Source organism: Sminthopsis crassicaudata, chromosome 6, assembly GCF_048593235.1.
Source record: "Sminthopsis crassicaudata isolate SCR6 chromosome 6, ASM4859323v1, whole genome shotgun sequence".
Classification (NCBI taxonomy): domain Eukaryota; kingdom Metazoa; phylum Chordata; class Mammalia; order Dasyuromorphia; family Dasyuridae; genus Sminthopsis; species Sminthopsis crassicaudata.
In genome coordinates, this window is record NC_133622.1 from 256,262,248 (window position 1) to 256,331,364 (window position 69,117).

The window sequence follows — 69,117 nt, forward strand, 5'->3', positions numbered from 1 at the left end:
CTGGTGAAGGTGTCAACAAAAGCCAGCAGCAATTGGAAAGCCCTGCATGGGGGCGTATGGGTAAAATCTATGTGCAGGATGCTTTCCAAAGGCCCGGAGAGACTTACATGAACTGACGGGAAGTAAGGAGAACCAAGAGAATGTTGGGCACCGCCACAAGATTATGTAACCCTAACCCGACTCCCGATGGACGTGATTCAGACCGATTCCAACAGACAGGTGATGCAGAGAGCCACCTGCATCCCGCGGGAGGACCATGGGGACATGGATCCCACCTCTCTGTTGTCCGCCTGCCTTTTGTTTTCTCTCCTTTCTGATCTGATTTTTCTTGTGCAGCAAAATAAATGTGGAAATAGGTTTAGAAGAACTGCGCGTGTTAAACATACATTGGATTACTTGACGTCTAAGGGAGGAAGAAACAGTTTGGAACTCGAGGCCTGTCAGAAGTGAATGTTGAAAGTTATCAACGCTTATGTTTTCAAAAGAAAAAGCTAAAAAGAGATAAAGAAAAATCACCGTGGCTCCCGGCCTGGATCCGGTGCCGTCTCTGAACTGGCTTCCAAGGAGAGGAGGCTTGAAGGGCATCTTGAGCACGAATTGTGCAGTCTGGACCAAGCTGCCTCATGGTTTTTCCTGGTCCGGAACCAGCGAAAATAGGGACGGAGAGCATTTTTTCCTCAGTGAGTGGCTTGGTGCAGGTCCAAGAGAAGTTTCCACTGGCTTGCTTGTGGGACTGGCAGCTGGCTGAGGGTCTGGGAGACCACCCCTGGGAGGAGGGGTACATGCCCCCTCCAGCAGGGGCCCATTCCTGGGACTCACGAAGGAAGGCATAGGAGTCTGGGCGCCGGGGGAGTCGGCCAGCCTGCTTCCTGAAGCGAGCCCCTCTTTTGAAATCCTTTCGGCGACGTTACAGAAAGCGCTCTGGACAGCTTGCAACAGCCGGAGGATTTCCCCTGCACGCTTAATGGGGGAATGTTTAACGGCCAGAAATGCCCCCTCTTTCCGGTAGCCCCGTGGGCAGGGAAACCCGAAAGGCTTATTTGGAGTCAGGAAAGATGTCCGCTCTCAGGCCCTTCCCCATTCTAAAGCTCTGGTCGGGCCAACGAGTTCGGCCTGCACAGGTCGGGGGGACGGTTTAGCTGCTGAGGAGCTACTAAGGCGGACCACAGAGCAGTCTGCTTCCCTTTCCCCCTTTGGTTTTTTAACTGGACGAATAAGAGTCTTGCAGGGAGCCTGGCATGGAATCAAAAGCTTATATGTTAGACCCGTTTCAGTCTCTGGCTTCAGCTTCACAGGTGGGGAAACTGAGGCAAACGGGGTTCACACCGCTAGGAAGCATTTGAGGCCGGACTCGGACTAGTCCTGGCGCTCTCTCCACTGAGCCCCCTCACCAATCCATAGGGCCGAATTTCTTTTAAAATGCATAACTATAAGCATGTACGTGAATCAGCGCTGAGCAAATAGCAAGAATAGCTTGCTGTAGCCCGGGGCACAGAGTGCTGAGAGGAGAGTTGGGAAACCTGAGTTCAAATCCATCCTGACACTAGCTGTGGGACTCTAGGCAACTCACTTCACCCTGATGCCTCAGTCTCCCCATCTATAAAACAGGGGACTTCTATGGTCACAATCAAATTAGATAATAAGAAATCACTTAGCACGTTGCCTGGCACACAGTAGGTGCTTAATAAATGTGCGCTGTTATTATGACTACAGAGACACGTAAGCAAGTGAACAATAGCAGTAAAATAACAAAGCAGCCCAGTCCAGCAGGCAGGAGAGCAGCGGTAATTATGCACAGGGCACATTTTCTGGGGGTTGCCGCGTGTATGCACTTGTAGTTCTGCTCCTTACACTTTCGGTTTAGTCTTGTCCGACTCTGCTGAGCCCCTCTGGGGTTTCCCCGGCAGAGGTCCTGGGTGCTTTGCATTTCCCCCCATTTTACAGATGAGAAACCTGAGGCAGCCAGCCTGGAGCGACTCAGGCCCAGGCCGCCGGGAAGTGGGGCTGGACTTGAACTTGGGAACGCAGTGTTCCTGACTCCAGGGCACCCACCTATGCGCCCGCTACAGGGCTTGGACACGGTTTCCAGGTCGGCTGTCCAGCTCTTTGCACTGATTGGCCTCCCCCCCCCTCCTCCACCTGAGTTTACAGCAGACCGGACCGACCGTTGCACGTGGTCTCCAGTGGCTGACAGGCGGGCTCGCCCACATTTGTTGGTGGGGCACAGCTGGACAATTTAGACAAGGAAGGGCCCTGCCTCGGAAGGGCACGCAGCCTCCTGCCCTGGAGCCCTCACTTCCAGCGCCCACCTGGGGGAGAGCTGGATACCACGGGGAGTGCCCATCGTTCCCACCCTCCCACTCATTAGAAGGGAACGGGTGGTCTTCATGGAGGCTCCTGGTGAGCCCCCTCTCTGGGGCCCCACAGCCCCCCTCCAGGACTGTGGAAGGTTGGCTCACTTGGGGGTCCTTTGGATGGCCACGTTTCCCCACAGAAGCTGCCTCCTTGCTGGAGGTCTGAACGCCGTACTCCAGCCTCGCCCGGTCTTCTGCTGCTGTTTCTGAGCTGAAATAGGGGCCGGCTGGCGGGCGTCCATCAGCACCTCCCTCCCCGAGAGAGGCGCAGGGTGTGAGGAAGGCGTCCGCCCCTTCACGCAAGCCTTGGCAGGCCCCAAGATGGTGGAAGGCCAGAAAGGCCATTCAGCGAGCTCGGAGCCCCGCGGGGTGGGATGCCGAGGTCCTTGGCACGGGGAGCACCGTCTGTCCGAGCCTTGGGGCACCGCGAGGCCGCTCTGAGCGGCCCGTTCATCTTTCTTTCCGGGAGAGGACCGCTGACTTCCCAGGAGGTGTCTTGACTTGTGTGTAAATTGGGTTTAAGTGAGGCTGACTTGTTCATTTGGCTTTATTCTGCCTGAGTCAGCAAACTCCAGGGGCGGCTCACCAGTCAAGATGCCTGGCACCGGCCCAGCATGCCACGGAGGACCTGGGCGCCTACGCCCCACGGGCTCCCACCCCTTCCAAGCGCCCGCTCCAGCCGCCTCCGTGGGCGGCGGGACAAATTGTTCTCACCCACCCCCTCCCGCCGGGCCCAGGGCAGAGGGCCTCACTTGCCCATAGGCTTGAGGTCTGCCGGTCACCCGGCCCGGCTCGGCCCGTCTGCCAAGGTGGCCAAGCAGGGTGTGACCCAGTAACCGGGCCCGAGCCTCTGGAAGGCACAGGTGAGAGTGGACACCGGAGGGGGATGAAGGGCCCCCTCCCCGAGCTGCTCGTCTTCCCTGGGTCCTCCCAGAGCTTCCTCCTGAAGTCCCACCCTGGTCAAAGCAGCCCTGGCCGGGCTGGGCCAGAAAGCCCCGGTTTGCCACGACGCACACTTCCTGCTTTGCAGTTGCTCTCCGGCCCTTTCTGGGGAAAAGGTCGCGGGCACTAAGGCCCGGGCTAGTTTTCCTACTTCCTTCCAGCACAGACAGGCTCCGAGGGCCCCGGCACCCAGAGCCCCCCGGCAGCAAAGTTGGAAGCCTTCGCAGGCCCGGCTCGAGCTCCCGGCTCAGCCTCTGCCGACACGACCCAGCGGAGAGGCCTTTCCTGTGTCCACAGTCGTCGGGAAAGCTCTCCGGGGACGGGCTCCAGGTGGCCCCGCTGCCCCAGCTCCGTGGGGAGAGCCCCCCCAGGCCAGTCCTCGGGCCAGCTCCAACCTCTGCTGCTGTCTCAGCAGTCAGGGGCCTTCTGCCATCTGGAGCTGAAGGTCTGGGGGCCCCTTCCGTGCTTTTTGGTTCTCTCTAGCCGAGCTTACAGTGGACGGTATGGAGTGGGCGTCATGGGCTTGTTTGTCCACTCTGGGCCGGGGCTTGGGCTGCCCCGGCACGTGTGGATTCTTGCCCAGGGAGCGCTCCTACTCCTGGTCCTTTGTCCCACGACTGTGGGAGCAAGATCGCTCCCACCTCGCACGTTGGGCATCTTGTCACTAAGCCCCAGTCATCCTTTCACCTGGGAGGCGTCCTGCTCCTTGGGGGTCCATGATCGCCCTCAACCCCCCCTCCTGGTATCCCAGCAGTTGTGGTGTCATGTGACCTTCTGGACCGGACCCCTGCCTCCGAGTGGGCTTCCCCGCTCTGTTGGGTTTGCAGGTTGGCCGGTGCTGCTTTGGTTTTGTTGTCTCCAGTCTGTGCCCGCTCTGCACCAGGCTGGAGAGCCCCAGACGGCCCTGGCACCTTGAGGGGGGGAGGGAACAGGGCCACTTGGGCACTCTTGTTCAGCTCTGGCTGGTCCCCACACGTTCCTGCCACCGGGCAATGATGCTGGGGCTGGGGCAGCAGCCTTCCGGGGAGGCCAGGGTCTGGTGCCATCCCACAGGCGCCCCTCAGAGACCCGGACATCAGCATTCCTGCCGGGAAGCTCTGGGCTGTGTGTCCGTCAGGGTGCACATGATCATTGAGGAGCTTCCTCTGAGACCACCAGGGCATCTGACCACCTTTTCTGACCAGGGTGGGCTCTACTCCTGGGGCCACAAGTGCCCGCCTGGCCCTGGCCTTCCAGTGCGGGCTCGGGGAGCAGGGCTCTCCCCAGGGGGGATGCCTTGGGGTCTGTCTGGCACAGGGCTGGTGGGCTGCACAATGGCTCCTCCAATGGGGCCCCTCTGGGACATTCTCCTCCTGCAGCTGCCTTCCATCATCTCCCTCCCCAGCAAGAGGATGGGCAGCAGGGAGGGCCCAGGTCTCAGGTATATCTGCCTGCCTCGAGGCCCACAGGCTTTGGGCACCCTCGCTGCTCTCATTTCTAGACAATACCCCAAAGATGCCATCGTTCTTTTTAAAATAAAATGTTCATTACTCTTTTATTTGCACATGACTTCAGTTTCATCCTGTATCCATCCCTGGCTCCTGAAGAGCCATCCCATATGATAACAATTTTTAAAAATGAAGAAAAAAGAAAGGAAAAAATAAAAACTATCACACCATAAAAAAACAAAGGAGAGAAAAAAGAAAGAAAAAGAAAAGAGAAAGGAAGGAAGAGAGGGAAGGAGGAAGGAAGGAAGGAAGGAAGGAAGGAAGAAAGGAAGGAAGGAAGGAAGGGAGGGAGGGAGGGAGGGAGGAAGCAAGGAAGGAAGGAAGGAAGGAAGGAAGGAAGGGAGAGAGGGAGGGAGGGAGGGAGGAAGGAAGGGAGGGAGGAAGGAAGAAAGAGGAAGGGAGGGAGGAAATCTCAGCCCCCTTTCCTGGGTCGCCAGCCCTGGCACCTCATTTCCCAGCTCCGATGACTTCCCTCCGTCTCCCTTCCTGGAACCCTTCCCCTCTGTCCGCAGCGTTCGCGTTCGGAGGTTTGTTCAGTCATCCCCTAATGGAGATTCCCGGTCGGTTGGAAGGCTCGCCCCAGAGACCAGAAGAACCTCAGTGCTCAGGGAGCCCCGTGGACGCGCCCCAGGCGTCAGCCTCCCCGGCCCTGGAGAGAGTCTGATTAAGACCACTCTGAGATACCACTACACACCTGTCAGATTGGCTAAGATGACAGGAACAAATAATGATGAATGTTGGAGGGGATGTGGGAAAACTGGGACACTGATGCATTGTTGGTGGAGTTGTGAAAGAATCCGGCCCTTCTGGAGAGCAATCTGGAATTATGCCCCAAAAGTTGTCAAACTGTGCATACCCTTTGACCCAGCATTGCTGTTATTGGGATTATATCCCAAAGAAATACTAAAGAAGGGAAAGGGACCTGTATGTGCCAAAATGTGTGTGGCAGCCCTTTTTGTTGTGGCTAGAAGCTGGAAGATGAATGGATGTCCATCAATTGGAGAATGGTTGGGTAAATTATGGTATATAAAGGTTATGGAATATTATTGCTCTGTAAGAAATGACCAGCAGGAGGAATACAGAGAGGCCTGGAGAGACTGACATCCACTGATGCTGAGTGAAATGAGCAGAACCAGGAGATCACTGTACACTTCAACAACAACACTGTATGAGGATGTATTCTGATGGAAGTGGAAATCTTCAACATAAAGAAGAACTAATCCAATTCCAGTTGATCAATGACGGACAGAATCAGCTACATCCAGAGAAGGAACACTGGGAAATGAGTGTAAATTGTTAGCACTGCTGTCTGTCTACCCAGGTTACTTACACCTTCGGAAGATAATAATTAATGTGCAACAAGAAAATGGGATTTACACACATATATTGTATCTAGGTTATATTGTAACACATGTAAAATGTATGAGATTGCCTGTCATCGGGGGGAGGGAGTGGAGGGAGGGAGGGGAAATTCTGGAAAAATGAATACAAGGGATGTTATAAAAAAAAAATTACTCATGCATGTACACTGTCAAAAAATTATAATTATAAAATTAATTTAAAAAAAGAGATAAAAAAAAATTTATTCCTTTTCTATCGCGGCCGGTGTCTCCCAATTATTCCCAGGCTGGACAAAAGCCGCTTTCAGGATTTCTAGATGACAAAGGAGCGGCCCTGAGGCGGCTCTTGCTCGGACACTTCCCAGGGACCCTCGGATCTCTGCAGGCCTCAGTCTCCCTCATCCATAAAGTGAGGGGTTGGACTGGATGATTTCTCAGACCTCGTCCAGCCCCAGTAAATGAACCCGAGAGTTCAAAGAGCCAGAAGACACTGTGGCAAACGAAGGGAGGGGGATGTTATTTGTGGAAGGGAATGTGAGATTCAGAGAAACGTGGGGAGAATTTCTGAGCTGACACAGAGTGGAACAAGCAGAGTCAGAGAACCGAGAGAAGGAGGCCCCTGGCAATGAAAACACGGAGCCCCGGGAGCTGAGCAACTGGGGCCTGAGACGGTCCTGGAGAAGCCCCCTCCGGCGCAGGAGACCCCAGGGCGGATGGAGGGGTCGCCCATCTCCAGCCAGGTTTCTGTATTGGGCACTTTTCCTCCACCCCAAAGGAAGGTTCCATCTGGGGGGTGGGAGAGAGACCTCCAGAGCCAATAAAACCCATTTATTTTTAACCATTCAGAACAGAGCGCGGGTCCCTGGCTGGATGCAGGTGCGCCCAAGTGGGAGCGATGCTCCGTCAGGGACAGGCCTTGAGCAGGACGATCCAGGCTGGGGCTGCCCCCAAGTTCCCTTTTCTTGGCCAATTCCTCTGGGGGGGCCGGCCAGACAGCAGCATTTGCTGTTCCAAGGGAGGGACCCTTGGAGGAAGAGGAGCTGCAGACTTGGGGACTGCACCAGGGAAGTCAGTCCAGCCTGGAAGCCTAGAACCCTTCTTCCCTGCTTTGGTGGCTGGAGGACCCCTTCTCACCTCCAGTTTTCAAATGCAAACAATATTCATAATAGCACCAAAAAATCACAAAGGAGACTAATTGTACTGAAAGAGCTCCTCCAAGATCCCAAGCTGCAAGGGTCCCAGGAATGACCCACAGTGCCTCTGGGAGATCCCATGGGAAACTCCTTGTTCTAGCTGGCTGAGAAGGGCACTGCATTGTCCTGGCCTCTGCACCGAGAGGAAGGGGAGGGGGAGGCGGGGAGGGGGGGCAGCTCTTCAGCTTCTCTGCCATTCTGAAGTTCATTAAGCCCTTTTCTCATAAAAGTCCGGGAAGGAGGGAGCGGAGGGATGGTCCAGTGGAGAAGTGGCGGGGCCTGGTCCCCGGCAGTGGCCAGCAGCTTTCCCAGGTGGGGGCTCCGGAAGGGGCGAGCCGCCTCCATCCTCGGGCAGGCTCCTGGCCCAGCCGGGGGGAGGAAGGAAGGAAGTCCTCCCCACTGGCAGCGGCCGAGGAGGGCCCTAGCGGGCAGTCAGCGTGTACTGGCCCTTGCGGTCTAGGTTCAGAGTGTACTGGCCCTTGCGGTCTAGGTTCCTGCCATAATGGATGGTCAGCCAGAGGAAGGAAGTGAGGAACATTCCATAAACCTGAAGGAGGCAGAGGGAGAGTTAGGGGCGGCCCTGGCCTACCAGGGACCTTGGCGGGGCCCTGCTTGGGGGGTGGTCCTGCTCTGAGGCCGGAGGTAGTTCAGAGGGGGCAGGGGCAGTGCCCGGGACTTCTGCTGCTCCCTAGATGGGATCTTCCTTGGGCAGGACCCTCTAAAGGAGGTCCCTCCCCGCTCCCAGCCACGACCCTCCCTGGGGCCTCAGTCTCCCCATCTGTAACACACAGGCCTTGGGGCTGAGGGATCTCCAGAGGAGAGGGGCTTCTTGCACTTATTTTATTATTTTATTATTCCTTTATTCAGAGGGTCCCAGCCCGGCTGGGAGGAGGGGTCAGAGGGAAAATGGGCCAGCCCCCAGCCCACCCTGACCCTCCCCCAAGGGCTGAGCTGGGTGGTACCATGAAGGCCAGGGTGATGATGACCAGGAGGCTGACCAAGCTCAAGTGCTCCCTCACAAAGCTGCTGATCTCCTGGAGGCAGCCCTGGAAGGACAGAGGGAGGCTGAGCAGAGGCTGATCCCCCCCCCCCTGCCAACCCCCCAGGGCCCACGTGCCAGGACAGGCCCAGACTCCTGTCCTCCCCCACGCTGGGCCCTGCAGCTGCCTGAGAGCCCTCAGCCGCCCCGTGGGGGAGTGGCCGGGAGTGCCAGGCACCGACTGGGCATTAGCTCATCACTGGGGCAGGGGAGGCCCTTTGAGGGATGGAGAGGGGCAGCCGGACAAGGAAACGGGGCCAGAGGGGGGTCAGCCCTGTCCTCATGGGCCCCACTGGTAGCACGGGGGAGGGGAGGGGAAGGCGCCAAGAGGGGATGAGTTCCCCACTGGCAGTGGCCCCAGTGGACATGGGCACGGGCAGGTGGAGGCCAGGACCCTGGCAGAGGCGCGGGCCTTGTGGCAACATAAGCTGGAGCGGCTGGTGTCTGAGGCACTTCCAGCTCTGGGACTCTGGGCCCGGGGGCACGAGCCGCCCGTCACTGCCAGCGGTGGTCTGGCTTCTCACTGCTTGGGAGGAGAGGCCGTCCTGGGCTGCCGGGCCCACACCTCCCCCTTCCGCGCCCTCAGCCCCCTCCTACCGCTCTCTGCTGGACCGCCTTGCACAGGTCCTTCTCCTCCTGACCCAGCCAGCTCAGAGGGGAGCTCTTGCCACAACAGCCAAACTGAAACGGCCCAGAGACCCCGTGACGGCAGGCCCGGGAGGGGCCTCTGGTTCCCCATCCGCCGCCCCCCACCACACTCCCAAGGAGGGGCCTCTGGTTCCCCATCCGCCGCCCCCCACCACACTCCCAAGGAGGGGCCTGTGGCCGCCCCCCACCACACTCCCAAGGAGGGGCCTCTGGCCGCCCCCCCACCATCCGCCCAGGACTCACCTGCGCCCGGCTGGAGGATGCTGACAACCCTCCTCCCCTGCCAGCACCAGGTGCTCCCCTGGGGGCCACAACACCCCTCCCCCTCTCCTCATTTCAGGGGGGACCCCGGAGGCTCTGCTGGGCCTCAGAAGGGGACCAAGCCTTGCTGACCCTCTCACTTGCGGAAGGCCCCCTTTCCGTTCTCCCCAGAGCCCCCGGGCCGGGCTCACCGTGTCATGGATGGCCACCAGCTTCCGCCACCAGATGTCGGAGACGTTCCGCGTCGCCTGTTCGTAAGCCAGGTCATAGGTGTCAAGCATGGTGTCCTCCACCTGTGAGCGAGACCCCGGCAGGAAGGCCGTGAGGACGGAGCCCCCCGGGGCCTGCTCTCTCCTTCCCTTCTCTTCCCAAGACTTCTCACCATTACCCTCACCACCAAGCTCAGTGCTCCCTGGCGGCTCCTTTCCAACATCCCCCTGCCCACCAAGAGCCCCGTCTGCCCCCAGTGCTCCCTGGCAGCACCTCGCCGTCCCCATGCCCACCAGCAGCATCATGACCGCCTCGAAGCCACCAGTGGGCATCCCATTCATTCCCCTCTGTCTCTCCCGCCGTTTGGTGCACGTCCCGACCCCCCACGTTTCATCCTCGGCAGGTTTACTTCCCTCTCTGAATTAAGTTTCAAAGTTCCCCCTCGCTCTAAATCACTTTAATTTAAAAACCAAATCATTATTCTCCCCCAATTAGAACTTCTGGGGACAAGGAGGGAGGGGGTCCTTCCCCAGTGCCTGTCCATCCCATCGCCCCGCCCCCACGAGCTCTGCCCCTCGGTGTACGTCCCGTCTCTGAGGCCGCCCTCCTGCTCTTGCACTGGCCCGTTTCTGACAAATCCTGCTCAGAATCTCGTAACTGGACGCCTGCGACGGTTCCATTGCTCGTCCTGCTCCCCTCTGCTCCCCGCCCCCCCCTCCGCCTGTGTAAGTCACACCCTCCCCCACCCCTTCCTTTCACCTCTGGCCTACTGACGCTGCCTCCTCAGGGCAGCCCTCCCGGATTCCCTGGCGCTGCCACAGTGCACAGAGCATGGGCTTTGTCAGGAGACCCGAGCTCCCAGGTGACCCAAACACTTGGCGGCTGCGCGGCTCTGGCCCAGGGACTTGGCCTCTTTGGGCGGTTCCTCGTTGGCATCATAAGGACTGCGAGGGTCGCACGAGATGCTGGTGAAGGCCAGCTCCTGGCACACAGCGGGCGCCGCATAAATGTCGGCTCTAACGATCCCCACCTTTCTTCCCCCAGAGCTCGCAGCCCCGTTCCCTCCTTAGCTCGTGTACAGGACCTGCGTGTGCAGCTCATCCGCCGGCCTGGCACGGTGCCAGGCACAAAGGGGCTTGGTGACCAGCATACTAACTAGGGGATGGCGCTGGCGGCCAGCATGAACATCAGTGGTGGGAGTGGCCACGCCTCCCGGAAGGTCCCACTGGGGGGGGGGGGGGCGCCAAGGATGCCCCCACCGCCGATGGGGCCTCTCGCCCAGGAGAGAACCCTGGAGACTCCAGGCTAGTGGCATCCAGCTGCGTGGGGGATGGGCCTTCTCCCAGGAAAAGGGGCCCAGATACAGCAGGAAAGGGCAGTGCAGCAGCCCCCCTTTCTCCTGTGTTCTCCCAAGCCCGGGAAGCCATTTTTGCCCTGATTTCTTATTGATTCCAGTCCATGGGGCGGGCAGCCGGGCAGCGCTCGTGCCAGGGAGAAATCAATGGGCCACCCGGCAGCCGTGAGGAAGGAGAAGCTGGGGGCGGGAACTTCCCTCTGGGAGGCCTCTGGGCCCAGGGCAGAGCCTCCCGGCCTCCACTCCCTCGCTGCCTTCCCGCACTGAGGGAGGGTCTAAAGGGCTCTGGCAGCGCGGCGGGCGCCCCCTGCCTGGCTCAGGGGAGGTGGCTGTGCCTGCTCGAGGCGTAATGAAGGCCCTACTGTGCGCCAGGCCCTGTGCCCAGCCCCGGGGATGTGGGAGCTCATGACTGAGACAGTCCCTGCCCTGCAGAAGGGCCCAAACACGGGCTCCCCTCCCCCTGGGTTTGCTGGTGAGTCACACAGAGGAGGTCCAGCGCCTGCGGCCCTTTGCTCTGCTCCCCACGGCCCCACCGAGGGCCAGCTCTGGGCCTGTGGGAGCCTCCCAATATTCCTGGCCCGGCCCTGCCCGCCCTCCCTCCAAAATCTGGGGCGCGAGACCCACCCAGCCAACTTCTCTGTCCTGTATGAGAGAGAGAGAGACACACACACACACACAGAGACAGAGAGACCGAGAAAGAGAGAAAAAGAGAGACAGAGAGAGACACAGAGAGACAGAGAAAGAGAGAAAGAGAGAGACAAAAAGAGAGAGAGACAGAGAAAGAGAGAAAAAGAGAGACAAAAAGAGAGACAGAGACAGAGAGACCGAGAAAGAGAGAAAGAGAGAGACAAAAAGAGAGACAGAGACAGACAGAGACAGAGAGACCGAGAAAGAGAGAAAGAGAGAGACAAAAAGAGAGACAGAGACAGACAGAGACAGAGAGACCGAGAAAGAGAGAAAAAGAGAGACAAAAAGAGAGAGACAGAGAAAGAGAGAAAAAGAGAGACAAAAAGAGAGACAGAGACAGACAGAGACAGAGAGACCGAGAAAGAGAGAAAAAGAGACAAAAAGAGAGAGACAGAGACAGAGAGACCGAGAAAGAGAGAAAAAGAGAGACAAAAAGAGAGAGACAAAAAGAGAGACAGAGACAGACAGAGACAGAGAGACCGAGAAAGAGAGAAAAAGAGACAAAAAGAGAGAGACAGAGAGAGAGACCGAGAAAGAGAGAAAAAGAGAGACAGAAAGAGAGAGACAGAGACAGACAGAGACAGAGAGACCGAGAAAGAGAGAAAAAGAGAGACAAAAAGAGAGAGACAGAGACAGACAGAGACAGAGAGAAAAAGAGAGACAAAAAGAGAGAGACAGACAGACAGAGACAGAGAGACAGAGAAAGAGAGAAAAAGAGAGACAAAAAGAGAGAGACAGAGACAGACAGAGACAGAGAGACCGAGAAAGAGACAAAAAGAGAGAGACAGACAGACAGAGACAGAGAGACCGAGAAAGAGACAAAAAGAGACAAAAAGAGACAGAGACAGACAGAGACAGAGAGACCGAGAAAGAGAGAAAAAGAGAGACAAAAAGAGAGAGACAGAGACAGACAGAGACAGAGAGACAGAGAAAGAGACAAAAAGAGAGACAGAGACAGACAGAGACAGAGAGACAGAGAAAGAGACAAAAAGAGAGACAAAAAGAGAGACAGAGACAGAGACAGAGAGACAGAGAAAGAGACAAAAAGAGAGACAAAAAGAGAGACAGAGACAGACAGACAGAGAGACAGAGAAAGCGAGAGAGAGAAACAGAGACAGAGACAGAAACAGAGAGACAGAGAGACAGAGAAAGAGAGAAAAAGAGAGACAAAAAGAGAGAGAGACAGACAGAGACAGAGAAAGAGAGAAAAAGAGAGACAAAAAGAGAGACAGAGAGACAGAGAGAGACAGAAAGATACAGAGAAAGAGAAAAAGACAGAAAGAGACAGAGAGACAGAGAGAAACAGAGACAGAGAGAGAGAAAAAGAGAGAGAGAGAGAGAGACAGACAGACAGACAGACAGACAGAGAGAGACAGAGAAGAGACAGAGACAGAGAGACAGAGACAGAGAGAGAGAGACAGAGAGACAGAAAGAAACAGAGACAGAGAGACAGAGACAGAGAAGAGACAGAGACAGAGAGACAGAGACAGAGAGACAGAGACAGAGAGAGAGAGAGAAACAGAGACAGAGAGACAGAGACAGAGAAGAGACAGAGACAGAGAGACAGAGACAGAGAGACAGAGACAGAGAGACAGAGACAGAGAGACAGAGACAGAGAAGAGACAGAGACAGAGAGAGAGACAGAGAGAGACAGAGACAGAGAGACACAGAGAGAGAGAGAGACAGAGAGACACAGAGACACAGAGACACAGAGACACAGAGACACAGAGAAACAGACACAGAGAGAGAGAGACAGAGACAAAGAGAGACAGAGAGAGGCTTTAAATTAGCCCTATTCCCCGTCAGGTCCCTCTTCTGGCCCCTGACCATTTCGGTGCCTTATGGCCGGGCCACAGCTCGGCCGGGCTCTTTTTCTGCCCCGGGGGTCTCTGGCACGCTTCCAGGGGTAGGACCCCCTCTCTTTTTGTCTCCAAGGATGCATGATGTGCCCGGGCCCCAGCCCCAGCCCCTCTTAATCCCCTTTGCTCATCACTTTTGAATTAGAAATGCCCTGCTCCAGTTCCCAGGGAGTCTGTCTGTGCCCGTTTGTCTCCAGCTCTCTGTAAAGTTTGTCTTTTACTCTCTCTGTGTCTCTGTCAGTCCGTCTCTGTCTCTCTCCTCCCTGCCCCCTCTCTCTCCCAGGGCAGCTGCCTCTCCATTTATCCTTCTCTCGTTCTCTTCTAGGCCCCTCTTCCTCACCGAGGAGACAGAGATGCTGGCAAGCAGCAGGAAGTGCCCCAGAGGGCCCCCTGCCCCGGGCCTGGCACTGCCCTCCCTGGCTCTCCTGCCAGGTTGGCGGCAGGAAGCTGAGTCTGCTGGTGCAGCTCTTGGCTGGGCGCCCTCGCACCCCTCACCAGTTACAGGAAGGACCCTGGAGCCAAAGCAGGATACATCCCCGTCCCTCGGTTGGGGAGCCAGGCCGGTCCACCCCTCGTGCCGGAAGCCTGGGCCCGAGCCCTCCAGGCTAGCGCCACCTGCGGCCACAGCAGCCGCCCCTTTGTGCCCACCTCTGCTTCCAGGAAGGGCCCTGGGGCCGCCCTAAGGAAGAGGCTGGCCTCCCCTCCTGGTGCCCCATCTGTCCCTCCCTCCCAGCCCCCCGGCCCTCCCCCACCTCGTGGCTTCCCCCAAGGGTCCGTCAGGGTGGGCTGGAGCCTCCTCCCCCCAGCGCTGGCCGGGGGAACCCCCGAGAACCAGCAAATGCGCCGAGTTTGGGCCCAGGGAGTGTGGAAAGCGTAGACTTAAGGGGAAAGCTGAGCACTGCAGAAAACGTGGGCCAAGTGTCCCGCCCTGTGCCCCCATTGCCGGGGAGCTGGTTGTTAAACATTTACGAGTCAGCCCCTGGGTCAGCTCCGGCCCCCCCAGCTGGTCCCACTCACCTGGGAGGGCTCCCGGTACCTCCAGAAGGTTACCTGCACGGCTACCAGGAACACCAGGGTGAAGGAAAGGAAGCCCTGGGAGGGAGCAAAGGCAGGAGGTCACGTGTGCAGCCGAACCCAGGGAAGTGGAGGGGTCGCAGCGGGGGAGGGGGGCCCCGGGTGTCCCCTCGCTCAGGGACCCTTCCTGCTGAGGACAACTGCGCCGCCGCCGTCACGGGCCCCTCAGTGCCAGGTCTCAGCACCGGGACGCTCCCCTCTCTGCCCTTGGCCCCCAGTGCCTGGCTGGGCACTCAGGTGGCGCCTAATAAATGCTCATTATCACACCGAGCCTTGGGACCTGCCGGGCGGCCAGCTTCCCTCGTGCGGCTCCGTATAAGGGGGAGCAGGTCCCCACGTGGAAGGGTCTCCAGCCTCCCAGGTCCCCCAGCAGACGGGTGGGACGTCCCCCACTCCTCCACCCCTAGTTCTGTGACCTTCAGAAACGCCGGCTCCTTCCCTGGCCTCAGTTTCCCCACAGGTTCCAACCGGTCCCCAGGGCTCCTCCCAGCTCCGAGACCCGGCCCACGGACAGGAAAGACCCCCCGTGGGGGGGAGGCTGGGAGCCGGAGGCGGCCCCCGTGGAGGGGGATGGGTCAGCAGATGCCCGACTCCCCGAGGCTCCAACCCTGGAGTCCGTCTGTAGACAAGGAAGCTGCCGGGCAGACGCCGGGCCAGAGAAGTAGGAAACGGGGCCGGACGAAGGGCCGAGGGGTGGCGCTCCAGCCACGTGGAAAAACGGGCTACAAGAAGCCAGCCGGGAGGGCCTCCGAGACCCCAGAGCGGGCACCAAAGGGGCACCCGGGGCAGCCTGGCAAGGGGGGACCGAGGGGTTCAGAGAAGCTGGAGGCACCACCCATGGAGCCGGGTGAACAGGGGAGAAACGGCCGGGCTGAGGCCAGAGGCCACCGAAGGCCCCCACGGGTGGAGAAGCAGGGCCGGCTTCTGGCCCTGGCATGAGTCACCCAGAGGGGAAGTCGGGCCTGGAGCCAGGTCCCTGCTGCTCCCACGCTCCCTCGGGAGTCCCAGAGCAGGCCGGGCAGGGGCCGGGCACACAGCGGGCAGAGGCTGGGCAGAGCGGAGGTTCAGTCCCAGAAGGTGCCCGAGGACTGGCATCGTGGGAGCCCACGGCTGTGCCCACAAGACCCCAGGGCGGGCAGTACTTCCTCTGCCCGGAGTCCTCGTCCCCCTGGTCTGCCCAAGAGCCCCCAGAGGCCGGTGCTAGGGCCCCCTCCCTGGGCACACACATGCCAGCCGCCCAGCCCTGGGCGGCGCTCTGCTCTCACATCTTCCCGGGCAGGCACGGAGGCCGGAGGAGGCCCCTGGGCTCGGAGGACCCACTTGGGGGTCCCCACACTTGATCCCTCCAGCCCACTCTGACAAAGGAGGAAACGGGGGAGGGGGAGTTAGGGAAGGGCCAGCCCACACCCCCCTTGGCGCCTTCTCGGGCTCTCCCCAGGTGCCTTCCACAAGGAAAGTCCCAAGTTCTGCCCACAGAGAGGAAGACAGACCCCCCCCAGCCAGGCGGGGGGGGGAGGGGAAGGAGGGGGGGTGTCCAGCGACTGGAACCGAAGCAGCGTCCGGCCCTCAGCCCTTACGGCCTCCAAGGCCTTCGCTTCCTGAGGAACTGCCCCCCCCCCAGGGGCAGCCCCGGAGGTCGGCAGGAAGAGGCAGGACGGTCACCCGGCCAATGGAGGCGACAAAGCGAGCGGTGGCGACCCAGAGCCCGGGGCCCAGAGGAGAGCTCTCCGGAGGGGCCGAGCCCGGGGCTGACCCTGGACAGGCCCTGCCTTCCTGGGGCTGGGCACCGAGGGCCGGGCAGACGCAGGACGCTTCTCTAGGGAGCGCTGGTGCAGCACTGCCTGGGGAGGACAGCACGGGGAGGGGGGGAGGATAGGGGGGGAAGATAGGGGGGGAAGATAGGGGGGAAGACAGCAGGGGGGGGAAGACAGCAGGGGGGGGAGCACAGCACGGGGAGGGGGGGAGGATGGGGGGGAGCACAGCACGGGGAGGGGGAGGACAGCGCGGGGAGGACAGGGGGAGAGGGGGGAGGACTGTTGGGGGGGGAGGGGGAGGACAGCGCGGGGAGGGGGAGGACAGTTGGGAGGGAGGGGAAGGGGGAGGACAGCAAGGCCAACGCCCCGGACTTGTCCAGGGGCCTGAGTCCGTGGCCCAGCAGAGGGGACCCCCAGGCCCTGGGGGGCGATGCTCCCGCCTCCCGTGCTTTTCTTGCCCCGGGTGTGTGAGTCTCTGTGAGACACCGAGCACTGGGGAATGCGGCTCTTCCCGCAAAGGAATCTGGGAACTTGGCCAGGACAAGCCGCCCCTCGGGGACTCAGTTTCCCTCTGTAGCTTCCGGGCTCTCTCTGCCCCACAGGCCGCGCCTCCCTCGTGCCCCGCCCGGCAGTGCCCTCAAACCAGCCCAGCTGCCCCTCCCCCCACGCCCCCCGGCAGCTCCCAGCTCGAGCCAAGGGCCGGACCGGGAGGGGGCGCCTGGTTGGGACCCCGCCCCGGGCACGGGGAGGGGGGAGCTCAGCACGGGCCCAGCTGCTCCAGGGCTGCCCAAGACGCCTGGAAGCCCGGCAGCGCGTGGGCCTGCCGGGAAAGCGGGGCTTTTCCTCCCTAGTTCCAGGGCGGAAGATTCCGGGCCGGGCCGGCCACGGCTTCTACAGTCAGGGGCTTCGCGCCCCCTAGTGGTCAAGGAGGGAGCCGCAGCTCTCCGGCGCGGCGCCAGGAGCTCCTCCCCCAAGAAGCGCTCGTGCACCGCCCCTCCCCCCTTCCTGGTGCAGCGAGCCCCGCCCCCGCCTCAGTTTCCCCTTCTGCCATCTCTGTCACCCTGCGGGCCTGGACCCTTCCTTCCCCAGGCGTCCCCGCGCTCCGGCTCGGGACACCCCCTTCTGCAGCCACCCCCTCTCCCCCGGGCAGAGCCGTCCCCGCCCCAGCAGCAGCCCCCATTGCTGCGCGCGCATACACGTACACGCCCCCCCCCCCCAGCCTCCTGACGGGGCGTTCCCCGAGATCTCTCCGGCTCTGGCGCCTTTATCGGCCCCTCTCGGAGGAGGCCCCACCTCGGCATCCCGCCCACTGACCGTGCGGCCTCCCAGCATTGCCCCCCCTCCGAGCAGCTGCCGAATCTTGTCACGTCCCTCCGGTGGCCGTCCGTCCTTCCGTCCGTCCCTCTATCGTTCAACCACCGTCCGTCCGCCAGCCCCCCCCCCCCAGCCGCCGTCCGTCCGCCAGCCCCCCCCCCAGCCGCCGTCCGTCCGCCAGCCCCCCCCCCCCAGCCGCCGACCGTCCGCCAGGCCCCCCCACAGTCTGGCTGGGCCCGCGGAGCGGATCCCTCTGGCCTCGAGACCCCGTTTCCCGCTCCCCGCGCTGACGCCCTCTGCGGCCGGTCTCCTCCCGTCCTTGGCGTTGCCCGTTATTTCACTCCTGCCTGGTGTCCCCCGCTTCCCCTTCCCCCACCTCCGTCTACCGCCTCCCCTCGGCCTCTTAGAGCCCCCAGCCCCTTCGAGGCCCAATTCCAGGACCCCCCTTTGTCCCGATCCTCCCAGCTTCCAGTGCCCCTTTCTCCCCCTCCCGCACCCATCCCCCACCCCAGATTATCCGATGGCCGAGTTACTTCTGAGCTCTTTCCGGGGCCGCCGTTTGGGGGGGCTCAGACTGACCTCCATTCCCTTTCAGATACACAACTACAAGGAGGCCTCCCTGCCCCCACCCCCTGCCAGATTTTTCCAGGATAAATATTGCCAGTTCCTTATCCCCCCCTTGGACATGCCTTGGACAAGTCCTTCCCCCTCCCACTTCCCTGCCTCGGAGGTGGGGGATAGGACTGGCCAGAGAAAGCTCTCATCCCAGAGGGTCACAGGCCCCTGGAGCCAGCCAGAATGACCTCAGTGCTTCTCGTAGGACAGGGCGGACTCTGGGTGGGCTTGCCTCAATCCCAGGTCTCTGAATCTTCCTTCCTCCAGTTTAGCCCCGGACCGGACCATGGTTAGCACATGGTCAGCCTGCCTTGGAGGACTGGGGACGGAAAGGACCAATAGAAGGAGGTCAAGGGCCCCTGCCAGCTGGAATTAGGTAGTGATCCTCCCCGAAGGATGGTCTGACTCTAGGGAGCCAAGAGGACAGAAGGCGTGATGGAGAGCCTTGCAAGGCCAGCCCGGCCCGGCCCGGCCCCTCCGGGAATCACAAAGAATACGGAGCTTGATAAGGCGAGAAGAGCAGCCTTGGGGAGGACACAGGCAATGGGAGCTGGAGGCAGGAGCTCTCCCCAGCTGTCCCCAGCACTTTTCAATCAAGCCTCAAAACAGGTTCTGGAGGGGGACAAAGCCCATCAAAGGATGCAGTGGAACCATTTCCCAGCCCAAGAGAACTTAGAAGTGCCTCTCTTGGGTAAAAGCACAGGTGGGTCCGGGCAGTCCGGCAGGAGTCCCGAGCCCCAGCACAGATCAGTCACGGAGACAGTGTGGTCCAGACTCAGCCGCCCAGCGGCTCGGCAGCCAGCAATGACGGGTCCAGGCCTGGCAGCAGTGGCCGGCCCAGCAGGCCCGAAGGCCCTCTCACAGCCCTAGAAGTTTTGATGCAATGGGTCCTTTATCTCTAATCTCATATCAACAAAACAGAGAGAACATATCAATGAATTGGGCACATAACTAAAAACATTAAAAAAAATTCACATCTCCAATTAAATATGGAATTGGAAATCCTGAAAATCAAATGAGAGATTAATAAAAATGTTTGAACCTTACTTTCATTGGAATTGGCCCAAAGAGGCATTAATATACACACTTAGTTGGGTATAGAAATCTATCTCTTCTTATAGAAAAGTAAAAGGAGAGAGGAATAAGAAAAGGGGGGAGGCTAATAAAAGGAAGATCAGATTGAGAAAATACTGGCGAGAAGGGAAAGAAAAGAAAAAAGAGGTAGAATAAACAGAGGGAAAATAAGATAGAGGTAAATACAAGGTAATCATAAATGTGAATGAGATGCACTATTCCATAAAACAGACATGGATAGCAGAGTGGATTAAGAAATGGAATCCTACATTATGTTGTTTACAAGAAACATACTTAAAAGAGACACAGAAGAAAGTTAAAAAAGGCTAAAACAGAATATATTATGCTTTAGCTGAAGTAAAAAAAAAAAAAAAAAGCAGGGGTAGTAATCATGATTTCAGACAAAGCAATAACAAAAATACATCTAATTACAAGAAAGAAAACTACATCTTGTTAAAAAAATTCATAGGCAATGAAGTAATATCACTAAATATATATAGGCACGAAATGGCATAGCATGCAGATTTCTAAAGATATTTAATTATAGGAGAAAATAGTAAAACAAATCAAGAGGGAGCTTCAAAGAAATACTAAAGAAGGGAAAGGGACCTGTATGTGTCAAAATGTTTGTGGCAGCCCTTTTCATAGTGGCTAGAAGCTGGAAGATGAATGGATGCCCATCCATTGGAGAATGGTTGGGTAAATTATGGTATATGAATGTTATGGAATATTATTGTTCTGTAAGAACTGACCAGCAGGATGAATACAGCGAGACTTAGAGAGACTTACATGAACTGATGATCAGAGAAGATCCAATTCAGTTCCAGTTGATCAATGATGGACAGAATCAGCTAAACCCAGAGAAGGAACACTGGGAATTGAGTGTAAAAGGTTTGCACTATTGTCTTTCTACCCAGGTTACTTTTACCTTCGGAATCCAATTCTTACTATGCAACAAGAAATTCGTTTTTACACACATATATTGTATCTAGGATATACTGTAACATATTTAAAATGTATGGCATTGCCTGTCATCTAGGGGAGGGGGTAGAGGGAGGGAGGGGAAAATTCGGGAAAGAATTTAGTACAAGGGATAATGCTGTAAAAAAAAAATTACCCATGCATATGTACTGTCAAAAAATATAATAAAATTTTAAAAAAAGAATGCATGAAAACATTAAAAAAATCAAGAGGGGGTTTGACGTCCCTCTTTCAGAACTAGATAGATTAAGCCACAAAATCCACATGAAAGAAGTTAGATATGTAAAAGTTATAAAAGTTAGATATGATAGGCCACTGAATAAAACTGAATGGGAATAAAAAGGAATATACCTTTTTTTTCCCCCTATGGTACATGATACCTATACAAAAATTGACCATGTATTATGGCATAAAAAAACTCAAATTATATTCAAAAAGGCAGAAATATTAAATGCATCCTTTTCTGATCATGATGCAATAAAATTACATTTAATTAAGAACTATGGAAGATAGATTAAGAATTAATTGGAAGCTAAATAATCGAATTCTAAAGAATAAGTGGGTCAAATCATAGAAATGATTTAAACTTTCATTAAAGGGAATGACAACAATGAGTCAACATATCAAAATTTATGGGATGCAGCCAAAATTGTACTTAGGGGAATTTTTTTTTAGTCTCCAAACTCTTACATCGATACAGTAGAGAAAGAGCATATCAACATATTGGGCCATTAGCAAGCATTAACTGTAACAGGGATAAGTTAAAAGCCTTTCCAGTGAGATTTGGGGTGAACCAAAGGTGCCCATTATCCCCACTATTATGCAATATTGTGCTAGAACTGTTAGTTATAACAATAAGAGTAGAAAAATAAATTGAAAGAATTAGAATAGGCGATGTGGAAACAAAACTATCACTCATTTCAGATATGATAATATACCTAGAAAATCAACTTAAAAATTAGTTGAAATAATGAATAGCTTTAACAAGGTGGCAGGATATAAAAAATATAAAATAACACCACAAAAATCATAGCATTTATATTATTCACAAAGCTTTGTCGCAAAATATAGAAAGACAAATTCCATTAAAAATAAGAGTAGACAATATAAAATACTTGGGATTCTACCTGCCAAGACAAACCCAGAAATTATATGAACACAATTGCAAAACACTTTTCACAAAAACAAAGATCTAAATAACTGAAAAGCTATCAATTTCTCATGGCTAAGCCAAGTTAATGTAATAAAACAACAATTCTTCGTGAATATTCAATGTCATACCAATCAAACTACCAAAAATGATTTTATCGAGCTAGGAAAAAAAAATCAAAATTCATCTGGAAGAGCAAAAGGTCAAGAATATCATTGAAAGTAAGACGGCCCAGCTATACTAGACCTCAAACTATATTTTATCTGGAATTGGCTATAAAAATAGAGTAGTAGATCAGTGGGAAGACATGGTACCCAAAAAAACCAGTAGTCAATGACCACATTAATTAATCTATCTAGTAGACCCCATCTTCTGAGATAAGAATGCATTATTTGACACAAAACTGCTGGGGAAACTGGAAAACACTATGGCAGAAACTGGGTCTAGACCAACATTCACATATATCACTATGAGGTCAAAATGGGTACATTATTTAAACATTAAACGTAATACCATAAGCAAATTAGGAGAACCCTAACCTACTGGATCCATAAAGAAGGAAAGAACTTTTGACCAAACAAGAGATAGTCTTACAAAGTAGATACCATAAGCAAATTAGGAGAACAAGGAATAGTTTGTTTACCTACCGGATCTATGAAGAAGGGAAGAATTTTTGACCAAGAGATAGGGAGTCTTACAAAGTGGATAATTTTGATTGTATTAAATTAAAAAGGTTTTGTACAAACAAAACCAATGTAGCCAAGGTTAGAATGAAAGCAGGAATTCTTTTACAGCAAGTTTCTCTGATAAAGGTGCTACCTCTCAAATATATAAAGAACTGACTTAAATTTACAAGAATATGAATCATTCCCCAATTGGCAAATGATCAAAGGATATGAACAGGCTAGTTATAGTCACTTGAAAAAAATTGTCTAAATCATACTACACATTAGAGAAATGCAAATTAAAACATCTCTGTGGTACCACCTCACATCTGCCAGATTGGTTAACACAACAGAAAAGAAAAATAATAAATGTTGGCTGGTGGGAATGTGGGAAAATTGAATCACTAATTGATCCAACTCTTTTGGAGAACAATTTGGAACTATGCCCAAATGATGTAAAACTGTGCATAACTTCTGATACAGCAATTGCCACTTTTGGGTCTGTATTCCAAAGAAATCATAGAAGAGGGAAAAGGACTCACATGTGCAAAAATGTCTTTAGTATCTTTCTGTGGTGGTAAAGAATTGGAAAGTAAGTGGATGCCTATCAATTGGCTAATGGATGAATAAATTATGGTATATGAAAGTAAAGGAATAAAATTGTTCTATAAAAATGATGAACTAGCAGATTTTAGAAAAGTCTAAAAAGACTTACATTACTGCTGCTGACTGAAGAAAACAGAACCAAGAAAACACTGTATACAGCAACAAGACTGTGTGATGATCAAAAATGATAGACTTGGTTCTTCTCAACAATTCAGTGATTTAAGGCAACTCCAATAAACTTTGGATGGAAAACACCATTCAGAGAGAGAACTGTTGAGACTAAATGTGGATCAATGTATCCTATTTTTGCCTTTTTTTCCCCTCGTGGTTTTTTGTCTATTCTGATTTTTCTCTCCCAATATGACTCGCATGGAAATATGTAAAAAATTAACACACACATATGACTTAAAAATAATAAATGGGCATGAAAAAATTAAAATTAAAAAGGACCCACACGTACAAAACACTTTTTATGGTGGCAAAACACTGGAAATTGAGGGGATACCCTTCAACTGGGGGATGGCTGAACAAGCTGTAGCATAGGAATGTAATGGAATATTTATTGTTCTATAAGAAATATTGAACAGGTGGATTTCAGAAGAGCCTGGGAAGACTTATATGAACTGATGCAAAGTGAAATGAGCAGAACAGGAGCAGAAGTGAAAATGCTATAGCAGTGATCTGGAGCATCTGGCCCCGTCCCTCTAATGAAGTGCCATCACTCTCCACCTCCCATCCCATCTCATTCAGCACATTGTACTCTCTCTGGCTCCTTCCCTCTGGCCAACAAACAAGTCTTCCCCAACCTGAAAAATGCCACTTGATCTTTCCATCCCCTCCACTTTCTCACTCTCTCCTGTCTCTCCTGTCTCTCCTGTCTCTCCTGTCTCTCCTGTCTCTCCTGTCTCTCCTGTCTCTCCACCTCTCTCTCTCTCCCCTATTCTGTCTCTGTTTTTCTATCTCTTTCAGCCTTCCCTCCTTTTTCCCTCTGTCCCCTCTCCATCCTCCAAAGCAGACAGTCAGTAAGATGAAAGTGTGGCTTGCCCTAAATCCTTTGTCATCATTATTGGGGGGGAGGGGGTTTAGCACGTGAGGGGCCTCTGTCCCAGGCCAGAGAAGAGTGGGTTTGGAAGGGGCTGGAGTCCAGAGGTGTGCAGACGCCAGGCTGGCTCCATCAAGCCCAGCTCCCCATGCTTTAGAGGGAGCAGAGAAAAGCCCATGAGTCAGTGGGGCCGTGGAAGTTGTTCCCAGAAGAATGGGGAAGGTCACTTGAAAAAATTGTCTAAATCATACGATACATTAGAGAAATGCAAATTAAACCATCTCTGTGGTACCACCTCACATCTACCACGACAGAAAAGCAAACGAACATGTTGGCTGGTGAAGGCACGAGAAGGGGGAGCCTCCTCAGGCTTTAGCAGGGCCCGGAAGAGGGAGGCAGGAGTGCCGAGGAGCAGCTGGGAAGGGTCTCATCTGGAGAGAAGGACAACAGGAGACGGGGAGGCACAAGATGGAAGGCACTGACCGCTCCCCCACTTTCTCCTCTCTCTGGACCAGGAAGGCTCAGACAGCAGGGAGCTGTCCAGGAAGGCTTCAAATCCCCCCCCACCCGCTGCCTCCAGGGTGTTAGGAGCCCCACCAGCTGGGCCTGGGGAGCCTCCAGCACTCCTCGAGGGCTCTGCTGGAGAGGGATGGCCTGGGGCAAAGAGAAAGGATGGCAGCCCTGGTGCAATAAAAGGGAAACTCTCAGGGCCTTCATGGCTAGTAAGCTGGCAGAGCAGGAGGTGTTTGGAGATCCCGGGAAGAGATTATGCAGCCCCCCCCACCCCTGCTGCTTTCCAACAGTGCTGCTGGGTGAGCTGGCTGCCCTGGGGCAGGGATGGCCCAGGGTCCTGGAGCCAGCCCTGGAACCAGTGAATCCCCCAGGCGTTAAAGGACCCAGGCCCGAGGGCTTAGGCCTGGAGGTCCCCAGCTCAGCTGCTGCCCCTGGGGGGGGATGGCCCCAGGCGCCCAGAGCACTTGACCAGGGAGCCCTTGGCTACGGGAATTTCCTGCTTCTCTGGGCCCCATCTGTTGCCCCAAAGGACAGCTGAAGGCGGATGTCCTGTCCCAGTTCATTGGGCAAGCAGAAGACTCTCCGGCGACAGATGCAGGGTTAGAGCCAGAGCCCCGCTTTCCTGCGCCTCCCGACCCGGCCTTCAATGTGACCCTCCCGGCCAGAGGTCACTGGTTTGGTGAGCGTTTCCGGCGGCCTTTTACCAGGCCAGTCTCGAGCCTTCAGTGCCGGAGTGTCAGGGCAGGGCACCCGCTGCGGTGGGGCTGGAGCTGCCTGGGAACGAACGCTCCCCCAGGGACCAATAGCAAGTTTTACGTTTGGGTTCAATCAACTTCCCAGTGAGACTGGCTAGAAAGCCCCTCCCCTCAGTCTGAACCAGCGGGTGCCCAAATTGGAGCGTGGGGTCCGCCAGTTCAGGCCCCTCCGAGTCCAGGGGCCCGTCCGCTCCTGCCTCGCCCCGCTGCGTCCTGGATACTCACAGCGGAGGGACCCAGCCCCCAAACCCTGGCTACTCACCCCCGCCATGAGGCCCTTGGCTTCTCGAACCACGGCCAGAATGCTCAGGACAACCCCGAGGGTCAGTGCCAAGGTCAGGAAGATGCCCAGGGAGAAAGCTGTGGGCCACGAGGAAGAAGAGATTGTCAGGAGAGGAGTCCTGGGCTGGGAGTGGGAGTGAGGGTCGAAACTCCTGGGGGGCATGGTCCGGGGGAGGGGTTCCCTGGCCCCTTGGCAAACCCCAGACTCAGTTTCCCCACCTGTTCTAGCTCCAGCTCCCATCTTCATTCCCCTTTCAGATCCCCGGAACAATCCCAAGGCACTGTTAGTGTCTCCATTGAACAGACAAGGAACCTGAGGCCGGGGCCCCAGGGTCACCTCCTTTCCTCTTAGTCTGAGAGCCCCCTTCCCCTGGAGACCCGCAGAAGTACCCCGGCTCCTCGCCCCCGCCAGCCCAAGCCGGTCCTGGCAGCCGGTCCCTCGGCCCCTCACTTCGGACCACCTGTCTCTGCCTGGCAAAGCCCCTGACCCCCACAGGGAGGGAGGGCCTGGCCTGGGGCTGCCGGCCCCTCCCCTTCAGTCTGCACTGGGGCCAACCCTTCCCAGAGGGCGGCCAGAGGAGGGCCGGGAGCCCCGGGATCTAGCACTGACCATCCTCCTCATCTGGAGTCCCAGACTTTCCCACAGTCACCCAAGAAGTAGCAGTTACTGTTTGGCAAACACTGCTCTGCTTTCAAACCTTATCTCTGCTTTGTGCCTCAGTTTCCCTGAAACCTCAGAACCTTAAAAAAAAAAAAAAAAAAAAAGGTCAGAGGTCTCCAGGGGAAACCAATCTGAAACTGGAGGGAGAACTCGGGGGCCTCCTGAGGAAGAGCTCGAGTGCCAGAGTCTGGGCTGGGCCCCAGAACCCAAAGGATTTGGAGCAGGAAAAAAGTCCGAAGGCTTCATTTTGCAGATAAGGAAACAGAGGCACAGGAAAGGGGAAGGGCTGCCCCAAGTCACCACGCATGGCCTGATCAGTGCCAGGTTCTTAGGAATCCTTCCTCCCCGCCCGGCCCTTCCCAGCCCTCGGGCTCAGCCCACGCTGGTTGTGGGCGCCCAGGACGGCCCGGGAGGACTCACCCACGTGGTGCACGGGCCTGTACGGGCCGTTCTCCGGGGAGGTGGCGAGCATGACGACAAAGCGGTCCCCGAAGCGGCCGAGGGCGGTCAGGACGCCCGTGCTGAGGCTCAGCAGCTGCAGAGGGCCATGAGAAAGAAGGCGCTGGGGAGGGGCTGAGGGGCGCTCCTGGAGCCCCAAGGGAGGGAGGGGGTGCTCTGGGGGCCCAAGGGAAGGGAGAAGGCTCCTCCTAGAGCCACTGGTGGGACCATGAGAAAGCCACAGAAGCCTCAGTTTCCCTTTCTGAACAATGACAGGAACGGGAGGGGGAGCGGAACACAAGGTTTGCCATAGAAATAAAGAAACAAGGTGCATGAGTAATGATTCTGGGGCGGTGGGCTTAATGGGACTAGTTTGGTATTGGGCCGGGGGCAGAGGGACCCATAACCAGGGTTCAGGGGGCAAGAACGAAGGTGCGAGGGGCCCCAGAATAGCTGGGAAAGGCCACGTTAGCCCGAACCCAAAACCACAAGGGTGGGGGGGCTCATCCCTAGAAATGTCTGGGCTAGAACCCAGGGTCTTCCATCTCCCACCGTTTCCTCCGTACAACTGGAGCCATGGTCGAGGCCAATCTGGAGCCCTCGGCTCAAGCCTGGGGGTCCCCGTGGAAATCCCCCTTCTCTGGGGCTATCTTGGGCCCTCACAGGGAGCCTGAGGAACTGGGGGTGGGGGGGAAGGTCAGTTGCCCACTCCCAAGGGAAGGCAGCCTGGCCCCCAAGGCAGGGGAGGAGGGGGCCCAGGAATGGAGCGGCCAGCCTCTCTCCCCCTCCCCCAGCCACTGCTCAGGCCTTTGGGGAGGTGGGCCAAATTCTGCCCCAAACTAAGCTCCCCACAGGCTCAGGCCCGTTTGGGGCCAGATCCCTGGCTCTGGCCTGGGCCCCGGCCTGGGGCTGTTCCATCTCTGGGCTGGCCTCTCCCCTGCCCCGGCCTCCCCGTCCCTCCAGGGCCAGGGCCTTCCTGCCTCCAGGGCCAGCCCCGCAGCCCGCTGATAACTGGGTTTCTGGCGGCCCTGATAAGGCCCTGTGGAGGATGAGGCCGAGGCCCCCAGGGCCTGCCCCGACTTCAGGAGCCTTTGCAGGCCCAGGCTCCGGCCCCTCAGCTCCAGCGCCCTGCCCACCCTCGGGCCCCCAACCCGAGCCCGGGAAGTTACCAGGACAAAGAAGCAGGTGGCCAGGAGCTGGCACTTAGCAAAGCGGACCCGGCGGTGGGGGCCCATGGCAGCCGGCCTCTCCCCAGGACTCCGCCAGCCGAGCCCCGCGCTGTGGTTTCCAGCAGAGCCGACCGTGACCACAACATCCTGGGCCGCAGGGCACGGTGGGAGATGTAGTTAGTGTGTGGGAGCCTCCGGGAGGGGGAGGCCGGGCTCTGGCCCCGAGGGCAGCTCCAGTCAGAGGGGCTCCCGGCCCTGAAAGTGCCTCCGCAGAGATGTCGGCCCCTCTCACCCCACTGGCAACAGGGAGCCAAGGTAAGGAGCAGGTTTACAGGAGTCTGGGCTCAGTTTAAGTAAAATCTTTCTGTGCCCCCCCCCCCCCCCCCGTGATTCACGTTTCAATGCCCTGCGCTGTGGAGAAAGGAGGCGTCCAGTGCACTGGGTGGTCCCAGACCCCGAGTTCACTGACTAGCACTATGACCCTGGGCAAGTCCCATTACCTGTCTGCCTCAGATGGGAAATGGGGACACCAGCCCTTCTCTCCCAGGATCGTTTGGGCTAAATGGAGTTCAGCTCCGTCTGTGGGCAGCAATGGGCCAGAAAACTAGCTGTGTGAAAGTCTGAACTTCTTTTACAGAACCTGCCAAGCTGCCCCCCCTTTGCCCCACCCCCTCTCTCCTGGGCGACCTTTTCATTTCCTATTCAAGCAGCTTTGGGACTTTTTTCTTCCCCCCAAGTTCACCATCCACCCATCCGGGGCTCACACTGCGGCTGCTCCTGTCCCTTTTCCTCAGTTTACCCAAATGCTCCAGGGCAGACGCAAGCCCAGCTTTCCCCCCTTTCTTAGGGGGCAACTATATCCCATCACAGTCCCAAAGCAGAATGGGTGCAGCCCCGTCCGAGGTCACCTTTGTTTCCATCTCCCTTACAGCAAAAAGAGCCCCCCAGCACTGCAGTCTCCGTGGGGTGCGCACCCGGTACTGGCTCCAGGACAGCTCCATCAGGGAGGTGAGAGTGAGGGTCTCGGCGCGCGGTTGGATCTGGAGTCCTCCATCCTGGCTCTGCCACCTGGGCCGGGGCTAACCTGCAGCTGAGGGGTGAGGGGGCTAACCTGCACCCATGGCCCTTGGTCCATTCTACCACATTGGGGCCAAAGAGATTGGGGAAGACTAACGGCCTGTGACAAGGGGGGAGGGGAGCAGGTGGGGGACGGCACAGAACTCAGCCCTCCCACTGCCATCCCACCCTCAGGAAGCCCAGCTTCAGAGTCCAGCCAATCCCGAGGGGCTCGAGCCCTTACCAAGTTCCCCACACAGCCAATGGCCACTGCTGGAGGCTCCCGAGATCCCCCCCAAACCCAAAGCCACTAAGTCCACAAGCCTTGTGGGGTGAGGCCATTCGGCCACTACTGCTCTTCCCCTTCTCCCCTCCCCTCCCCTTGTGCACTCCCTCCTCCTCCCGAGCCCCATTTCATCCTAAGCCCAGGCAGGGTGGCTCAGTAGGGTCAGGGTTTAGACTCCTTCTCCCTCCAAGGCTGACCTGGGTAAGTCAGCTGGCCGGGCCAGGGCAGTGCTCCCCTTCCCCTCCTCCTCCTTCTCCACCAGATAAAGGAAACTGTCCAAGCTCCTCCCTCACCCCTCCGTTCTCTGTCCAGCACAAGGCCTCATTGTGCTCCTGCCACACATTAATATGCAGCCCCCTTCTTCCTGCAGCCCCCCATCCCTTTTCAGGAAGGCCAGGGGCAGCAGCCAGCAAGAGGTGGGGTTTAGGGGGAGGGTCCCACGAGGACAGTGTTTGCCCCCCAGACTAAAAGGGGGCAGATGCTCAGAGCTCTTCCTGCTGCCTCCCTGGGCCTTCTCCCCTGAACCCCCGGGCTCCTGGGAGACCCCAGCCCAAGGCACACAGAGGGTGGGGCATCTTCAAAAAGATGTGAAAGAATAAAGGGGGGGACTGGAGACATAGAGACAGGGAGAGACAGAGACATTGGGCCTAAGGCAGAGAAGGTGGAACGTAAATGGCTGGAGGGACAGACAGACAGAGAAGGAGCCCAGAGACGGTGATCCCCAGGGTGGCCAGGCCTGTGATATTCTGGTCTTCCCTCCCATCATCCTCAGAGGGTCCTTTGCCGCCAAGTGCCCTTGTCCACATCACTTGTTGGTTTCTTCTAGAAATGATTTTGTGAACAACCAGCTGTTCCTTCTGCCCCCTCGTTAGGGCAGCAGCTTCGGGGGCAGGGATGGCTTGTTTTTTCCTTTCTCATCCCCACGCTTGACCCAGCCCCTGACATTTGGCACCTTACGTTCTAATCTCCTAAAATGGCACCAGGACTTCTGGGACACTGTACTTGTAGATGCTTCTGGGCACAGCTTGGTGCCCCGGCAAAGAGAAGGCCTGGAGTCTCTTGTATATGTGATCTCAGCAGCAAAGAGGGCCTTGAGCAAATGCTCCGTGAGGATCTTAGAGGCGGGGGGCCATTCTAATTGAGGAGGGGGCCTGGCTTACCTCCTCAGCCTCGGCCAGCCCTGGCACGCCAGTGCCCCAGGATGGCCTGTGGAACCTTGCTGGAGCAGACATGTCTTTTCTAGTGTTAGAGCTCGTGGGCCCCCACTGGTGCGGCCTCGCTGTGGTTAAGGACAGATCAAAATCAGGTAGCTTTGAGAGAAGGAATTACGAAGGTGGGATACAAGGAACAATTGGTATGAGACGCCACACACTTTTCCCCTACCCTGACCTAGTGGAAGGAAAGGGAGAAAGGGCGAGACAGAGACAGGAAGAGGGAGAGACAGAGAGAGGGAGGGAGAGACAGACAGAAAAAAAAAACAGATAAACACAAAAAGAGACACACACACACACACACACACAGAGACACAGAGAGAGACAGAGAGTCAAAAAGCCAGAGAGAGAGAGACAGGTGAAAATTAGGATGGAAGGAAATACAAAAATAGTTAACATAACTCTAAATATAAGTGGGATGAAGTCATCCATAATACAGAAACAGATAATAGAGTGGATTAAAAATCATATGTACTTGGGGAAACTTTTATACTTCTAAATGCTTACAACAATAGAAAAAGAACAGATTGATAAATCGGGCATGCACCTATAACACTAGAAAAGGGAAAATAAAAAATATTTCATTAAATACTGAATTGAAACTTCTAAAAATCAAAGGAGGGATTAATAAAATCAAAAGTAAGAAAATCCCTAAACTAATAAAGAAAACTATGACCTGGTTTTATGGGAAAATAATATAAACTATTGATTAATTTGATTTAAAATGGAACTTCCCTTAAAATGATAAATAGTATCCATCTAAAATAATCAGAAAATATTATTTGTAATGGAGATAAGTTACAAGCTTTTCCAATAAGATCAGGAGAGAACTAAGGATGACCATTATGACCATTATTATTCAATATTGTGTTAGAAATGCTACTTATGAGCTAGAAACTGGAAGATGAATGGATGTCCATCCATTGGAGAATGGTTGGGTAAATTGTGGTATATGAAGGTTATGGAACATTATTGCTCTGTAAGAAATGACCAGCAGGAGGAATCCAGAGAGGCTTGGAGAGACTTATAGGAACTGATGCTGAGTGAAATGAATAGAACCAGAAGATCGCTGTACACTTCAATGCTGTATGAAGATGTATTCTGATGGAAGTGGAAATCTTCACATAAAGAAGATCCAACTCACTTCCAGTTGATCAATGATGGACAGAAACAACTACACCCAGAGAAGGAACACTGGGAAGTGAATGTAAACTGTTAGCACTACTGTCTATCTACCCAGGTTACTTATACCTTCGGAATCTAATACTTAACGTGCAACAAGAAAATGGTATTTACACACATATATTGTATCTAGGTTATATTGTAACACATGTAAAATGTATGGGATCACTTGTCATCGGGGGGAGGGAATGGAGGGAGGGGGGATAATTTGAAAAAATGAATACAAGGGATAATATTATTTTAAAAATTACTCATGCATATATACTGTGGAAAAAATTCTAAATAAATAAAAAAAAGAAGTGCTATTTATGACAATAAGAGAAGAAAAAGAAATAGAAGGAATTAGAATAAGAAATGAGAAAACAAAATTATCATTCTTTGAGGTGATATGATGATAATGTAGAAAAATCTTAGAAAATCAACCAAAAAACTAGTTGAAATAATTAGCAACTTTAGAATCACCAGCAATTCCATAGCATGCCAACAAAGCTCAGTATTAAGAGATAGAGAAATCCCATTTAAAATAACTATAGGCATTATAAAATACTTGAGAATCTATATGCCAAGACAAATCCAGGAACTATATGAATACAATTAAAATACACTTTTCATATAAATAAAATGAGATCTAATCAGTTGGGGGAAATATTAATTGCTCATTCAATAATTAAAAGGCATTAAAATGTTTGTGGCAGCCCTTTCTGTAGTGGCTAGAAACTGGAAAATGAATGGATGCCCATCAATTGGAGAATGGTTGGGCAAATTATGATATATGAAGGTTATGGAACATTATTGCTCTGTAAGAAATGACCAGCAGGAGGAATACAGAGAGGCTTGGAGAGACTTACATCAACTGATGCTAAGTGAAATGCGCAGAACCAGCAGATCACTATACACTTCAACAACAATACTGTATGAAGATGTATTCTGATGGAAGTGGATATCTTCAACATAAAGAAGATCCAACTCACTTCCAGTTGATCAATGATGGACAGAAACAACTACACCCAGAGAAGGAACACTGGGAATTGAATGTAAACTGTTAGCACTACTGTCTATCTACCCATGTTAGTTATACCTTCGGAATCTAATATTTAACGTGCAACAAGAAAATTGAATTTACACACATATATTGTATCTAGGATATACTATAACATATTTAACATGTATGGGACTGCCTGCCATCTAGGAGAGGGGGTGGAGGGAAGGAGGGGAAAATTCGGAACAGAAGTCAGTGCAAGGGATTATGTTGTAAAAAATTACCCATGCATATGTACTGTCAAAAAATTATAATTATAAAGGTAATAAAAAAATAATTAAAAGACATTGAAACATTCTTAGGGAAAAAAAAAAAAACAGATTTGAAGATAATTGTTTCTTGAGCTCCTTAGATAACAGAAATTCAAAAGCCATGAACAAAGGCAAAAGCCAAAGACAGCAACAGTCAGAAAGTGATAGCAGAGACCAGTAAAAAAAAAAAAAAAAAATTCTAAAAGTACACAGGGCAACAGAGGTAAAGGCAAAGTCAGGTGGAGGTAATAGTTAAAAGTAGGCTTGAGATATATTAGACAGAATCTACCAACAGCCTCTAAATGCATCAGGGGTAGGGTTTCTCCCTCCCCCCCCCAACCATCATGGGACTCCATCACAAAATGGAAAGGTGTATGAGAGGAAGAAAAGGAGTAGGGAATAAAGGGGAATGTGTGATGTACATGACCCAGATTGAGAGCTAGCATGAGGTAAAAGTAAAGCCTGTGGTTTCTCAAAAAGAGAAGAGCTTGCAAGGGAATGGAATAAGGAGGGGGAAAGATTTGGGGGAGGATTATGACAGATTGAATTGAAAAAAAATCTGCAATTTCTTTCCTTATAAGAAATACATTTTTAAAAATATACAAAATAAACCTGAGAGAATGGAAAAAATTTACTATGCCCATCCTATGAAGCTAAAAAATAAGGAATTACAATCACATTATAAGACAAAGCAAAAACATTCAAAAAATAATAAAGAAACTATTATGCTCAAAGGAACCTTAAATAACAAAATAATATCAGCTATAAACTACATACTCTAAGTACCTTAGCATCTCTTAAAGGAAATATTTGAACTACAAAAAGACATGATAGTAGCACAGTAATGACAGGATAGTTCAATACACCTTACTCAATTTTGGACACGTCTAATAGATAAACAAAAAGGAAAATGCAGAATTGAACAAATTGCTGAAGAAACTAAAGTTTAAAATTAAAAGTCATGACATCTTCTAAATGAGATTAGGAAAAAAAATACATATTTCAGTACCACAAGGAACTTTTACAAATATTGACCTCATTTTAGGAATAGAAATATTCCAAACAAATTTTAAAAGATAGAAATAGTTCATTTTATATAGATTATAAAGCAATAAAAATTGTTTCAGGTGCCATAAAAATATAGCTATAGATAGAAATTAAATATGAAATCCTAAATAATAAGTGTGTCAACAAATTACATAAACAATAATCATGTAAAATAAAATGGTAATGATGAAGCAATATACTAAAATTTCTCAGATGTGGTTCTAGGAGTAAAGTAGCCTTCAGGAGAAAAAAAAATTGATATTCCTAAAAACATACATTAACAAATAGAAAAAAGAGAAAATAAATGAACTGTACATATACATAAATAATATATATTTTTAAAACTGGAAAACCAACAATTAAACCAAAAATGAGCTTAAAATAAATTTATTTATTTATTTATTTTTATAATATTATCCCTTGTATTTATTTTTCCAAATTATCCCCTCCCTCCCTCCACTCCCTCCCCCCCCCCATGACAGGTAATCCCATACATTTTACATGTGTTACAATATAACCTAGATACAATATATGTGTGTAAATACCATTTTCTTGTTGAACATTAAGTATTAGCTTCCGAAGGTATAAGTAACCTGGGTAGATAGACAGTAGTGCTAACAATTTACATTCACTTCCCAGTGTTCCTTCTCTGGGTATAGTTATTTCTGTCCATCACTGATCAGCTGGAAGTGAGTTGGATCTTCTCTATGTTGAAGATATCCACTTCCATCAGAACACATCCTCATACAGTATTGTTGTTGAAGTGTACAGTGATCTTCTGGTTCTGCTCTCCAAGCCTCTCTGTATTCCTCCTGCTGGTCATTTTTTACAGAGCAATAATATTCTATAACCTTCATATACCATAATTTACCCAACCATTCTCTAATTGATGGACATCCATTCATCTTCCAGTTTCTAGCTACAACAAAAAGAGCTGCCACAAACATTTTGGCACATACAGGTCCCTTTCCCCTCTTTAGTATTTCCTTGGGATATAAGCCCAATAGCAGCAATGCTGGGTCAAAGGGTATGCACAGTTTGATAACTTTTTGGGCATAGTTCCAAATTGCTCTCCAGAATGGCTGGATTCTTTCACAACTCCACCAACAATGTATCAGTGTCCCGGTTTTCCCACATCCCCTCCAATATTCATCATTATTTGTTCCTGTCATCTTAGCTAATCTGACAGGTGTGTAGTGGTATCTCAGAGTTGTCTTAATTTGCATTTCTCTGATCAGTAGTGATTTGGATCACTCTTTCATATGAGTGGAAATAGTTTCAATTTCATCATCTGAGAATTGTCTGTTCATATCCTTTGACCATTTATCAATTGGAGAATGGTTTGATTTCTTATAAATTAGGGTCAGTTCTCTATATATTTTGGAAATGAGACCTTTGTCAGAACCTTTACTTTTAAAAATATTTTCCCAATTTATTACTTCCCTTCTAATCTTGTTTGCATTAGTATTGTTTGTACAGAAACTTTTTAATTTGATGTAATCAAAATCTTCTATTTTGTGATCAGTAATGATCTCTAGTTCTCCTTTGGTCACAAATTCCTTCCTCCTCCACAAGTCTGAGAGGAAAACTATCCTATGTTCCTCTAATTTATTTATGATCTCATTCTTTATGCCTAAATCATGGACCCATTTTGATCCTATCTTGGTGTACGGTGTTAAGTGTGGATCCATATCTAATTTCTGCCATACTAATTTCCAGTTTTCCCAACAGTTTTTTCCAAATAAGGAATTTTTGTCCCTAATGTTGGTATCTTTGGGTTTGTCAAAGATTAGATTGCTATAGATGTACCCTTTTTTGTCCTTTGTATCTAAACTGTTCCACTGATCTACCTGTCTATTTCTTAGCCAGTACCAAATGGTTTTGGTGACTGCTGCTATATAATATAGCTTTAGATCAGGTACACTTAGACCACCTTCCTCTGACTTTTTTTTCATTAGTTCCCTTGCAGTTCTCGACCTTTTATTCTTCCATATGAATTTTGTTGTTATTTTTTGTAGGTCATTAAAATAGAAAGAAAAGATATTTAAAAATTAGAGGGGAAATAGGAAAATTTGAAAGAAAAATCATAGAAATGATATATGCAGCAAAACTAAAAGCTGTTTCTTTGAAAAGACTAATAAAATTGATAAACCCTTAGCTAATCTAATTAAAAAGAAAACAGGAAAATAAATCAACAAAAAAGTAAACGAGAAACATGAAACATAATAAAATTAGGAGAAATCAAAAGAACAATAAAACATTATGCATTACTTCATGCTAATACAATTGAGAATGCCAAAGAATATCTTGAAAAAATATAAAACTATCCAAAGAACACAGAGAGCCCAATTTCAAAAAAGGAAACAGATTGTAAAGGAAGTACCAAGGTGGAGCTGCGTGGGGTGTACTACTAAGCAGGAGGGGAGTCCTGAGCCCGATGTATTCACAGAAAAAGCCAATCAACATTCAATATCTATACTTAGCAAATTATTCTCAAAATTTGAGAAAGAAAGCACTCTACCAAAATCTTCCTATGAGACAAACATGGTCCTAAAACCAGGGAAGGATAAAACACAGAAAGAAAACTATAGGCGAATATCATTCATGAATTTTCACTCAAAAATCTTAAACAAAAATCATGTCCAACAGACTACACAGAAACATTTATATAAAAAATCATTCATTATGGCCATAACCAATGATGCAAAGATGATTTGACTTTAAGAAACCAATCAACATTCAACAAGCATATTAAAAAACAAAACATCCATAACCACATGATCAGCTTATAATGGGAAAAAAACCCAAAAAACCTTTGATATAGTACAACACTTTTATGCTAATAACTATGAAATACAGTTATAAAGAGAGACTTTTTACTTACGTAAGAGGCAAGTATCTTATCAAGGACTCCGCGAAGCTGCTGGTGGATGATGAAGGTTCCTGGGAGAGCTGACGTTCAGAAAAAAAATGAGCGCTTCACTAAGACAAATAACAGCCTGTCATTTCTTCCCGTTTCTCTATTGGCTGGCTACCGCAGGGTTTACCTATCCGGAGAGCGTGGATATCATCTCCACCCCCACCCGTAGGTGCCTCCTTCGCCTTATTTTAACCCAGTTTATTCACAGGTGCTAAATTGATAAACCCACTTAAGAAGGCGCTTTGATTAGCCTCCGGTGATTATAACTTAAAGCAATCTAGACTCTGGAATTAGCCAAATCTCTCCCCTGGAATTGCCCAGAGGGAGACTTTCCCTCCAGCAGTTAGAGAGTTTATTCCTTGATAACAATGCTCCCAGATAACATTTTTCCCCATCTCCGATATGTAAATTGGCCCCGGGGTGGGGGGCACCAAAGAACTCTTCCCCCCCCCCGCCCCAAGGGCACGTAAGAGCACAGTCTCCCCTCCAGTGGAGCACATCTTGCTGGAACACTTCCTTCCTGCTCCGGTGTTGTGCTGCCCTCAGGTGAATTCTAGTCTATGTAAATATGCGAATCTGACTGGTCCGTCAGATTTCCTTTCCCTCTCTCTCCTTCCCCCTCGATCCCACAGTTTGCAATAAAGCTTTGTACTGAACGGATTCCCATTGTTTTACCTGAGATTCTAGCATCTGAACTCGTTAAGGGGCTGTTTTTCTTAAAGTCTCTGGACGGCCCATAGACTTCTCACGAGACATAAAAGGGGTACCTGGTCAAAGATTTAGCCTAATGATAGCCACACCTACGTAGAGAGAATAAGGTGCTGTGAGCTGGGCTGTAGAAAGCAAGGATCAGTAGGGGGACCCTATACCTCTCCACAAAGGATTCCCTCATGTCAGATAAAACTTGCAATGTCTGATCAAAAGAAAAACAGAATTTGTCCAGCAAAAACTCCCTACTTAATAAAATCTATTGGGAAAACTGAAGAGTTATCTGGCAGAAATTAGGCTCATACTAAGCACCTCAAATCACACTTCAGTATATTCTAAATGATGTTAATTTAATTTAATATTAAAGGTCAAGTAGAAGAAATTAGAAGAGAAACATCATAAAGCTCTTATAGCTATGGATAGATGTACTTTTAACCAAAAACAAACAATTACACAAAAGCAAAATTGGTCCATTTGATTACTTTAAACTAGAAAAGCTTCTGCACAGACATTAATGCCCTTAGGTTAAGAAAGGAAGTGGTCAAATGGGGGAAAAAATCTTGGTATCAGATTTGTCTGATAAGGGTTTGCATCAGATATATAGATTTTATTTTGATGCCTACCTGGCTAATTATCGTTCTATCTACTAGCCATTTTCCTATAGAGAAATGGTCAAAGAATATGAACAGCTTATGCAGAAATTAAATGAAGAGATGAGAAGGCAGCCCCAGCTAGCCCTTTGTAGGGGAGGGAGGTCCACAGGCATTACACTCTGCACAGGTTTTCCTCTTTAAATGTATTGACCAGGTGTACCGATTTTTTCTCTAAGAATACATTTTATCACATGGGATGGCTCTCCGAGAGGGAGAAAGAAAGGGATGTACCCCCCAAATCTCTTCCCTTCTTAAAGCTCCTCTCATCCTCCCCAACTGTTAGCCTTGCGCCCCTTCTCACCAGACTTTTCCCACTTTGTCGATGTTCTGGCATCTGGTTTCCCTCCAGGTACACTTTGAGCAGCTGTTCTCTATTACAAGCTGCCTCCTCCAAGAATTTCCTCTGGTTGTCACCCACCAAATCCCAGAGAAAATCCTACTTTGAACAGGAAGCCTCTGATTATCTTCCTGAATGAAGCTGTCAACCCTCTGTTCATTATTTCCCATTTTCCCTGTCCCAGCCAACCTGTAGGTGGTGTGAGCTTCCAGAAGACAAGGAAGGTCTTTTACCTTTCTTGGTATACCTGACACTTAGCACTGTGTTTGTATGCAGTAAGTGCTTAATAAATGATTACTAACATGGCCTACTTGACTTGAAAACTGTGTCTACACTTGAAGGCTGTTTCCTCTTTCTCACTCCCTCTTCAGCCCTTGGAACCTGACCTCTGGCCTCTGCCCTCAGTTGCACCAGCTCCTTCCACAATGGCCAGACCTGCCTCCTTCTCCACCCCCAGGCTCCCCTGGACTCTGCCACCGCCATCTGCTCCTGGTTTAGACAGTGGCTCTTCTTTGTTGGCTCCAGGTGCCCCCCCATTTACCTGACTGCTCCCTGGCTTGATGGGTCCTCTTCTCCCCTTATCATCTCTCTCTTGGGTCCCCATCAGTTCCCGTGGATTTAATTACCTCTCTATGCAGAAGTCTGACTCCTGACCCTCCAGAGGCCCCACTGGACATTTCAAACTCAAAGCCCCCAGAGCTCTCTGGAACTGCAGCCAGGGCCTTTCGCCCACATTTCCCCTTTTTAAGCTTCCCGAGTTTTGTAGGTTAACCTCGTCTTTTGTGTCTGGACTTTCATCCAGGCATCACAGCCCCTTGTCTCCACCTACGAAGCCGCCATCTTGGTGCTGGGGGTCTCCCTGGCTCCCTTCTCTCTGGAGGTCATCCTCCTCTCAGCTGGGCTGAGGCTCATTTTCCTTAACCTCAGATCAGACCATGTGACTCTCCTTCTCCACCAATATCAGTGGCTTCCAATTATCTCTAGGACAAAAAGTAAAGCCCTTCACAACTGGCTCCAACCCATGTTTCCAACCTTGGTGAACATTATTCTTTTGCCCAAGGGCAGCTAGATGGGACCATGGATAGAGCCTTGAGCCTGGGATCAGGGAGCTGAGTTCAAATCCAGGCCCAGGCACTTCTTGCTGGGCAAGTCACTTAATCCTGTTTGCCTCAGTTTCCTCATCTGTAAAATGAACTGGAGAAGGAAATGGCCAACCACTCTGGGATCTCTGCCAAGAAATAAGTTTATATCTTTTCTCAGGGCCTGGCACATAGTAGGTGCTTAATAAATGCTGATGTTGATGGATTAATAGGGGTGTTGTGAAGGTTAAATCAGAACTTTGAATGCAAAGCTCAGTATGTTTCTGTTAGGATTACAAGGTGATAACTCAGGTTGTCTAAACAATTCTCTAGCTCAGAGTTCACACCTTTAGGAGTGTACACCTTTAGACTTCCCAAATGGAGTTTACATATTTAAAGGAGTTTACACTTTAAAAGGAGTTCTGAAAAGGAGTTTACACAACCTTTAAAAGGAGCAAGTTCATTGGCTGTGGGAATTCCCACAGGCGCCTGGGAGTTTTCATGGGCCCATTCTCTCTCTTTTTTTTTATTCCTATAATTTTAAGTTTTTTTAATATATTTATTTTTTTATTTATAATTTTTTTCACAGTATATATGCATGAGTAATTTTTTTATAATATTATCCCTTGTATTCATTTTTCCGAATTATCTACTCCCTCCCCTAGATGACAGGCGATCCCATACATTTTACATATGTTACAATATAACCCAGATATAATATATGTGTATAAATCCCATTTTCTTGTTGCACATTAAGTATTAGATTCCGAAGGTATAAGTAACCTGGGTAAAAAGACAGTAGTGCTAACAGTTTACATTCACTTCCCAGTGGTCATTCTCTGGGTGTAGTTGTTTCTGTCCATCATTGATCAGCTGGAAGTGAGTTGGATCTTCTTCTTTTTTTATTTTTTATTTTTTATTTTCATTATATATTTTTTATAACATTATCCCTTGTATTCATTTTTCCAAATTATCTCCCCCCTCCCTCTACTCCCTCCCCCCGATGACAGGCAATCCCATACATTTTACATATGTTACAGTATAACCTAGATACAATACATGTGTGCAAATACCATTTTCTTGTTGCACATTAAGTATTAGATTCCGAAGGTATAAGTAACCTGGGCAGACAGACAGTAGTGCTAACAATTTACATTCACTTCCCAGTGTTCCTTCTCTGGGTGTAATTGTTTCTGTCCATCATTGATCAGCTGGAAGTGAGTTGGATCTTCTCTATGTTGAAGATTTCCACTTCCATCAGAATACATCCTCATACAGCATTGTTGTTGAAGTGTATCTGGTTCTGCTCATTTCATTCAGCATCAGTTGATGTAAGTCTCTCCAAGCTTCTCTGTACTCATCCTGCTGGTCATTTCTTACAGAGCAATAATATTCCATAACCTTCATATACCACAATTTACCCAACCATTCTCCAATTGATGGACATCCATTCATCTTCCAGTTTCTAGCTACTACAAAAAGAGCTGCCACAAACATTTTGGGCCCATTCTCTTCCAGGATAAAAGAGGGCAGCATTAGGTCTGGAGAGCAGTCTAGACTGGGAGATTGAGTTTAGATGGCAGTCTGGAAGGAGACAGTCTAGACTGGGAGAAGAACAAGACTTCCTGGGAGAACTTCAGGGAAGTTCGAGGAGATTCAGAGCCAGGATTCAGGAAGAAAAGGATTCAAGATTTTACCTTCGCTCTGGCTGGAGGCTCCAGAAGCTTCCCAAGAAACCTGCTCACAGAGGAAAAGATTATATAGAAAAGAAACCTCCTCCCAGAGAAGGATAATTGAGAGACAATCAGAATATTACATGTTTCCACCCTTCCCTTATTCCTGCTCAAAGGAATCAATGAGCATTTATTAAACACCTACTGCATGGGTACTGTACTAGGTTCTAGGGTTTCAAGTATAAAGAATCTCAACAAGTTTACCATTCTATCAGGAGAGACAAGAACCTATAGAACATATATAGACGTAGCATAAATATAATCAATAATCAAGCCTAGATATGTGTACACATATATACGCACACACTCACTCACTTATACAACACACAAACTCACACACACACACACACACACACACACACACATACATAAAAAGCATAAGGAGAAACTGAGAAGATCCAGGCAATGTGACTTGGGAACTTGTCTGAGCCTGGGAGAGAAGACCTGGTTGTGGGGACTGCAGAGGGCCAGATAATGGCTATCGTGACAACAATCATAGCTCAGTGGCACCAACTTGCGCCAGCTGCTAGAGCTTTGCCCATAGGATTAGGCTGGGTGCAGGTGGGGGATAGACTGGAGGCTGAAGTACTCATCCACAGCTCTGGTGGGAGGGAGGGGGCTGGGGCCGGGGGCTACCAGTGTGAGGATGGTGTGGGGGGAGGAAGGAGAAGCAAGGGATAGGACAGAATCATACCTAAAGTCTGGGGCCCTGAAGCTCCACAGAAATAGCGAGTGGACCTCGAGAGGCGTCCTTGAGCCCATTTTACAGGGGACAGACTGGTCTGTTGAATTACTTTGCATTGGAAATCTTAGTGCATAGTAGAACTTCGATCAACATTTGTTAAATGGATGCAAAAGAAAGGGGTAGATGGGGAGAAAGGGAAGCAGCACTTGTGGGGGACAGAAAGGGCTTTCTTTTTGCTGAGGCAATTGGAGTTAAGACACACAGGGATCACACAGCCAGGAAGTGTTAAGTGGCTGAGGCCAGATTTGCACTCAGGTCCTCCTGACTTCGGGGCTGGTACTCTATCTACTGCACCCCCTAGCTGCCCTGGATTTACCATATTTCCAATAAGGATGAGAGCATCATCCCCATTGTACAGATGAAAGGACTGAGGCTGGAAGAGGCTAAAATGCTGTTGAAGAATGGGATTTGGATCCAAGTCATTCCAAACCAAACGTTAGCTTCTCCCTCCTGAGTAACATGTCTGGCAAGAGCAAGGTCAAGAGTCTAGAAGTGGGGAGAATGGTGAGCTCATGGAGCTTGGAACTCTAGACCAATCACTGAATGGCTCCTAAGTGCTTACTAGATGCGGGGCCCTGAGCTTCGAATCCTGGTGCCTGGGTTCCACTCCCGGCTCCTTTCCTCACTCTCTGGTGGCCCACGGCCACCTGAGAGGCTGAGGCCACAGGCAAAGCTCTTTACCATGGCTCAGTGACTGGGCAAAAAGGTGCTATTCCTTTCCGGATACATTTCCTCACCTACAAAGTGAGGGGGGTAAGCCCAAAGCTCTTGGAGCTCCCTTCCAGCTCTCCACATTTTGCAAATCTCCTTCCCCTCTTCCACGTGAGACCGGGCCAGTCTCACCTGGACAAACACGTGGAGGAAGCAGAGTGTCCCTAGGGGCTCTGGGCTGGCAAAGTCCCCCTACAAACCAAAAGCCAAGTCTCCCCTTCTTTTGGGAAGGAAGATTGCAAGTGCTTTCCAGACTGGGAGTTCCTGGAACCTGCCACACAGAGAGACTGGGAGATGAGGACAGGGCTCATGGTCCCCCTTGAGAATTCCCACCTAGGGACCTTAGAGATCATGTAATTCAGCTTCCTCAATATTCCAATAAAGGAGGAAACAGAGGCACAGAGAACTGGAGCAGTCAGATTTCCTGAATCCCTCAGTGGGCAGAGCACAGGCCTTGGGCCAGGGAGACCAGAGTTCAAATCCAGTTCCAATGTATTCCCTGTTCCTTGGAGGTAAGAAAAAGTCCAGGGGAAGGCTCAAGGGCACTCGGGCAGCCCCGGTCACCGGCCCTGGCTCTCAGCTTCAGCTACCCCAGAGGAAACAAAGATGCTCCTAGCTTGTGGGCAGCCCAACTCGGGGCATTCCGGCTGCACGAGGCCAGCTGGCTCAGCAGGCTCGTTTCACGGACATTCTGGCCAGCTGGCAGATGCCCCCCAACCTCCTGCCACTTCCCGCTACATGTAGCAGAAAAAATTCTTGCCCTAACTCACCTCATTTCCCTGACAACCCTGGGGTGGCAGGAGGCGGACTCAGAGACATCCTGTGCTCCCAAAGGCAGGCAGGCCAGTGAACAGCCCTTCGCTTGGAGAAGGAGGGAGAGACGGACTGGCAGGATGGCAGAGACACAAGAGCCTGAGAGGGTGGGAAAGAGCCACAGAAAGCCGGATTCCAGAGGAAAGAGAAAATGTGACTCAGAGACAGAGACACCCGGGAAAGAGACAGAGAGACAGCACGGAGACACAGAGACAGAGACACCCGGGAAAGAGACAGAGAGACAGCACGGAGACACAGAGACAGAGACACCCGGGAAAGAGACAGAGAGACAGCACGGAGACACAGAGACAGAGACACCCGGGAAAGAGACAGAGAGACAGCACGGAGACACAGAGACAGAGACACCCGGGAAAGAGACAGACCCGGAGAAACAGAGACGGATACACCCAAGGGAGATGGACAGTGGGAGAACCCCAGAGAACACTTGTGGAGGAGGGAAAGAGAGGGCGAGACAGGGGGAGAGAGAGAGAAAAAGAGGGGAAGGGGGGAGCAGGGAGTGAGGGGGGAGAAGACGGAGAAGGAGACAGAGGCAGGGACAGAATACAGACAGAAGAAAGAGAGGATCAAAAAAGGGAGGAGGGCAGTGGCGGGGGGAGAACAGTCAGCTTGAGGCAACGGAGCGGGGAGGCCGGCCAGAGAAGACAGAGGCTGGCACCGGGAGACAGCTCGAGAGGCCCAGGGGGCGGCATCTGCCCCTCCCGGCCTGCAGTCTCCGGGGTATCGCAGTCGGCAGAAAACGCGCTCGCGGGGAGGGGGGGGGCAGCTACTCCTCCTCCCAGACCCCCGGCCACTTGGACCCACTGAAAGAAGGAAGGGCGGGGAGGGGCGGGTCGCAGGTGGGCGGAGGGCGGTAGGGCCCTGACCCCGCCTCCTCCTAGGTGAGCTCCAGTTCCGCTTCCCCCGCCCTCCGGGGCCAGACCCCAGACCCCGGGGCCAGGTATTGTTTGGGGAAGCTGGGCCAGCAGCCACGCGCCGGGGCCGGATCTCCAGGGGGTTGAGCTGCAGGGGGCGGGGGGGGGCCGGGACGCTGCCATTGGCTCTTCGGGCAGGGCACGATTGGGGAGACCAATTGGAGAAGAGGAGGAAAGAGGCGAGGCGGGGAAGTGGGGCTGTGGGGGGGTGGGCCAGCGGCGAGGCGCGTGCGGCCCACCCCCAGCACTCCCGGGGACTCGTGCGGCGGAGGCAGCCGCAGCCTCCGGCACCACCGCCCAGACAACCGCCCCTCTCCTTCCTCCCCGCCCGCCACCCCGGCCCCCGCCCCGCCCCGCGCGCGCCCAGCGCGTGGGGATGAAAAAGGGGGCCGGGAGGAGGACGCCTGGACAGCGCCCAAGACTAAAGGGAGGGGAGAAGGGAGGGGGAGCAGGGCGGGAGCGCCCGCCCCAGTGGGGCTCGGCACGTTCGGCTCCTGGGAGGGAGGGCGGTGGGGCTCCATGTGCATTTAAAAACAAGACACCCTCGCCGCGGCCCGGAAAAGCGCCGCCACCGGCGAGCCAGCGCGCAGAGAGCCGCGGGCGCCCGCCGGCTGCCTGCAGCACGCGCGGGACGCGAGAGCCCCACGCGCTGCCCCGACCATCGCGGCCCCCTGCGCGCCCCCTCCGTCGCGCGATCTGGCAGTCCCGCCCGTCCGCTCCCCGCGGGCCCCGGCTGGGCACGCCGGCTCTGTCCTTCCGACCACAGCGGGGAACCATCGCCCACGAAGGAGGCGGCCTCGGCGGCCCTGGCCGGGGCCGCTGCGGAGACGGGCCGGACCGGACATGGACAGTTGTGGAAGAGCGCTGCGCCAGATGGTGACCCCCTCGAGACCTCTGGCCCGGGGCTGCTCGCTGGACTCGGACGGTCAGAGGTCGCCACCCCGTGTAGCCCCCGGCGCCTACTCTGCGCCTGGCCCGGTGCCCCACGCGTCCCTGAGGGTTGCCCGGCGGCGGCGGCCCGCGTCCCCGGAGCTGCTGCGCTGCAAGCGGCGAGCCGCTCCTGCCCCCGGGGCACCGAGCCCTCTGGGCCTGCAGCTGCAGCCTCCGGCTCCGCAGCAGCAGCCCCGGCCCGAGCCGAGCCCCGGGGTAGGGGCGGCCGCCGTGGCCCGGCGCAATGAGCGCGAGCGCAACCGGGTCAAGCTGGTGAACCTGGGCTTCCAGACGCTGCGGCAGCACGTACCCAACGGCGCGGCGAGCAAGAAGATGAGCAAGGTGGAGACCTTGCGCTCGGCCGTCGAGTACATCCGGGCGCTGCAGCAGCTGCTAGCGCAGCAAGACGCCGCGGGCGCCGCTTTCCCTACCGGCCTTCTGGGCGCGGGGCGCACGGGACCTGCGGGGTCCCCGCAGCCCCACGGGGCGCCGTGCGGGGGCACTGGGGGCCCCTGCCCCTACTCCGGCGCCTACGCGCCGGCCTCATCCTGCTTCGACTCGCCGTCCCCAGGCCGAGAGGGCAGCTCGGTACCCGGCTCCCCCCACTCGCCTTACTCGTCAGACGAGAGCGGCTACGAGGGGGTGCTGAGCCCCGAGGAGCGGGAGCTGCTGGATTTCACCAGTTGGTTCGGGGGCTACTAAGAGGGCGTGTGCGCTGCCCCCCGAGGTAACTAGGACCTGGGGACAGGCCGAGACCTGGCCGCCGCCCCCCATTGCTTCCCCCCTTACACATGCACTCTCGCCCGCGCATCCTCGGGGCCCGGGGCAGGGAGATCCTCAAAGCAGCCGCGAGTGGGGCGCAGGCCGCTCCCCCGCCGGGGTGCCGCCGCTGCCCTTTGTTTGCGCTGGTGATTGCCGAACTTCCTTTTGCCGGTCCCGTGGGCCCCGGGGAGCGGGTGCCCCCCCTCGCAGCCCACTCCCTTCGAGCGCCGGCGGCGGGTGACTTTGCAATGCAAATAGGTCTGCGGAGGGAGGCCGGGCGGGGAAGGCGCGCCGGCAGAGGCTCCGACTCGCGGAAAAACTGCGCCCGACGTTGGCTTTGAAGCCCCCGCCTCCAGCTCGGGGCCGGGCGGCGAAATGCCGAGTCAACAGGGCCTGCGAAACTGCCTGGCTAGTCCTTGGGGAGGGGGGAGGGAGGGGCGGCCGGGCGCGGGCTGCGCCCGCCGGGTCCGAACGCCCTGCGGGACGAGGGGGAGGAGGAGAGACGCCTGCTTCCCGGGGTGGAGCGGAGGCCGTTCCGGGGAGAACAACTGGTTCTGCCGGCTGCGCTTTATGGAGCTGGGATTCACTCTCCTTTCCTGTCTCCCCCCGCCCCCTCCCCCCCCCCCCCCCCCCCCCGCAGCTCGACTGAACGCCGAGAGGACCCAGGCAGTACCTCGGCGCCTTCCCGAGGAGAAGCCGCAGGAAGCCTGACCTTGCCACCTGCCTGGCAGCTGGGCGGCGAGGGACCCAGGAAGCCTGGACTCGGAGCCCTGCCTGGAGCCGGCTGTGCGGACTTGGGGGGCGGGGAGCGGGACAGGCTGGGGGCTAGAGCAAGCTCGGGCCCCGGAGCCGGTCCGAAAGCTCCGGCCTCCCTTCCACCCGGAGCCTCCCTTCCTAACTCTCCGCCCTGACTTTTTGTTATTGTGAGCGCGCTCACCCTGCTTCTCGGTGGGGACCAGGACTGCCGAGGACGGAGAACGGGGTCGGCAGGAGAGGGATTTTGCGAGCTGGAGCCTCAGACCCGAACACGTGATGGCGGAAAGGGCTCCCCCTCGGCAGCCCTTTCCCCCAGCTCTGGGGCAGCGGGGGATGAAGGATTGAAGGCACTGGGCAGGCGGCCTTGCGCGGCGCTGTCTGTCCTGTACATAAGAAAACCCTATTTTATGGAAAGTGGATTTTATAAATAAAAGAATCTATTTATACCATGATCGGAAAGCTCAGTACTTGCTCTGAGGGAGGAGGAATTTGTTCGGGGGGAGAAGAGGCAGACAGCCTCCCTTTCGTGACCATTAGACAGCTGGGGAGACTGAGGTGCTGAAGCGAGTCCCCGGGCCCTCAGTGGGGTCTGACGGGAGCCATGACCCCTAGCTCCTGAGAGCGGGTTGTCCGGTCCTTGCCCCCGGGCATCGGCCTCTGGAAGGGGACGAGCACGGGCACTTGGCACCGTGGGCAGACGGCACAATGCCAAGTCCAGGCTGGGAAGAATGGCCCTCCGGGTCGGAGCCCCCTTCAATGGAAGGGAGGAGAGGGGACCCGAGAGCGAGCACGCCCACCCCCTCTCCCTGCCTGGCCAACCCCTTCCCTTCCCTCTGGCCCGATGAGTAAACTAAGAATGTAGGCTGCCTTTGACTCTCCAGGAGCAGCTACTCTGGGAGGGGGCGGGGCAGCTGCTCGCCAGGAGCCCCCAGGCTGCTGAGCCCGGAGGAGGCCCGCCCGCCCGCCCGTCCTCTCCCGGACTCGTCCCGCCCGAGGAGCCTTGGGGCTCAGCCAGGGGGCCTCCCACCTCACCGGGCCCGCAAACAAAGCGGCTGCAATTAGGGCTGAGTTGGGGTGTTCCCCGCATAACCATTAGTAAGGAGCGCCCAGGAATCCTGGCCCGGGGCGGCGTGGGGAAGAGCCCCGGCAAGCTGGAGGGGCGGGGCCCACAGCCGGCGGAGGAGGCTCTGCCCAGTCCTCCCCACGGCCCGGCGGAGGAGGCGCTGCCTAGGCCCCCCTCTGCCCGGACTCACCCGCAGCCCTGGGCTGGGCCGCGGTAGGGGCGAGCAGAGGGAGCCGCCTTCCGAGCAGCCGGCACCCAGGTCCTCCACGTGCGCAGCTGGCCAGCGCTTCCGGGCTGCTCCCCGGACTCAGTTCTCGCGCCTATGCGGGTAGTTCCCCGCCCCCTTCTCCAAAGTCAAGCTTTCCGCTGATCAGGCAGCCCCAGCTGTCCGCACCTTCCGCAGCTGGAGGGTTCGGGGGCATCCGAGATCCGAAACATCCCAGGCAGAATTCGTTTCCCCCCCCCCAAGGAAGAAACCCCCCACCTCCTCTCTTCTCATTTCCCTGTTACTGGAGAGGGAGTCGCTATCTTCCCAGGAACCCCGGCTCACAGCCCAGGGGCTTCCTCCCCGACTCTGCCCCACCATCCCGGATCGCGCCAGGCCTGTACCTGGGTGACAAGTCTTCAGGAGGCTCAGCTCTCCTCCAATCACCCCGGCGGGCCGCTCTCCTCCGCTCCTTCCTGTAGGCTGCTCGGCCTGTGGGGCGCCTTCTCCCCCCCCCAGCCCTCCCGGGGGCTGCCAAAGTGCCTCGGGCCTTGCTGACTCCCGTATCTTCTCTATGCATTCCAACTTCCCTGCTCCCCCAAGGCCCCCTGGAATCCCACCTCTTCGTCCCAGGGCCTCCCTTCTCTCTAGGGACTCCTACTTTAGTTTAGAAGACACCTATGTGGAGTGCTGGAAGGAGAGAGTGCTGGCTCTGGAGTCAGGAAGACCTGAATTCAAATCCTGTTGCAGATATTTACTGGCCCCACAGTCTTGCACAAATCATTTACCCTCTTCCAGCCTCAGTTTTCCTTTCTGTGAAAGGGTCACGAGGGCTGGATAATTGTGAGGTTCAAATGAAAAATCTGCAAGGACCCTGAAGATGCTACAGAAATAGAAACTATGACTTTAAATATTTTTTCCAAGTAAATATGGTTTGATTGCCCTCATTTGAAAATCAAACTATCACTCTTTGCAGATGACATGATGGTATACTTAGAGAACCCCAAAGACTCTGCTAAAAAGCTATTAGAAATAATTCAGAATTTTAGCAAAGTTGCGAGATACAAAATAAATCCACATAAATCCTCAGCATTTTTATACATTACCAACACAATCCAACAGCAAGAGATACAAAGAGAAATTCCATTCAAAATAACTGTCAATAGTATAAAATATCTGGGAATCTATCTACCAGGAATTATATGAGCAAAATTACAAAACACTTGCCACAAAAATAAAGTCAGATTGAAATAAGTGGAAAGACATTAAGTGATTGCCCTCATTTGCTGCTTTCTGCGCAGGCTTGGAGGCGATAATGACCTGAGGGCTTTTTGGTCCAGCACTCCACTCATGATGGGCCCAGCGTGAGCCCAAGGTAGGAGGCGAAGGCCAGAAGAGCTAAGTCCTGGACGGCCTCCTGGGCCGGGGACATGATGGTTCACAATCCTCTGCTCTGCTCAGACCATGACTGCAGGCTCATCAAAGAAGGATCTGGAGAGGGTCTGGACGAGGCTGGCTGGGGAAGGCTGGGGCTCCAGGCAAGTTTGAATGAAGTGGGGATATGGAGAAGCCTGGAGGGGCAGGGCAGAGGAGGGGACCCCTGTTCTCTACCCACAAAGAGGGAGTGGAAAAGGGGGGGTTAGGTTTGTTTGGAATGGCGTGGGGGGCAAGAAAACTTCCTGAGGATGATGTCAGAGAGGCCTGGAGAGACCAACATGAGCTGATGCTGAGGGGAGTGAGCAGAAGCAAGAGATCATGGTACACGGCAACAACAAGACTATACGATGATCAGTCCTGACTGACGTGGTTCTTCTCAACAGTGAGATGATCCAGGCCATTCCAATGGTCTTGCGATGGAGAGCATCTGCACCCAGAGAGAACTGTGGGGACTGAGTGGGGACCGCGGCACGACTTTCTCACTCTTTGCGTTGGTGTTCGTTGCATTGTTTCCTTTCTCCTTTCCCCGCTTTTTGATCTGATTTTTCCTGTGCAGCAGGAGAATTATGGGCATGTATATAGAAGAATTGCACGTGTTTAACATATATCGGATTTCTCGCCATCTGGGGGGGTGGGGGAGGGGGGAATTTGGAACATAGGTTTGGCAAGGGTGAGTGTGGAAAACTATCCATGCGTTTGTTTTGAAAATAAAGAACTTTAACTAAAAGAAAGAAAGAAAGAAAAAAGAAAACTTCGAGCTTCCAAAAAGTGGCTGCGGGGGAAGGCAGAGAGCACCTGGTCAGTGGCAGCCAAAAGGAAGGCTGGCTGCCCGCCTGTGAGAGGGGACTCAGGGGGGCGTGAGCTGGGCTAGCTGCCTTCTTCAGCCATCAGACTTCGAAGCGGGAGGTTAGGCTCCCCTTGCTCCTCCTGGGAGGGGCAGGGAAAGTGTTGGCCAGAGCCCTTCCCAGCAGCCCCCAGCGTCGCGGAACCCCAGCGTAATGTGATGGCTCCTGTGGGCTCCTGCTCCCACTCGGGCCCTGGTGAAGCTTGGAGCTACCATTAGGACAGGCGCATGACACCCTCGCCCCGGGGGGCCCCTGGGTGCCTTGACAAAATATAAATAAACTCAAATTACATAAAGCAGGGCAACATGCCCTGACAACTGTCCCTGAGCCAGCAGGGAGAGAAGCCGGCGCATTGCCACCCGAAGGAAAAGGGAAGAGCCACGTGAGCTCCAGGAGCCCCGAGTGACCTAGAAACCCTGAGCAGCTAGTCTCCCCAGAACCGAATTGGGACGAGTAACCCCACCCGGGGGCTTCTGGGAGAGTCCTTTGCCTTCTCGGAGCTGCCCCAGGGCTTCCCTCTGGAACACCAGTCCTGGGGGCCCTAAGAGCCACATACCCCAAGGCTCTGCCTAATTTGGAAGGGGGAGGGCTGCCCTACAGCTGAATTAGCAGGAACTATTTCTCAACCAGACCAGTGTGGGTCTTGATGGGGACCGGGGAGGGAGGGAGGTGGGTGTGTGTCTGTGGGGGGGGGGGGTAACTGTCAATCGAGGCTGCAAATAGAGTAGAAATGGAAAAGATCCAAGGCAGCATCGCTTGGTGAAGTGGGGGTTGGGGGGAGGAGTGACAGATACACAGAGACAGAGCCCAGGGCCAGCGGGGGAGAGACGGGCGAAACCCGAGAAAAGGAAGGCTCCAGGGAGGATGGGCGCTCTCCAGCAGAAAGCCGGCCCGGGATCCCGGCTGCTTGCCTCAGGGAATCCTGCCTAGAATTCAGAGCTGGCGGCCGGAGCCCTGCTTGCCCCCGCTGCCCACCTGCTCTGCCCCTACTCCTGAGCTGCGGAACTGAAGGAAGCTCTTCTGGGAGACAAGGAAGGGGCGGGGGGGGGGCAGAGAGAGAGCATTGGAAGAACTTGTGCCCAGCTCCAGGACCAGCAGCACCTCGTCCCAAAGACCCTGCAGGGACCCAGCTATCGGCGCAGCTCTGGGCTGGCTCATGTTAACAGCCTCCTTGTCTGCACAGAATCGGACTCAGAGGAGCAGAGGGAGGACTCCGTCTCGTAGCTTGGAGGTCACGGTCAGCCATGGGCAGTTCCTGAGGAGGGGAGTGACACGGTCACACTGTGCTTTACAGAAATCTTGGCAGTTAAATGGAGCAGGAATTCACAACTTTAGCAAGGTTCAGGTACAAAACACATCCACAGAAATCATCCGCATTTCTATATGTCATCAAGAACGTCTAACAGCAAGCGATACAAAGGGAAATTCCATTAAAAATAATTGTAGACACTATAAACTATTTTAAAGTCAACCTGTCAAGAAAAGTCAGAAACATACACACACACACATACACACGAGGAGTTTGCGGGGGATTTGCCCTGCTCCAGGCAGAAGGTGACAAAAGCCTGCACTCGTCAAGTTTGCCGCTGGGCTCATTTGGAGGCGTTTGGGGGAGGGCGGGCATTCTTAGTCCGCCGGGATGGGCCAGATGGACCCCTGGAATTCTTTCCAGCTTATTCTGAGCCCCTGGGGCTTCTGGGAGAAGTATCTCTTATAACATGTTGAGTGCACAAGTCCCTTTCCCCCTTTCCTTTTGGATTGAGGGGTTCACATGCTGTAGATTTCAAGGGAGATACTTGGATCCGGAGCAGCTTGGGATTGTGGGAGGTGCCGCCTGCTCTCCTCTGCGTTCTGACCTGGCCCTGCCACCTGTCCACTCGTGCTCACAGACACTCGTGAGGGCCGGCTTCACCCCGCTGTGTGGGCCCGGGGTCCTCGTTCACTCGTTCTGTTCTCCTGGTGTGGATGGGGAGGCTGACCTCCTTTGCGGGGCTAAGGAGTGGGGGGTGGGGCTGGGATTCCCCTTGGCTTCTCTCCTCCCATCCTCCGACCTGAGAAGGGTCCAGCCTGCCATGGTGGAAAGGATGTCGGCCGTAGCCAGACTGAGCCAAATCCTCGTTTTCCCCACTGAGCATGGATAAGCGCACCCTGCTCTGGGCCTGTTTCCTCCCAGTCTCGCTTTCATGGTGAGGGACCAGAGGTCTCTGATGGAGAACGAGGTGTGTGTGGAGGCTCCGATGGAATGGGCCAATGGGAGAAAGCCCTGCCAGGCCAGCTGAGTAGGGAGGCAGCTGTGCATGTGCCCAGGTGCCAGCTTGTGGGGGCAGATGTGCATGTGGTTAGATGCCAGTCTGGCAGGAAAGGCATGCATGTGATCTAGTGCCAGCCTGTGGGGGCAGATGTGCATGTGACCCAGTGCCAGCCTGAGGGGGCAGATGTGCATGTGGCCAGGTGCCAATCTGGGGGGCAGGCACCCGCAGGTGGGTGGGGAGTCACTCCTGACAGCACCAGATGCTCTGAACTTTCCCAAGGAGAGGAGGAAAGCCCCGGGGTTTCTGGAGTAACAGCCAGGCTTGGAAAGCAGGCGGTGTCCGTGTTTGGGATCCCCTCTCCTCCTCACATCCTGTCCTGAATCCCATTCCCACCTGACCCTGAACCCTAACCCTAATTCCCTTCCCAGAGGACAGGGAAGCTCAGACTGAGAGGGTCTCTGGGGGTGGGGGGGCTGTCCCATGGACCGAGAGGAGTGCGGAGGTCAGAGCTTTTCCTGGGACAGGGGCAAAGGGAGGCACCTTGGGGACAACGCCACAGAAGGGGGGCCAGTCTGGGCCAGGGCATGGCTCTGCCATCCCTCCTCAAGGGGGCGTAGCCTGTGGGCCAAGGGTCCTGGTTGGGAGTCAGGGGCCGGCCCTGAGCATCCAAGGCCTTGGATCAGAGGCTCTCGGGCCCCCTCCTCTGTCCCAGGCAGCATCCATCCTGGACACTTCTCTACAGTAACGACCCCAGTGTCTGTTGCCCCTACCCAGGAGTTTCCTGAGAAAGCTGGCCCCCACGGTTGCTCCCCTGCAAGCTTCAGGCTGCCCAGCCATAACCAAGGACAGGGGGCCTTGTCTGGGATCCCGGAGCCATGATTTGATTAGGAGAGTGCCCAGGGGCCGCAGCCAGGGGGGGACGCACTGGAGAAGTGCGGGCTCCAGGAGGGGTCCTCGGCTCTGCCTGGGGGCGCCTGTCCGAGAGTGGGCCCCAGAGGTGAGGGGGGGAGATCTTGGCGGTCACCCCCCTCCCCCTATTCTACCAGGCTGGAGCCGGGCAGGTCCCCGAGGACCCTGTTGGAACCCCCCATGGGGCCTTTCCAGGGCTCCTGCTGGAGGTGGAGGGGTGAGTCTTGGGGGGGGGCTGGGAGAGAAGGCTTTCATTGGTGACTGTGGAGCTGAGGAGGAGGAGGTAGGGGGGAAAGCAGGAGAGGGGGAGGAGAAGGGGAACAGGAGGAGGGGGAGCGGAGCTCTTGCTGCCAATGTCCTCCCCAGCAGGTGCAGGGCTCCCAGCCACGTGCCCTTCTGTCCGTCCCCTCCCTCCCCCAGGGTCCCCAGGGCTGCTTCAGAGCCCCCTGACATTCCCCCTCTGAGGGGCCCTGTTGCCCCCCACCCCCACTGTTGGCCAGTGATTAATGGGCAGATCAATCAGCCCCCTGGCTCCTGAAGGAAGCAGGGCCCTTGGGACCGATCCAAACCTGGCCCGGCCCCAGCCCTCGGCCCCCTGCTGCGGCCTGGGAAGAACTAGCCCATTCAGGGGGTCCCCGGCCAGGCTGGGCCTTTCATATGGAAATGGAGGCGGGACTCTGGGGTCAGAGTCAGACAACTGGTCCGGGACGGGCTTGGGGCGGGGGCAGAGCCCACCCGCAGAGAAGGCTGGGCTTAGTCATGTGGCACAGGGCCCTCGGGCTGGGCTCTCCCACTGGCCTCCAGGGATGGCAGCTCTTCTATGTGTGCACTGCTAGTCACAGAAGGAGGGGAAGGCCAGAAGGGCCGGGGGACCCCCAGCTCCAGGGACCTGCCCCCCGATTTCAAGGTCCAGGAGCTGGGAGGCTCCCACCCCAGTCCTTCCTGGCTCTTTGCCATTAGGGACGGCTTCTCCAATGGACCCGTTGGGTCCGGGGCCCCTTGGAAGTCTGACCCTGTATCTGAATGTTACGGGATATTACTGCTCTGTAAGAAATGACGCGCAGGATGATCTCAGAGAGGCCTGGAGAGACTCACAGGAACTGATGCTGAGGGAAGGGAGCAGGACCCGGAGATCGTTGTACACTTCAACAAGACTATTTGATGATCAATTCTGCTGGACGTGGCCTCTTCGACATGAGATGAACCAAATCAGCTCCAATAGAGCAGTGATGAACTGAACCCGCTACAGCCAGCGGGAGAACTCTGGGAGACAACTGTGAACACCTACAGAGAATCCCCAATCCCCCTATTTTTGTCCGCCTGCATTTTGGATTTTCTTCACAGGCTAATTGCACGCTGCTTCAAAGTCCGATTCTTTTTGCACAGCACAACAACTGTTGTATTTCATTTATACTTTAACATATTGAACATGTATTGGTCACTCTGCCATCTGGGGGAAGGGGTGGGCGAAGGAGGGGATAAGTTGGAACAAAAGGTTTGGCAATTGTCAGTGCTGAAAAACTACCCATGCCTAGATCTGGTAAATAAAAAGCTATGATGAGAAAAAAAAAAAAAAAGTCTGACCCTTCTCCCTGCAACCCCCCCCCCCCCAGACTGTCCTGCTTTGTGAGCCGTCCTTCGGCTCTGACTTGAAGACCTTCTGTAACGGGGAACTCATTACCTCCCAAGGGGAAAGTGCTCCAGAAGAAGAGGCTCAGAACAGGCCCAAGGGCCAATTTTAAGTGAAACTGTGAATCCCACAGCCCCGGTGCTCTGGGGAGGGGGTTGGGGGGCAGACAGAGGGGCCCAAACAGACCCGGTGCTCCGGGGCGGGGCGGGGGGCCCAAACCTTGGGCACAAAGGACATTCAAAGCAGAGACAAATATTTGAGGTCCAGAAGCGGGCTTGCCCCCCCCACCTCAGCCCTCATTTGGATATTAATTGGATTCCGTTTGGGAATTTGCATGCTTATCAATGAAGGGCCCGCAGGAGGGGAGGGGGGAGGCCCTGGGTGTGCCCAAAGGTACCAGCAGTTTAGGCAAATGAGAGGGTGGGAAAGAAAGAAGGGGAGGGGAGATTGGGGGGAAGGGGGAGGGGAGGCCAGGGATCCCTGCTCCTCCCTTGGCCTGGGATGAAGCAGCATTGGTGGCGGGGTCTCAGGCAGTCTGACAAGCCTCTGCCTCCCCCCTCAGGGAGCGCCTGTGAGTCTCCAGGGGCTCTCAGTGTGGGAGGTGGGGGGAGGGCGCCGTCCCACAGCTGAGCGGGCAGCCCTCACAACCGGTGGCCGCCTTTGCCCAGACTGCCCGGAAACTGGCCGAGCCCGGGCCGCAGGAAGCTGCGGGGGCTGGAAGGCGGGTGTCCGGGCCTGGGCCGGCGTTTCCAGGGACCTCGATGCCCTCTGGCAGCATAGACCCATCCCTTACGTGGCTGTTCATTCAGGGATCCCCACAATCTACCAGGGCCCCAAAAAAGCAACGGAGAAGAGAGGAAGGGGAGGGAACGGGGAGTAAGCCTGACCGTGTGAGCCAATGGTTAGAGCCTGGGCCTGGAGTTAGACCAATCACTCAGCTCAGCACCACCCGGGCCAGCTCGCCTAGAGGGGATCCCACGGCCCACGGGTCCCGATGGGCCAAGAACAGTAAGCACCACGTCCCAGCGGCACCACGGCCGGCCGCCTCCTCGGAGGGCAGTGAGCCCCGCCAGTTCTGGCTCAGACTGGATGCCCCCTACACGGGAGGGGGGGCGCCAGGCCGATCCCAGAATTCTGGCCTGTGCGAGGGCCATGGGGAGAGGAGGCGAGTGCTCCTTGGGAGCCTGGGCAGCTTCCCCTCCCCCCCCCCCCCCCCCCCCCCGCCCACCCCGAGCACACCTATCTAAGCCCTCATAAAGATTACAGGACCTTTCACCATGGGTGGGGAAGGAGGGCTTGAGGGGATTTGTAGGGTGCTCTAGTTCTCCCCCTCCTCCTCATTGCCTACCAAGATCAAGGGTGGGGGAGATAGCACGTTGCCCAAGGGGCGTGTGACCTCATTGACCAGGATGGAGATTAGCCAGGCTTCAGACACAGGGATCTTTGTCCCGAGCAGTCTGCTGGAGCAGGGGCCAGGGGCCTAGGGAGCTGGGGGGCCGGGGGCCCGGGGTGCTGGGGGGGCCGGGGTGGGGAGCTCAGGGGCAGCTGTTCTGGAGCAGGGTGGGGCTGGAGATCTGGTCCTCAGGGGGGAGTCTTTAGTCACAGCTCTGGTCTAGGAAATAGGGGTCTAGGAGCTGCCTTAGTTTCCCTGCAGATTCCAACCTCCATCACCCCTAACTTCGAGGGGGTGCCCCCTTTTATCCGGAGCCGTCATTTCCACCCTTGAGCCTGACCAGTGCATAGGAGACAGTGGAGGGCTCGGAGCTGGATTTGGGCCTTGGGCCAGGGGTGACGCCCACCCGGTGCTCTCAGGCTGGGGGTTGACCCCACATTGTGGCCAGTAGGCGGAGGGGGCCCATCCTGGCAGGTCGAGGGGCCGGCGAGGAGCACCATGGGGGGGGGGGAGACACGGGCAAGCGAGCCATCTGGGACGGGCGTGTAGTGGATCCAAACATTAAGGTTGTGAAACCGCCAACAAGTCTGGATTCGTTTTTTTGACTCTTGTTTTTATTATGAACTTTCCATGAAAAGTGTCTGGAAGGGGGGGCCGGGGGGGGTCGGGCCGAAGGCACAAGCCATTTACCAAACACCCACAGCTCCTTGGGACCCGGGAGCAGGGGACGGGAGGCCAGGAGCTCTGGGGAAGGAAGGGGCCGGAGCGGGGCCTGTCGGGGGTCTGGCGCAGCTCCTCCCAGGCCAGGGCGCTTCAGGAGGCAGAAGGGAGTCTGGGAGAGAGCATCTCCTGCCTCTTCAGTCCCAGAGCCTGAGGTAGGGGTCGGCGGGGGCTGTGATGCTGATTTGGGGAGACACGGCCCCTCCTCTACCGTTCCAGGGGCAGCACAGATCCTGGTTTTCCATGAAGAGGAAGAAGCAGCTGCCTTTGTCTCCCTTCCATTATTAGTCCAGTGGCCCAGTCTGTCATACCCCATCTGTAAAATGGGGGTTAAATGCCATGTTCTAAGGGACCTCCTAATTCAAATACTCCACTTTGAGATGCCAAGTGCCTCAGTTTACCCATCTGTAAAAAGGTTTTGTCCAGATCTGCTGCCCTGGCTCTGAGGCCACTCCCTCCCAAGTTCTGGTCCACCCCGGCTCCTGTCAGTCTCTCCAGTTTCTCTTCCCCCAAGGGTGGATGTCCCTTTCCCTTCCCCCACCTCCGAGGGGCTTTGGTCTGGCCCAGCCAGCCATCCTTCCGCCCCTCCCTCCCTCTGCCCGCTCAGGATCAGGGTGGACCCGCTTAGGAGGCAGCCGCCTGGCCTCGGGTCCCAGTGGTCCAAGCTTCTGCTTCATTGCTCATCCTCCCTTCTCCAGGCTCCTGGAGGGACGGGAACATTGGGCGGAGGGTGGGAGGGCCCCACACGCACGTGCGCACCTCCCCCCCCCCCCATGGCGGGAGCAGGGCAGGGGCAGGGGCATGCTGGGGCAAAGCCAGCCCAGGGGCTCCTCCCCCAGGGAGGGGGGGGCTCTAAACAGCTGCTTTCAGCCCTTGCCCTGGGGCCGAGGACCTGCCCACCCACGGGGCTCCCCAAAATGCACCCACAGACCGGCTCCACAGCCAGATTATGACACCGAGGGAGGACAAACCCCCCCAGCCAGGGCCCAGCTCCTGCTCCCCTCTTCCCAGGGACACCCGGGGGGCTCCTCTGGCCCCCCACCTCCTCCAGGCCCCCCTCCCCTCGGGGCCTTCCTTCCATGGTTCCCTGTGGACACTGCCTAGCCTGCTTTACACCTGGAGAGGGCACTTGGCAGATCCTGGCACACAGTAGGGGCTTACTAAATACTTAATGACTTGCTTGGCTCTGACATAGTGCATGCAGAGGAGTCAGAAGGCAGATGGTGGCTGGGTCTTGGAAGGCCTTGAATGTAACTCCAGAATCCCTGAGCTTTGAGGGGGTCTCTGCCTCTGCCTAGTCCAAGGCCTAGTCCAGAGCCTGAGAACAGAGCCCGCAGTCCTGGTGAGGTTTGGAGGCAGGGAGGCCCTACAATCAGACCCCATGCTGAGGCACCACATGGCACCCTCACTGCCCAGGGATGCGGGACAGGGATCCATAGGTCTGAGATTTAGGACTCAGAGGGGCCACAAGGACTCCCCAAACCAACTCTCTTTTCTACAAAAGGGGAAACTGAGGTGGAGAAATACCCTGGCCCATGCAGCTAGCAGATCTTCCTGATTAACTCTAAAATCTAGTCTAACACACCCTGAGATGCCTCCCATCTGTTCAATGAGGATTTGCATGCCCATTATGCAGCTGGGGAAACTGAAACCCAGAGATGGAAAATAGCTCAGCGAAAATTAGACAAATAGCAGCAGAGCCCCAACAGCTCCAGGAGTGGAGAGGGGCGCCGGACTGCAGCGTGCTTCCTTTGCCTGCCTCCGGACCCTGGCCAGGAGACCAAGAGACACCTGCCTTTGCAGCATCCAGCCTCCTGGACCCTGGCCTCCTTGCAGAGCTGGGGGGGCAGTGCCTGCTGACCCCTCTAGGTCTGCTCCAGCTCCCCGTGTGTCCTTAGGGAGCCACCTTCTCTTGGAGAGAGCTGGACTCAGTGATCACCAGGTTCCTTCCAGCTCGGAGGACTTACATTGCGTGCCCTGGCCGGGGGGCTGGGGCACAAGTGGGCCTGAGACACCTGGGACCTGGCTTTGTAGCCCTCCTCCTCGTACCTCCTCCTCCATCCCTTCCTCCCCCTTTCCCTCCTTCTCCTCTTCCTCCTTCTCTTCCTCCTCCTCTTATTCCTCCTCTTCCACCTTTTCCTCCAACTCCCTCCTCCTGCCTCCTCCTCCTCCCTCTTCCTCCTTTTCCTCTTCCTCCTCCTCGGCTCTGGGTAAATACCCAGGAAATCTGCCCAGGTCCCCCTTGGGCGCTCTCCACTGAGGTTTCCTCGGGCCGGGTTCAGGTGCCCGTCCTGCACCTCCCTTTGTCCTGGGGGACAGCCGGGAGCTCAGAGCTTGTCCAGCCCAACTCCTGTCCTTGCTCTGGAGGAAGAGGAGCCCCGGCGGAGGAGGGGTCCCGCTCCAGCCCCAGGGCTCGGGGCTCCCCCTCCAGCTCCTGGGCTTCTTCTGGCCCCCAAGGCCGCCCCCCTCAGCGCGGATCGCTAACGGGGGGCCCTCGGGCCCAGGGCTCGCGGGGAGGAGCTTTGCCCACGCGCCAGCCCGAGTTGGGGGGCCGCTGCGGGTCTGTGTGCGGAGGGTGGCACAGAGCCCCGCCCCGCGCGGAGTGAGTCAGCCGGCCGATGGCTCAGGGTCTTTGCGCTTTAATCCCAGCCTCGGCGGCCTTTGAAGTGCTCCCGGGAGGAGGCTGCTGCCTCGGGGCTGCTGCGCCGCTCCTCCCTCCCGCGGGAGGCTTGTCCGGGCTCAGCCTCTCTGCCTCTGCCTGCATCACGAGCCTTCGGGGTGTCCCGTGTGTGCGTGTTCCCAGGCACATCCAGGAGCGTGCGTGAGCGCGGGTGGGCAGGGCTGAGCAGCGCCCCCCCCCCCAAGTCTCCCACCCCTTCCTTTGCTCTTGCCTGGGGGTGGGTGGGAGGAGGAGGGATGGGGCGCCGGAAAACCCAAGTTCCAATTCCGCTGCAGACAGCTCTGGGATTCCGGGTAATTCACTTTGCCAACCCGGGCCTCACTTTACCCATCTGTCAAATGGGAATAAAAATACCACCGACCTCCCAGGGTGTTGTGAGATGGGAGCGCTTTGCAGATCTTCGGGGGCTTTGTAAAGATGAGATACGAGTTCTTCTGGGCAGTGGGATTTGAGAAGGGTGTCGGGCGGAGGAAGTGACCGGGCAAGGGTGGCAGGGGGAGGAGGGCCTGTGTCCAGGGGAGCTTCTCGGGGGCAGGGAGTGTCGCTTTCTAGTGTCTGGCACCTGGTAGGAGTTGATAATGGGCTCTATTGGTCAGAGAAGAGAAGGCTGGGGCCGGGTGCAAGCGCAGAAACTTAGAGACTCTTCCTCTCAGTTCCAGTAAAGGCTGGTGGCCTCTGGCCTGGGGTGAGCCCCTAGGGATGCTCTCGGGGATGGAAGAAGCTCCATCTGGCTTTGTGCCTGAACTCCTGAGGCTGTGGGAAGATGGCAGGGGAGGCTGGGGAGCGGGGCTCCAAAGGGCCAGGAGGGGACTTGGGGGGCAGGCTGTCCCCGAAGATCCACTCAGTGGGGGACTTCCTCGAGGCCTTAGTGTTGCAGAGGTAGGACTCAGTCCCTCTGAGCTGACCTTCCGATGTTGGAAACTTTTTACTTGTTCTCTTTTGTGCATCCCAAGAGCCCCTGAGATAGCTAGTAGAGCTGATAGACCCATCTGACAGATGAGGAAGGTGAGGCTGAGAGAGGAGGACAGGATTGGAGGCCAGGTCTCCCCTGAATCCAAGCCTGGCTCTCTTTCTACCTGCAGCCCTGCATATTCCCCAGTTTTTCATCAGAGGCTCCTGACCTTCCTCCCCGCCACTGTCCTCTTTAGGCCAGTGTCTTTATCTCCCCACTCCCTCCCATGGCATCAGGGTCATTACATCTAGACCGGGCTTCGCGACTCGCTGCAGTGGGAGAGATGACATGGGTAGAGAGGACACAGAGCAGGGGAGGCCGAGGAAGGGCGCCCCCCACCTTGGGAAGTCAAGATCTCTGCTTGGGAGCATAACGATGAGCAGAAGCCTGGCCGGGGACTCTGAGGCTTCAGGAAGTCTGGGAGGAAGGGAAGGAGGGAGAGAGGGGGATCACTCCTCTCTCCAGCTCCCTGGGAGGCTAGCTCCAAGCTTGAGTGAGATGGGGAGGAGATGCAGAGGACTTCAAAGCCAAAAATGTTTATAAGCAGTGGCTGCTAAGTGTGTCTGTGTGAGTGAGTGTGAGTGTGTGAGTGTGTGTGTGAGTGTGAGTGAATGTGTGAGTGTGGCTCGTGAGTGTGTGTGTGAGTGAGTGTGAGTGTGTGAGTGTGTGTGAGTGAATGTGAGTGAGTGTGAGTGTGTGTCTCGTGAGTGTGTGAGAGTGTGAGTGTGAGTGAGTGTGAGTGTGAGTGAGTGAGTGTATGTGAGTGAGTATGTGAGTGACTGAGTGTGTGTGTGTGAGTGTGTGTGAGTGTGAATGAGTGAGTGTGTCTGTGTGTGTGAGTGAGTGTGTGAGTGAATGTGTGAGTGTGTGTGTGGCTTGTGAGTGTGTCTGTGTGTGTGAGTGAGTGTGTGTGTGTGAGTGTGAGTGAATGTGTGAGTGTGTGTGTGGCTCGTGAGTGTGTGAGTGAATATGTGAGTGTGTGTGTGGCTCGTGAGTGTGTGTGTGTGTGAGTGTGAGTGAATGTGTGAGTGTGAGTGAATGTGTGAGTGTGTGTGTGGCTCGTGAGTGTGTGAGTGAGTGTGTGAGTGTGTGTGAGTGAGTGTGAGTGTGTGAGTGTGAGTGAATGTGTGAGTGTTTGTGTGGCTCGTGAGTGTGTGAGTGTGTGTGAGTGAGTGTGAGTGAATGTGTGAGTGTGTGTGTGGCTCGTGAGTGTGTGTGTGAGTGTGAGTGAATGTGTGAGTGTGAGTGAATGTGTGAGTGTGTGTGTGGCTCGTGAGTGTGTGAGTGTGTGTGAGTGAGTGTGAGTGAATGTGTGAGTGTGTGTGTGGCTCGTGAGTGTGTGTGTGAGTGTGAGTGAATGTGTGAGTGTGAGTGAATGTGTGAGTGTGTGTGTGGCTCGTGAGTGTGTGAGTGTGTGTGAGTGAGTGTGAGTGAATGTGTGAGTGTGTGTGTGGCTCGTGAGTGTGTGAGTGTGTGTGAGTGAGTGTGAGTGTGTGAGTGTGAGTGAATGTGTGAGTGTGTGTGTGGCTCGTGAGTGTGTGAGTGTGTGTGAGTGAGTGTGAGTGTGTGAGTGTGAGTGAATGTGTGAGTGTGTGTGTGGCTCGTGAGTGTGTGTGAGTGAGTGAGTGTGTGAGTGTGAGTATGAGTGACTGTGTGTGTGAATGAGTGTGTGAGTGTGTGTTAGTGTGAGTGTGTGTATGGCTCGTGAGTGTGAGTGTGAGTGAGTGTGAGTGTGAGTGAGTGAGTGTGTGTATGTGAGTGAGTATGTGAGTGACTGAGTGTGTGTGTGTGAGTGTGAATGAGTGAGTGTGTCTGTGTGAGTGAGTGTGAGTGTGTGTGGCTCGTGTGTGTGAGTGAGTGTGAGTGAGTGAGTGAGTGTGTGTGGCTTGTGAGTGTGTGAGTGTGAGTGAGTGTGTGTGTGAGTGTGGGTGTGTGTGAGTGTGTGTGAGTGTGAATGAGTGAGTGAGTGTGAGTGTGTGAGTTTGAGTGAGTGAGTGTGTGTGACTGAGAGTGTGTGTGTGTGTGAGTGTGTGTGTGAATGTGAGTGTGAGTGTGTGAGTGACTGAGTGTGTGTGTGAATGAGTGAGTGTGTCTGTGTGAGTGAGTGTGAGTGTGTGTGGCTCGTGTGTGTGAGTGAGTGTGAGTGAGTGAGTGAGTGTGTGTGGCTCGTGAGTGTGTGTGTGAGTGAGTGTGAGTGTGTGTGAGTGAGTGTGTGTGTGAGTGAGTGTGTGGGTGTGTGTGTGAGTGTGAATGAGTGAGTGAGTGTGTGAGTTTGAGTGAGTGAGTGTGTGTGACTGAGAGTGTGTGTGTGTGTGTGAGTGACTGAGTGTGTGAGTGTGTGTGGCACGTGAGTGAGTGTGAGTGTGAGTGTGTGAGTGAGTGTGTGAGTGTGAGTGAGTATGAGTGACTGAGTGTGTGTGTGAATGAGTGTGTGTGACTGAGTGTGTGTGAATGTGTGAGTGAGTGTGAGTGTGAGTGAGTGTGTGAGTGAGTGTGAGTGTGTGTGGCACGTGAGTGAGTGTGAGTGTGAGTGTGTGAGTGTGAGTGAGTATGAGTGACTGAGTGTGTGTGTGAATGAGTGTGTGTGACTGAGTGTGTGTGTGAATGTGTGAGTGTGAGTGTGAGTGTGAGTGAGTGTGTGAGTGAGTGTGAGTGTGTGTGGCACGTGAGTGAGTGTGAGTGTGAGTGTGTGTTTCCTCTGCTTCCAAGAGTGGAGGGACTAGACTGACTTATTGAATTAATGAATGAGGCAGTGAATGAATGAATGACTAAATGCACCGATGTGTGAATGAGTGAAAGGATGGGGAATTCGCTAAGTGAATGAATGAATCTGGGCACGATGAATGAAAAGGAGGAGGAAGACTGGATGAAGAAGTGAATGAACGAATAGCCAATGAATCTATGGCGATCGAATGAGGAAATGAGAAAAGCATGAATGAGAGAAGGAGGGACTAAGCCAGAGAACAAAGGAGCCGGGGGAGTGTTTGAATGGGGGAGTGAGCCCCAAGGCTCCCCGGGTCTGGGATTCTGGGCCATCTAGTGCCTGGCAGAGGTTTCCAAGAGCCCCCCCTCCCCCCCTCCCGCCTCGTGGTCTCTCGCCCCCTGGCTGCCCCCACCCCGGCTCAGTTTAACCATTAACAAGCTGGCCGCCCCATGAGGACAAAGCCGTGTTTGTTCAGCTCCCCGGGCTAGAAAAGGGCCGCCTCTGGGGGCCCTGGCAGATTTATCAAAGCTCCCGATTAGCTCCATTCGAGAAGGGATTTATGTCAACAGAAGGACAGGTGCGCCGGGGCTGCCCAGCTGGCGGGGTGGGCTGGGGGTGGGGAGCAGACCAATACAGCTCGCTGGAAGGGGAGCGTTCCGGGGATGGAGGGGCAGCTAAGGAGGGGGTTGTGGTCTTGGCTTTGACCCCTCTTCAGGGCTTGACCCGGCCCGTGCCTGCAGCCACTGGGAGCTCCCCAGGGGCGTGACCCTCCCTGCCTGGGGCACTCCAGAAGTCAACTGCTTTTCTGTGCCCTCAGCAAGTCCCTCCTCCGTGCTGGGCCTCGGGTTCCCATCTGCATTTCAGCCAAAATCTCACTTTCCACAAGAAGCTTTTCCTGGACACCCCTAATCTTTGTCTTTCCTTTCAGGGTTTCCCCATTTTCTCCTGTCTCCATCTTGTTTATAACAGTTGCTCCCATAAATTCCCTGGGCTAGTATATATATATATATATATATATATATTTCTTGAGAGCAGGACCAGATTTCAGCTTTCTTTGTATCCCAGTGCCTTGCACACAGTAGGTGCCTACTAAATGCTGCTGCTTTGCCATGACATTCACAGTTGCCCTTGTTTTCTCTCCCTCCCCCCTCTCCATCTATCTCTCCAGACTCGTCATTGCACCCCTCTCCGCTTGCCTGCAGCCCCACTTTGGCACACCCCACGTCTGAACATCGACTGCAGGAGCTCTGTTTGCCCCCCCCCCCATTTCCTAGATGCTTGCTTCCTAATCTATCTTCCAAGCAGCCGTGATTCTGCCAGCGTCACCCATTCCCTAGACCAGGAAACTTCATGGAGTCCCCATCTTCCCCAAGGACCGACACAAAGCCCTCTTTGGCATTCAGAGCCCTTCCGGGGGGTGTGTGTCTCTGTGTGTGTGTGAGTGTCTATGCGTCCCACGCAGCGCTCCTCCGCACACCCTCCCGCCCAGCCAGAGTAGCCCCATCCCGTTCCCCTGGACAACATCTCATTTCCCACCTCCAGTCTTTGCCTAGGCTGTGCCCCACGCCCTTCCCCTCATCTTTGACTTGGCTCCCGAGCTTCCAGGCTCAGTTCCGAAGCCGCCTCCCACATCGGTCCCCCCAGTTCTTCGTCACTGCTCTTTCTCTGATTGTTCTGCATTTGCTCTCTGTACATTTCACATGTCTCCACCTGTATATACACACTGTAACCTCCGGTTGAGAGTAAGCTCCCTGAGGACAGGCACCAGTTTAGTGTCTGTGGCCCCGGGACGTCTCGCTGCAGCTGACACCCAGGAGGCATTGGGAGGATGCTAAATGAGCAAGTGACTGAGTCCCAAGGCCGAGGGTCCCCTCCGAGCCCTCCCTGAGCCGGCTCCCCCACACCGAGCCTCCCCAGGGCCGGCTTTCACTAGCCCTTTGTCACCTTTGGGGAAATCGGATCACACTTTTAAACAGAGAGGGTTCCGGCTGCAGGGCCTCTGTGTGGGGAGCCTTGATTTGCATCATTAGTGCTCCATTGCACAAGGACCCCTAATCCTTGTCCATAGCCCCGCCATGGCTCCCTAGCGGGAAGACCCGGGGCTGAGGAAGAGACCTGGACCATGTGGATTTTTCTGCTGTCTGGGTCCCGAGGCCTCCTCACTCCCCACGTGCAAAGCTGGGGACGGGAATGGCCCGGTTTCCCGGCCCCTTTCCTCACCAGTGCTGGTCTTGGTCTTCGGCTAGTAGAAGTGGAATGCAGATTTTCCTTTATGGAGGCTGCACCCACGTTACTGGGGGCTGCTCTGTGGAGACCACATGAGACAAGCAAGAGAGGTGACAAATACAAGATATGGGGGACCTTAAAGAGTTGGGGTGCACAGTTGGAGCCAATGGAAGCTGGACCAGAAAGGAGAAGCAGCTTAGTCTAGCGAAGGGGAGCAGAGCAGGACCATGGAGGTACCCTCCCGGCTCTAGAGCCCTCTGACCCCTGACTTCTAGACCCCCAGACACCTCTCTGACCCTGGCCTCTCTGGCTTCCTTTCAGTCCCAACTAAAACCCCACCCTCCTTCTCAGACCCTTCTCCCTCCCTCATCTCCCTCAGGCCGTCTAGAGCTCACTCTGTATAGATCTGTTTGGGAGCTGTCTTGCCGCTCCTGGGGGTCTTTTGCCTCTTTTTGCACCCCCAGAGCTTAGCACAAGTGCTTGCACATAGTAAGTGCTTAGTGGCTGATTTTTGAAATGTTCAGAATCAGTAATGATTAGAGAAGTGCAAATTAAAGCCAGGCCGGGGTTCCACCCCCGTATATCGGATCCGTAACGCTGACAAAGAGATGAATGGGTAGTGTTGCTGGGAGAATGGGCGCATGGATGAACTCCTGGTGGAGCTGTGAATCGGTCCAGCCATTCAGAAAAACAACGTGGAACCTGCTCCAAAGTCAACAAATTATGGGCGTCGCACCCTTTGAACCCAGAGATACTGCTCATAAACCGGAGGAGATCAAAGAAAGAGGAAAAAGGCCCCCATAAAATCTTTATAGCAGCGCTTTTTATTACAGCAAAAAACTGGAAAGAGGGGCTGCCCGTCACTTGGCAGAGAAAGGCCGAAAAGTTCTGGTGTTGGAAGGTGACGGATCCACTGGGTCTGCAAAATGGTGGAAGGGACACTCGGGGAAGCGAGTTAGAACGGACCCTGCGGAGAGACCCGGAGAACAATTTCTACAATGATAACACTGCTGTACAAGAACAGTTTCAGAGGATTACTGCCCCCCAGCCAGTGGTGCTGAAAGAGTCCAAGAGGGAGCTGTTGTTCAAAACTCCTTTATAAAGAACACACTGTGCGCAGAGCACAGTCACTGTGTGTGTGAGTGGGTGAGTGTGTGACATCAGAGACAGAGACAAAGATTCAAGTTGAGGAGAGAGACTAAAACACACTGAGACAGAGAGAGACACAGAGATATAAGGTATGGACGAGCTCTTAGCTAGTGGGGCCCAATACCCACACCGCCCCCTCTGAGAGACACCGAGAGCTAGAACTGGTCTCTGAGGCATCCGTTCTAGCCGAGCCTGGACCAGGAATATGGCCCCCCCCCCAATGTCTACAACCAGGTTTGCATCCTGACCTCTGCTTGGAGACGCCTATTGCAGAAAAACTCATTACCCTTAAAAACCAGCCCATTTGACAAGGGCTGGTCTGGATTTCTGTCTCTGTCACTGTCTCTCTCTGTCTCTGTCTCTTTCTAACCCTCTCCCTCTGTCTCTGTCTCCCCCCACCCCCTTGGATGACTTTCTAGTATACTCTAAATTCATCATTTGTCCTTCAGTGACCCCAGAAGGAAGTAGATGTTGTCAAGTTTGCTATAACTCAGGTCTCCCTGACCCCCTTGGGATGGCAGGCCCTGACCTCAGGGAGTTTGTAATTTCACGGGGGGAGGGGGGCAGAGCCAACTCTCGGACGCATTTCCATTTCTATTGCATGGGGGGGTCAGGAAAGCTTACAGAAAGCCTGGGGTACAGGGGCTGAAAAGTTAGGAAACCCTGAGATTAGGGAGGGGGAGCATCAGGGGCCGGTTTCTTTGTTCCAAAGGATGCTCTTTAATGAAGGGAGAATGATGGGAAAGTCAAAGAGAAATGATTTCTTCACAAAAGAGAGTTATGATTACTGATGTGACCCCCAAAGCCAGCTGGCCAGACAAGAGAGCCACACCTGCAGCCCCCAGTTCTGCTCAGAGACAGCCAGGGGCGGGGCAGGGGGTGAGTTGGGGGCACTGCCCGGGCCCTGCCAGGGTGGGAAGGTGGAGGAGGACGCCAGTCTCCTCGGAGAGACACACCCTGCAGCACAAACAGCACCCGGGCCTTTCATCGGGGGATTCCATCCGGGCCTCTCCCTTTGACCTCTGCCCAGTCGCTCTCCATTTCTCCCTGTTCCCGCAGGGCTCATCAGCATCTATGCACGCAGACAGGCCGCAGGCATTCACACCCACCCTTTGTTAGCACGCTCATTCCCCCCCACATCGCCCCCCTAGCTCCTGCAGCCCTCCGCTGGGCACTCTTACCCACTCTTCCAAGCAGAGCCAGGCCGGGCAGGCACCCTCAGGCCGCCCCCTCACTCTCTCCTTGGCCCCTCGTTTGGGTGAGGACCCGGGCCCAGAATTTCCTTTGGTTTCCATGGGGGGGACTCAGATACACAGCCTGGGCTGAATCCTCGGCTGGAATAACTTGGAAGGAGAGCAGCAAGATGAGCCTTCCTGGCTCCTGACTGGCACTCACCCCCTCGCTGCCCAGACACCTTCGACCATAAACAGCCGCATCCGGAAGGCGCTCTGGGATCGTCCTCACGCTCCCTCAGCTCGGGGCTCTCAGGCTCCTGGCCCAGAGCCACCCCCCAGTGTCCCCAGGGCACTGACTACTTGGGGCCCCGAGAGCTTGGGGACCACCAGGGAGAAGGAGCACGGCGTCTGGCCGAGGGAGACAGCTGGAAGGCAGAGGGAGGGAAGCCTTGGGGCCTGCTGGGAGGGAGGCTGGAGCCTCAGGGGGTCCCAGGCCTCCTGGCCGACCCGTTCCTGACCGGGCCCCCTGAGCCACACGGGAACCTCTGTGTGAATTCCCAACTGCTCCGGCCGGGGCCTTCCTCTCTGCTCATCTCCCGGGCTCCGGGGAAGGCTTCTGGCCCAGCACTGAAATGTAGGCCTGGGGGGGCAGAGGCTGGAGGCAGCCCCATCCCCAGTCCTGAATCCCATCCCAGAGAGTGCCACAGACAAACGGCCGGACACACAGATGGACAGACAGACAGAGGATTAAGAGAAGGAACTGTGGTGAGAGCCAGAAAGGGAGCAAGAGACGAAGGGAGAGGCCTCTGTCCCCTGAAAGCCTTGGGGGAGGCCCAGGAGCTCCCAGACCATCTGTCCCCCAAGGACCCCTCCCGGCACCCAGATGTGCGGCACAGGGACTACGGCGCTGTGGGCCGCGGGGCTTTCCTTTCTCTCCTGAATGCAGTGGAAGCCAACTTTGTGCCCTTCCAGCCTCAATCTTCCCTTCCACGTTTGCTGCTGCTGGGTCTGACCTGTAGGTGTAGGTGCTGACAGTCCCCCCTCCCCAAGGGCCCTTGAAGCTCCAGGAATGGGAGGATGGGTGTATGGGGGGGGGGGACTTGAACAGCATTCTGGGATATAATTCTGCTGGGGAAAGAGGGAATGGGCTAGCCTGGGC

At 54.4% G+C, this 69,117-nt stretch overlaps 2 protein-coding genes and 1 long non-coding RNA gene across 5 annotated transcripts; 1 reads left to right on the top strand and 2 right to left on the bottom strand.

The window, feature by feature from the left end:
* Positions 1 to 6,937: 6,937 nt before the first annotated feature.
* On the bottom strand, positions 6,938 to 27,661 carry TSPAN32 (tetraspanin 32). 3 transcript variants are annotated; one of them, XM_074274832.1, is made up of 8 exons: positions 27,468 to 27,661; positions 26,281 to 26,395; positions 25,180 to 25,277; positions 14,392 to 14,466; positions 9,456 to 9,557; positions 8,953 to 9,036; positions 8,279 to 8,362; positions 6,938 to 7,863 (listed from the first exon to the last, which is right to left on the bottom strand). In XM_074274832.1, exons 1-8 carry the CDS (start codon positions 27,531 to 27,533, stop codon positions 7,738 to 7,740), a joined length of 750 nt encoding a protein of 249 aa, XP_074130933.1. In that variant the 5' UTR covers positions 27,534 to 27,661; the 3' UTR covers positions 6,938 to 7,737. The 3 variants fall into 3 exon arrangements, with proteins under 3 accessions (XP_074130933.1, XP_074130934.1, XP_074130935.1); XM_074274833.1 differs by lacking the exon at positions 14,392 to 14,466; XM_074274834.1 differs by lacking the exon at positions 8,953 to 9,036.
* Positions 27,662 to 28,441: 780 nt separating this feature from the next.
* Positions 28,442 to 36,606, bottom strand: LOC141546772 (uncharacterized). Its single transcript, XR_012483417.1, has 3 exons — positions 36,424 to 36,606; positions 29,970 to 30,088; positions 28,442 to 28,557 (listed from the first exon to the last, which is right to left on the bottom strand). It is a non-coding gene; the product is annotated as an uncharacterized LOC141546772 (long non-coding RNA).
* Positions 36,607 to 44,352: 7,746 nt separating this feature from the next.
* Positions 44,353 to 47,070, top strand: ASCL2 (achaete-scute family bHLH transcription factor 2). The gene is made up of 2 exons (XM_074274831.1): positions 44,353 to 45,827; positions 46,503 to 47,070. The coding sequence occupies exon 1, from the start codon at positions 45,014 to 45,016 to the stop codon at positions 45,800 to 45,802; it is 789 nt and encodes a 262-aa protein (XP_074130932.1). The 5' UTR covers positions 44,353 to 45,013; the 3' UTR covers positions 45,803 to 45,827; positions 46,503 to 47,070.
* Positions 47,071 to 69,117: the final 22,047 nt, after the last annotated feature.

What these genes read in the sequence shown, in the direction of transcription:
- TSPAN32 (XM_074274832.1), bottom strand. Translation starts at nt 27,533, where the DNA reads ATGGGCCCCCACCGCCGGGTCCGCTTTGCTAAGTGCCAGCTCCTGGCC. An exon ending in CAGGCCCGTGCACCACGTGG is followed by an intron (nt 25,278 to 26,280) that starts GTGAGTCCTCCC and finishes CGTGGCCCACAG; the next exon opens with CTTTCTCCCTGGGCATCTTC. An exon ending in AGGCGGTCCAGCAGAGAGCG is followed by an intron (nt 8,363 to 8,952) that starts GTAGGAGGGGGC and finishes CTGTCCTTCCAG; the next exon opens with GGCTGCCTCCAGGAGATCAG.
- ASCL2 (XM_074274831.1), top strand. Translation starts at nt 45,014, where the DNA reads ATGGACAGTTGTGGAAGAGCGCTGCGCCAGATGGTGACCCCCTCGAGA.